The following is a 72,089-nucleotide window of genomic DNA, read 5'->3' as shown; positions in this document are numbered from 1 at the left end:
AGTATATATTTAATTTTTCGGTTTAAAGTTTTAAAAACGTATAAAGATTGTTAAACACCCAAGAAATAAGAAAAATCCTGTTCATGCAAGTGTCATTATATAACCGATCTCCTGAAAACATCACGATTGGTTTTTTAATTTTTAGATTTTTTGTTTGTTTACCTAACAAATCGAAATGTCGTCAGTCAAAGTGTCGGGTACTCCATTAACATTAGTTTTTAATGTAAAATTGAGAACTGAAACTGGGAATATGTCAAAGAGACAACAAACAACTCGTACATATGCATGTTTTTGGTAGACATAAATCAAGTTAAATTTGCCTTTTAGAAAACCCCGTCATTATGACTGCAGGTGGATTGATTGTCTGCATGGTTTTCAACGGCTAAGTTTTTTAAGAGGTTTTAATGGTTTAAAACATACCCTTCTTTAATTCAGGATTTTAATTTTTGAAGGTATCAAAAAGCATTACAATCCCCAATAATTGTCTGTGACTGCATTTGACTTTTCTTTCAAGATTCCCCTTGGTCATAAAGCTTCTCCTTTGAAAAAAAAAAAAAATCATATAAAAAAATGTGGTATGATTGCCAATGAGACAACTATCCATAAAAGACAAAAGACATACACATTTGGCTCCATTATTGTTGTTTTGACCTTTTTTCAGTATTTATGCCCCACCTTCGATAGTAAAGGGGCATTATGTATTCTGATCTATGGGTCCGTCTGTTCGTCCGTCCGTTCGTCACGCTTCAGGTTAAAGATTTTGGTCAAGGTAGTTTTTGATGAACTTCAAACTTAGTACACATGTTCCCTATGATATATGCTTTCTGATCCTTATGCCAAATTAGAGTTTTTATCCGAATTGTACGGTCGACTGAACATAGACAACGATAGTGCGAGTGGGAAATCCGTGTACTAAAAACACATTCTTGTTTAAACATAATTGGTGTTAACAATTTGGAGTTCAAAGTGTCGGATGAAAGTATATGCAGAGATAGCATATCTAAAACGCAAAATTTACAAAATACTACCTTCTTTATTGACTTTATTGAAGACTTAACAATCACAACTACGTTAAAAATCAAAACATAAATAAATCAAAAACAGTTCGATTCATCATATTTGACAAAACTTTGAACATCTGTCAATAAACTGCAGTAAATCCTTTTGAATTTGACAGGTCCTGGCCCTCATGGATTTTGCGGCTTTCCATGTACCCTTCATAACAAAACCTATGAACTTTGCTCTTGTGACGTAAACAATGTCAACCAATCATATAGCGTAGGAGTAAATGATACCACTTTGTTCACTGAGAATTTTGGTGGTGAAAATAAAACGGACTGGGAATGCTATACCAGAAGTGGACGGTTTTACGTTGTACGGTGAGTTAACATTTTTTTTTGCCGGAACCAAGTCAGAAATTTAACAGTTGTTTTTAATCGTTTGTTGTTTTATAGAGTCTAACGTATGATTTAAAAGTTGTTATGGTCTTCCTCATTTTTTTTTTATTAACATTGAAAGTCGTTTCTTTTGTTCAATATATCTTTAATTATCATATATTAAGGTGGTACCTAACACTACAGGGAGATAACTCTGTAAAATCAGATAAACGTTTTAATTTCGTTGTGTTGTTAAAGGGATATTAAGCTTCTCAATGATCAAAATAAGTGTTTGCCAAACTGCTATATAACCAGTGAAATTTTTCTGATAAAACGGTTGGTTAAATTTTTTTAGAATTTTTATATTTTTGTCAAAGTGTCAAAGTAAATACGTGTCAAAATTTCAAGAAAATTAAACGAGCCAAATTAATTTTAGTTAAAGTGTTGGGTACCACCTTAAGTGAATATATTTCTTACTCACATTTTGTCACTGGTTATAAAACTAAGTGATCTGCTGAACCACAAAAATTTCTTTTTGTGTCAGAAAAAAAATCCTGCGAGCTTTTAAAAATAGTTTTCAGTATATTACTAGTATATAGTTATATTGATATGATATGATAATAATAATACATGTTACTAATGCATTTTTTTGCATTGAATATTCCACAAAATGCAATTCACCGGTGAAAACTTGCATTGGTACTTGATTTCGTAGTTTAACCACAGACTGTATTCTAGTCTATAGAACATATAAAATTTGTGATTCAAATCTGTATCCACAAAACCCACGAAACGTGGTATCCAATTAATAGTAATGAATTCACAGTAATTTACATATTGGTCCAATATAACCTGCTTTTCAAATGCACAAATAAAAAAGTGTATATTTACCTAAAAATCATTCGCTATGACCATTATGACTTAATTTTTAACTTCATACAACCAAAGGATTCCAAAGTATGAATTACAAAAGTATCAAAATATAGAGGACAATTTTAACTGTAATATTTGAAGATATGTGATATATCATGAGGTAAATGTTAATGATCATGTTTTTATTCTATTTTTAGACGATGCATTGCTCATAACGTATACGAATACCGTTGTATGAGAGACATAATGTACAATACCACTAAAGATTTAAGAGTATATTGTATGTCAGAATGGGGTTAGTAAAATTGAGAAAGGAAATGGGGAATGTATCAAAGCGACAACAACCCGACCATAGAGCAGACAACAGCCGAAGGCCACAAAAGGGTCTGCAATGTAGCAAAATTCCCGCACCCCTAGGTATCCTTAAGCTGGCCCCTAAGAAATATGTATACTAGTACAGTGATATTTCCCTATTATTAGTTATTACATAGTATACCTTAAGTTCTGTGTAAGACATAACATGTTTTCTCTAAATTTTGCTCTTTTCATATGTTTTTATCGGTGTGAGAAAATTATTTTTCTTTACTAGTGAAAAATCTGTTATCAGCAAATAGTTGGTCGAAATTTATCTGTGACGTATTGTTTTTTGTTTTCTTCTGCATTTTAAATTTATTTAAAAAGCTCGGCAAGTTTCGCGCTTTAAATGTAAAAATTATACTTTTTCGAGTGTAGAAAATTCGTAACACACTTGTTGCAGTTGTGGAATTTAATATGTCTTTTTTAAAATGTGTAAAACATAGGGTTCGTATTGCATAATTGATATATTTTTTATCATTTTTTCCTGAAGACTGCAAATGGTGTCAAGGGAGAGCAGACAAATCAGTCCATTAATGCCTAAATACGACAGCTAAGGAAACCTAACAAATTATAATCTGTATTCAACATTGAAGGTTTGATCATGAGCGTTATAAAAAGAATAAGAATCCACATATGCTCGAGATAATATGTGTGCATACATTTTTACACTATTAACAATGTTATGCATTTCATTTTTTAGCACAATTTCCAGGCAATCCTTCTCTTTGTGATGTTTGTGACGGATCAGCATTTGACAATAACAAAGCTTTAATTATCAAAGGTAAAAAAAATGAAAATTAGTGTACGAGGGTTATGATGGGATTAATGGCATAAATTGTAAGGGAAAAGCAATGCGGAACCGGCAATTCGCCGTTTTAGAGTCTAATGCATCCTGGGTAATATTTTCAAAAGTGACACCAAAGCGTTTGATTGGTTTAAAACGTTATAAACAATAGCAAATCAACCAATGACGTAACGTTATTTTCACTTTGGGGTACGAACAATGAAATTACCCATGATGCTTTAGATTCTGAAACGGCCAATTAGGACTGATGAGAGACAATTTAAAAAGTAGGCAAAAATATAATAAATAATAGAAAATAATCGAGGGCTAAATCAAAGGAATAAGTAGAGAAAATTGGTGAAATACATTATAAAATATAATAAAAAGAACACTACATATATACACTTAATTAGGATTGCAAATGATACATTTCCTCTAATGTGCAAAACATTAAACGTCGACACAAGGATAAACAACACCTTCCGCGGTTTGCGATTCGATAAAAGAACAATCATTACGACAATATGAAATGTTAGTTTATAATATAACTAGTTATTGACTTAATTTGTAACCTGCTGGTTTTCTCTTTCAGAGCAAAGTGAACGTAAGTTAGATTTACTGTAAAACTTTCTTACTAGAGAGCGGATAAACTCATATATGATCCTTTATTGGATCACAGAAAATGTTTTTGTTCTCTTTTGAATTTATTTATGATTTGATATTTCTCCAAAAGCATTTTAGCTGGTTATTGTTCTTTTCATTGTTTAATATCAATATGTTACAAAGCTGTTTATCAAATCGACACAGTAATTATCTAAAACCCGCGGTTCGTTTTGTAAATTGTATTAGTGTTGTTTTTTGTTGCACTTCAGTGTTTCTGTTGTTCCGTTGTTTCTTCTAATAGTAAATGTGTTTATCTTGGTTTTAGTTTAAAGCCGGGATTTTTGTTCTCTGTTGTCTTTATTTATTTGATTTGTTTTTTTTATTTGCATTCCCTCTGCTTTAATTTGAGCAAAACTGATGAGTCGTATGAAGACGAAACGCAAATATATAATATGGTGTTTTTTTATATGTTTGAAGAAATATAAAAACTAAAAGATGTGGTATGATTACCCATGAGACAACTCTCAACAGGAGACCAAAATGACACAGAAATTAACAACTATAGGTAACCATACGACCTTCTGTAATAACTATTCAAGATAATGAGTATTTAAAAAACAAGACATCAACACTGCCAAGAGAAGAAAATAATCGAAATGGATACTTATGGGCCAAGCAATAAAAAGAGAAAAATACATAAACGGAATGATTTGACAATAACATTAAGCTTACAAGTGAATGAATCTAATAATTAAATAAACTGAAGTAAAGATAAGAGTGCCATGAAAGTTAATAATATAACCCTTTTCCCCCAAACACATATACAGGAAACTGGTCATTGTTATATTATAGTTCGTGTGTTACATTTTAATATTCTGTTTCTATTGTGTTGTAGTTCTCCTCCTATATATTAGATGCGTTTCTCTCAGTTTTATTTTGTACCCCGGATTTGTATTTTTCTCAATCGATTTTTGAATTTCGAACAGCGTTATACAAATGTTGCTATATTTATACCCTCGTGTATTGCATTGTTATATTTTAGACGATTTATTACATTTTCATTTTGTAGAATGTGGAACTAGTGAGTATATATTGTTAAATAAAATTGAGAAAGGAAATGGACAATGTGTCAAAGAGACAACAACCCGACCATAGAAAAAAAAACAACAACAGAAGGGCACCAACAGGTCTTCAATGTAGCGAGGAATTCTCACACCCGGGGGCGTCCTTCAGCTGGCCCCTAAAGAAGAAATATATACTAGTTCAGTGATAATGAACGCCATACTAATTTCCAAATTGTACACAAGAAACTAAAATTAAAAAATGTTTGTTTTCTCTTTTGTACTGAGTATTAATAATAATATTGAAAACAACCCGTTATTAATTTCTTGTGTCCGAAGCGCTTTTCTGGATTTACCTTCATCAGGAAAGTTCAAAGCCAAACATTTGAAATCCGAAGATGTATAAGTATCGAAGCCGTTGAAGAGCTATATGTCTAACATACCTAAAATAAATAGCCAAATTCATCTATAGCCAACTTTGCCTCAGGGAGTTGAAACCTTAGTTTCTTGATAATTTATAACTTCTTAAACGGACAATTTTAGTAAAGTTGGTTAAATAATGTCAATATCGAAACACTGACTACTGTTCTGATGATGCCCTCGGGGACTAAAAGTCCACCAGCAGAGGTATCGACCCAATGAATAATTTGTATATGCTACTCTTCTAACTTTCCTCACATAGGCGATTAGTAGTAGCTTTTCACCTGTTCTGTTCCTTGATATCGTTTGAATTTGAATTTGTCAGTTATTCAAATAATTTCTCCTTTCTTAATTTGAGTTCGGTACATTTGTTATATTTTATACTATATTCTTTACAGAACCTGTTTATTTAACATAATTTTTGGTTTGATAAAATATTAATGTATAAAGTTCCTTTAAAATACATCTTATGTCAGTAGCAGGACACTAATATTTCATTGAGGTTAATAGTCAAATATTTTATGTTTTATGTTGCTATTAAGTGCCATTATGACCCTGACATGGCAAAATGGTAAACTATTCAATTTTGATATATTATTGTATTTTTTTAATTTTTATGCCAATTACATGACCATGATGGTAATGACACCAAATTATGGTATATAATCAATCTGTTAATTTCAGTCATCCTACCACCCAGATGTAAGTATACCTTTCCTGTACAATTTTAACTCACAGTTATAGCGATTTTTCTTCAAAATACTTGTTCTGTATTTTATACTTCCTGATACAAACCAAAGAATATGTCCTTAGACATTCGATTGGATAATGTTTGATTTTCTTTTGGTTTCCCTTTATATACGTATATAATTATGAAGTATATAATTATGAACAATTGTCTGATCTTTACCGTTTATTTAGTAATGTCTTTGAGGATCATTCGTAATGTGATTGCATTTGTCAAATAGTATATCTGTTTTTCTCTTGTTTTCCTCTGAACTTTCTATTGTGACGGCATGAAAAAAGGCTACCATGTGACTTCAAATAGAAAGAACAAATAGTTTTGCTCAGGTACATTACATAATTATGTTTTATTTTTTCAGTCTGTGGATGTGCTCTACCTACTATATGTCCAGTAACTAATAACGTTACACAGACCCAGTGTGATGCCTGTGAGAGTTCCGAAGGAAATGACGATGGTTTATGCTGTTCGTAATCTCCATAAAATACAGTTGGATTTAGTCGATTGATCCAACTTATCGAGGAAAAAAATAGCAAATTATGAATAAAGATTCTGCATTCATTGTTTTGTTATATTTTTGAAACCATTTTTTAAATCTGCTTATCCCTCTGGAGCACCTGAGATCACCCCTAGTTTTAGGTGGATCAGTCTTTAGTTTTTCTAAGATGTTTCTTGTGAACTAATATTTGTCTGTTTGTTAATGTTTTAGCCATAGCGTTGATCTACGAGTTTGACTGCTCCTCTAGTATTTTTTGCCTCTCTTTTCAACAATTGCACCGCAGTTTTGTTGTATAATATCATAAAGGGGTTTATAAAATGATACACAAATTATACACAACACAAAACTATTATAGAAACAGTGGCAGCACAGAGAGCATAAGGACAGAATTAGGTGTTTGCTCCTCTATCGTTTGATTTTTTGTCAGATTTTCGGAATCCTCTGGTTTTATCTATGTATTGACATTAAAAACATTGCCCACTAACTCCTTCTTTTCTTTTCATATTTTTGTTACATATAGCTTAAAAAGCAATATTTCAAAATCTTATAAAATCCTTGCTATTTTCACATAGTTTTTTTTGTAACAAAAAAGGTGCCAATGTTAAATATAAGAAAATTCTAGAGAGAATTATTTCCCGCTCAATTTTCAATTGCTTGTATCTCGAAAACAAGTACACGGACCCTCAACTATTTTCTGCTTTTTTAGTTCCTTTATTTGTATACTATCAATTTATAACAGCGAACCTCCTTAATTCTGTTCTTCATCTTCAAGTCACAACGTGGGAGCAAACATATCTAACCTCGCTACAAGTTTAAGACTTCAGCTAGCGTTGCTCTGCAATGAGTGTCGCTTTTTGTAGTAATTATATATAGATATATAGATGGAAACTAGTATAACTTCTTCTGATACTGATTCTGATTCTGCAACAGTAAGTTTGATGTTGGGTGCATAAGACAGGTGGAAAGTTTTGGCGGTTTCCACGGGTGGGGTTTAATCATACTATATACTGTTTAGTATTTAAATGTATTGATATCGAATGTGCTTGCAGTTACGTCGAAAAGGAGTAAGTCACGTTGGTTTATATACAGTTGCTGCTATGTTTATTACATGTCTGTATTTCAATAGAAAATGAATATAAGCTTATAGGGTTATGGTAGGATTGTTTATGAGACACTTTTCCATTTGTGATAATGCAGGGTATGTATGTGTTCATACAGTCTTTTATGAAATTTACTTTATATCAGTTTAGAATTGATCTAAATGTCTGTTCTTATATTTTTTCCCATTTATCTGTTTATTTATTGTAACCCTGTCGTGTTATGTTGAAATTTTGATGTTATAATTAACACTATCATTAAAGCAGGAGGTTTGGCATGCCACAAAACCAGGTTCAACCCACCATTTTTTTTCATTAAATGCCCGGTACCAAGTCATGAAAATAGCCATTGTTACATTATAGTTCGTTTCGCTGTGTGTTACGTTTCGGTGTTGTGTCATAGTTCTCTTAATTTGAAACATTTCCTTTAGTTTGATCTGTTTTTTTTCTCTATCGGTTTATGAATTTTGAACAGATGTATACTACTGTTGCCTTTATTTACCTCTCTAAGCCTGAAGGTTGCATTTCTGTAAATATTGACAATGCAATTCCCCATAGGAACTGTTTACGGCTATAACTGTTCCACTTTTACTGTGAAGTTTTGAAAAGAATTGTATCCTAGAATTGAAAGTTCATATCGACACAATTTTTTTCAAGTCCAAAATATAGGGCTGTGCGGCATATTTTCATATTCATACGCCCTGAACTTCTCAGAGTTTAAACTTACACTAAATTTCATAAATACCCCTACCTCGAATGAAAGGTTACCACAGATCTCAATATAAACAATGTGCAAATGCATACTTACTGGTTACATTCCTCAATTAATGTCTCTGTGAGATGAAATATTAAGAGTTTAACTGGAAACCAGTATGTAAACAAAATTAATTTTCTATAAATATTCCAGATCTTCCCAAAAGAGGCGTATTTTGAGAACCAGTTGTTTTAAAAAGTGCAACCTATAGAGGTGGATATCATTAAAGAGATAATAGGTTTCACACAAGAAAGTGAATGTATAACACTTCAAACCAAGCACTACCACTAACGTCCACGAAAGTAATACATAAAAAAAAACAACACGTAAGTTGCTCACAGGAGCAAAATGTAGATGATTTAACCTGTACAAGCAAACAGATAATTCCAAGTCTGTTTAATGTGTTACATATTTGGTTTTCGTTCATTTTTTGTACATAAATAAGGCCGTTCATTTTCTCGTTTCAATTGATTAACATTGTCATTGATATGCCTTTTTTAAATGAACATGCGGTATGGGTTTTGCACATTGTTGAAGTCCGTACAGAGACGTATAGTTGTTAATTTCTGTGTCATTTTTGGGTTCTTGTGTAAAGTTGTCTCATTGCAATCATATTAAATCTTCTGTTTTATATATCAGCCGAAGAAGTACAACTTACAATATCAATTGCGTGTCTAGCGACCAGCATAATATATAAATAAGAAAATAAAAAAAAATCACCAGATGTTTAATGTAGAATAAAAATTTGCCACTCTAAACCAAATTATCATAGTGACCACAATCGAAATTAAGTATGTATGCCTAACTCCCGTTTCGTCTACAAAAGGTTCATCAGTGACGTTCTAATGACAAACAGTTAAACAGACAGGTAAACTACAAAATTGAAGAGTAGTGAGGACAAACTACTCCCAAAAGTTTTGCCAAATACAACTAGGTACAGAGGTTGATCAGCCTAAGTATTACAAAAATGAAAAACAGTTTTATAAACAGTTATATAATAAGTATGGCCAAATCAATGATTATTCCGTCAACACAGCAATGCTGACTACTGGGCTTGTGAGACAACGGGAAATAAAAACTCCACTAGCAGTGGTATTGACCAAGAGGTTGTAAATAAACCTATCATATATGCAAGGATTGAAATTTTGTATGTACGCAATGTTATCAGATATAAGTTGATTATTGTGATATCATTTAAAAGATCACTCCTTTTAGGTGTGATGGTGCTTGATAATAATAAAGTTTATAATGGCAATGGGAAATGAACAAAAAAGAAAACAGCCCGATCAACTAGAAGACATCAGACGAAGTTCACCGATTGGTCTTCAACACGACATGAAAATCGCGCACCTAGAAGCGGGCTTCAGTGGGCCCTTAACAAAAATATGTACTAGTTCAGCGAACATGGACGTCATACAAAACATATCAATGAACTAAATGCATACAAGACTAGAGGTGAAAGGATCTTGACTCGGGACAGGAGCAAAAATGCAGCAGTGTAAAATATATTTAGTAGATATCAATCCTTCCCTATAACCTCTTGCTAAAGTTGAAAACAAGAAACACACAGCAATACGCACAATCAAACTCAGTTTAAAATAAGTGTCAGTTTAGTGTACTTGTGCTATCCAGCTTGTTTCAATATTCATAAAAGTCAAACTTTCCTCGAGGTATTTTCAGGCAGAATTGAATCAATCTAGCAATATCTCTTAACTTCATTTTCCGCTATTCATTTTATATCTTTACCCTAAATAATTGAAATTTTAATGACTGCAACTGACGATCTAACATCACACCTGAAATAATGATCACAAAAGATACAATTATTGATTGATTGATTGTTAGTTGGTTAACGTCCAGTGGTAACTATTTCAGGCATATTCAGGACGAGAACAAGTTAACAATAAATACAATAGATAGGTTGTTGTAATAGCGGCCATCTAGGATGATGGTCGGGGAAATTTGGACTGCAACTGGAAAATGAGGGTATATTGGATAGTGACAGAAATGTTGCCTAGTAACAGGCCACCTACGGTAGAACAAAATTAACTTTTCGTTATATTCTAACCTACATCTAGATATTAAAGGAGTGTCTGTTCAAAACTAAATTAATGCAGCTTGCTAACTGTTCATGATCGCAATTTTTCAAACTGTGCCAAAATAATCCACTAGTTTTTAGTATTTTTAAACGATTCATAACTCCCTTTAATGATATCACTAGTTATCTATTTGAGACAACGTAAAAAACAGAGGACTTGCCAAATAAATTTTCCAATTTAAGGTTAAATATAGTCTGAATACTTTTGTTAATTTTACTCCTGTGTCCTAAAATTGGTAATCTGTTACATCTTTAATATGTTGAAATATCTATTTTTTAGAAATGCCATCCCTCATGCTCGATTTGCAATCACAACAATCTAGAGGCTTGTCAATTCGCCGTTTCAGAATCTAAAGGACCATGGGTAATTTCATTGTTCGTACCCCAAAATGAAAATAACGTTACGTCATTGGTTGAATTTTCATTGTTTAGAACATTTTAAACCAATCACAACGCTTTGGTGTACGCTGTTGAAAATATTACCCAGAATGCAAAGGCAGGAGCTTCGGGCATTTGTTAGTTTTGTATATTTTAATTTTAGTTTCTTGTGTATATTTTGGAGTTTAGTATGTCGTACATTATCACTGAACTAGTTTTGTTTAGGGGTCAACGTAAGAACGCTTCCGGTTGCGGTAGTTTCTCGCTGCATGGAAAAACTCATTGGTTACTTCCTGAAGTTGTCTGCTCTTTAGGCGTCACTTGGACACTTTCCAAATTTCCAATCTCAATTTTATAGTATGGAAAATAAGAAGGTAAAATAAATATTTTTGTACACTAATGAAATGTTTTTAGCCAACATTATATAACAAAAAACAATCGTGTTAGACAGTTACTAATTGTTCTACTTCACTAAAGACTTCTGGTCAACTTTGGAAAGAATGTTTTAAATGAACCTGGAATCTAAATAAAATTGGAAATGACCCAAAAAGGGAGAAAAGTGGGGCGAAAGATACCAGAGGTACAGTCAAACTCATAGATTGGAGATAAACTGATAACGCGATGGCTTAAAAAGAAAAAAAAAACAAACAGACAAATAAAAGTACACAAGACAGAATATTGAAAAAAAAATTAAGCAACATGAACGCCACAAAAATCTGGGATGATTACATGTGCTCCGGAAGGGGAAGCATATATGGCTTTGACAGTAAATATACAAAAATGTGTTATGATTTACCCAACACTACAGATATTAACTAATTAACCTAACGCTAAGGTAAATGGAGAAAACGAGGAAGTCTGTCAAACTTACGAAAGCAACCGCTCAACTATCCCTTCTAACAGAGCGGAAAGAATGAAAAAAAATATGGTGAATAACCAACAATTATTAGAAATCATGACCAATGTTGAGACCCAGAAGCCAACACTGTGTACACACAGATCATATACATAAATAGCAACTGACTAAATACATCAAATACATGTGAAAATAAATCTGACAAATACGTACGATTATGTTTTTCAATTGGTTATGAACATTACACATTCTGTATACAAATTAATTAAAATATAACTAAAAGCGTCTTCAAACTATAAACAACACTTTAAATCATTCTTCTGAATTGCATTTCTAGATCAAAGTATATGATGTTGACATTTGTTTTGCGTATTTGATGCATTTCGCAAATTTTAATACGGTTGACGGGTATTGCATCTCTGAGTAAGCGGATTCTACATTCCATCTCTATGTGTTGGTGTTACTCGTGGATTCATTAAGCTTGAACTTTCACCGTCTTTGTGTATATTTTTTTTGGTTTTAGAGTATATCTGTGAATATTGTAGAAAAGGTATTTTACATGGCTTTCGTTGATGTCTTAACTAACTAATGACATTTTTTTTTGCAGTCTGATACTTAAATGCAAGTATGGTCATCTAAACCACGATCCTACGGGGTGTTATACTCCCTGATCGTGAAATGTTTGGTTGAGTATGAATTCTCATTGCTTATAATGCAGGAATATATGGAAACACTTTACGTATTAACAAACACGTTTCAGAGAGAGAGAGAGAGAGAGAGAGAGAGAGAGAGAGAGAGAGAGAGAGAGAGAGAGAGAGAGAGAGAGAGAGAGATGATATAAATAGACAGCAAAACAAACAATGAAATTCGTGATGCACATTGTCTGGACACATTATCTGTAGATAATCGCAGAACGTATCAACAAATTAAAAGATTTATTCATCAAAAGTGATGACGAAATATTTCAAGTCAGAGTTTAAAAAAAACACCATAAAATAACAGCTAAACATGAAATAAAAGTATACCTGGAAGGTTTAACTGTCTTTAAATAAGATAAGATATTTTTATTCCAATTAAAGGGCCCTTGAGGAGCAAAGTAATTTATTACAATGATTTTTTATAATTGACACAATAACAATGAGTAATGTGAAATATGCGGTAAAATAATGTCAAACTTAAGATGTCGGAAATTAAAACGATATTTCCAGCAAATCTAGATAAAGATCAAAACGACGTGAGGCTCACACTAACTAATTTATAATCTCGTTTGTTTATATTACAATGCACTTTATTATCAGGTAACGGAATATTAAACACTTTAAAAATTGAAATAAAAATGCAACTACGATCCCATTATATTAGCGTCAAAGTATAAATAAATATGAAAGGATGTTTCAAACAGATTTGATTCTCTTTTGCATACGTTTGACGAATAACAAATAAACTAATTAGAGATTATATAAACTTTTCTGAAGTTTCCTCATACGAAGCTATATATAATTAAACTCATTAGATTATGCGGTTGGTCGATTGATGTATCGGTACAAGAAGATTAGTCTCAGACTGAAGTCACAAAACAAAACAGGTCAACAAGAACGTAATGTCAACTCAACTTGGCATCACTATAGACTGGTATACACATTATTAGCTTTAAATCTGTCGGCATTACATCAACATGTTTAATGGTACAGTTTCTATGTAAATTTGTATGTACAAGGGCCTAAACAACGGTCAACTAAAGCGGACACAAAACGTAATCTTAAATTTATCCTGGTATTATCTTAAATGTAATTATAGATAGCAAAAAACTGTAGACAGCAATAAAGTTCAAGAAAGTAAGATCTAAAATAGCTCAACATGACCAAAGTGGTCAATTGACGCAATAAGGAGATATTGCCTTTAAAAGTAAATTTTTAATAATTTTTTATTGATTTTTGTAATCTTTTTACAAAAATGTTCTTGTAACGAAAACAAAAGTATAACGGTTGCATTTTCTCATTTGTTAATTGTGAATAAAAATGCAGTTGAGCGACACATGCTCCTTGGGGCCTCTAGTATTATTTCATTATACACTATATAGGATTTGTTGCTATAGATGTATATGCTCCGGTCTCATAATTTGTTTAAATTATTCAGTAGATTCTCTTTCGATATATTTCAGGGTCGAAGCATTTAGTCTCTGTAAACTGAATAATAATCGTGAAAATTTGAATGTTAGGACTACCTAATTACGAATGCATACGTAAAAATTAAAAACACAAAAATACTGAACTCCGAGGAAAATTCAAAAAGGAAAGTCCGAAATCAAAAGGCAAAATCAAAAGTCGGAACACATGAAAGGAATGGATAACAACTGTCATATTCCTGACTTGGTACAGGCATTTTCTAATCAGAAAATGATGGCTTGAACCTGGTTTTATAGCTAGCTAAACCTCTCACTTATATGACAGTCGCATCAAATTCCATTACATTGTCAACGATGCGTGAACAAAACAAACATACTCAAAGAATAGAAATGTCACAAATAGGGTTACAGCAGTCAACATTGTGTTATCATCTTAATCACTATAAAACAATGAATGCACACGTAGGCAATCGTTGCCCTTAAATACAAATTAAGTAGAAATAAGGTAGATTAAGATCGGTATTATACGCGTTTCTGTTTCCTTTTTATCGTTCCACGCCAAAGGAATGACGAGGAGGTATTTTAAATAAAACATCGAAAAAACTGCTGTATTTAATTTCAAACAAAATAGTGCCATATGCATAAGCCATTATAACACTAAGATAATATATAATCGTTTTGATTTCAACAATTAATACAACATCAGAGAAGATACTGGGAATTGCAAGCCATATGTTAAACTTCAGAAGTTTCATTATGTTCTTTGCTTTTGCTGTTTTGGCCTCCATGTTAATAGTTTCAATTCATTTACTCAAGAACGCATTCACATTTAACTTTACTAAATCCGCTTACAATCAATATTGGTATATGTTGAATCAGTATCAGAAGTAGTTATACTAGTTTCCATCTATATAGCTATACATAATGACTTCAAATAGAAAACGGGGAAAACCCAATTTCAAATGAAATAAAATATATTGTACTTCATCGGCTTATAGTTTAGATTATCAAAACGCAAAGGTTTAATCTTCCACATTTTGCTCCTGTGAGCAACTTATGTGGTATTTTTTTGCATTACTTTCGTTGACGTTAGTGTGGGTGCTTGGTTTGAAGTACTATATTGTCATTTTTTTGGTGTGAAACCTCTTATCTGTTTAATATGATATCCACCTCTGTCTACATGTTGATATCAAATACTCGTAAGAACACACGTTTCGACGAGTTCTTAACTGATATTAATATAAAAAAAAGATGTGGTATGATTGTCAATGAGACAACTCTCGACAAGAGACCAACGCAACACAGACATTAACAAATATAGGTCTTCGTACGGCCTTCAATAATTAGCAAAGCCCATACCGCATAGTCAGCTATAAAACGCCCCGAAATGACAATGTAAAACAATTCAAACGAGAAAAGTAACGGCATAATTTATGTACATTAATTGAACGAAAAAAAATATGTAACATTTAAACAGACGACGACCACTGATTTACAGGCTCCTGACTTGGGACAGGCAAGTACATACAGAACGTGGCGGGTTAAACATATAAGCGGGATCGAAACCCTCCCCCTAACCTGGGACAGGGGTATAACAGTACACCATACGAATTTCAACCATAAAAGACTGCATGAAAAAACAACATAATCTGCATGGTTAAAACGGATAATTGTCTCATAAGCAATAAGGCCATATCTCCTTGAACCTTTTTTCATTTTCCTTTGAAATGCAAACATGTAATGAACATAGAAGCAACTGTATATAAACCAACGTGACTTACTCCTATTCGACGTAACTGCAAGCACCTTCGAAACCAATACATTTAAATACCAAACATTATATAGTATGATTAAACCCCACCCGTAGAAACCGTCAAAACTGTCCTCGTGTCTTATGCACCTAACATCAAACTTACTGTTGCAGAATCAGTATCAGAACTAGTTATACTTGTTTTTATCTATATATCTATATACAATTACTACAAAAAGCTATACTCATTGCAGACCAACGCTAGCTGAAGTCTTAAACTTGTAGCGAGGTTAGACATGTTTGCTCCCTCGTTGTGACTTTAAGATGACGAACAGATTTAAGAAGGTTCGCTATTATATTTAAAAATAACAAGCTTGTTAAAAGACTTTTATAAATTGATAGTATATAAATATAGAAACTAAAAAAGCAGAAAATAGTTGAGGGTCCGTGTACTTGTTTTCGTGATACAAGTCATTGAAAATTAAGCGGGAAATAATTCTCTCTAGAGTTTTTCTATATTTCACATTGGCACTTTTTTTGTTTCAAAAAAAACTATGTGAAAATAACAAGGATTATATAAGATTTTGAAATATTGCTTTTTAAGCTATATGTAACAAAAATATGAAAAGAAAAGTAGGGGTAAGTGGGAAATTTTTTTAATGTCAATACATGGATAAAACCAGAGGATTCCGAAAATTCGACAAAAATTCAAACACCATTAATAGCTCGGTCCCTATGCTCTCTGTTCTGTCACTGTTTCTGTAATAGTTTTGTGTTGTGTATAAAATGTGTATCCTTTTATAAACCCCTTTATTATATTATACAACAAAACTGCGGTGCAATTATTGAAAAGAGAGGCGAAAAATACTAGAGGAGCAGTCAAACTCATAGATCAACGCCATGGCTAACACATTGACAAACAGACAAATATTAGTTCACAAGAAACATCATAGAAAAATAAAGACTGATCCACACAAACGCCACCTAAAACTAGGGGTGATCTCAGGTGCTCCGGAGGGATAAGCAGATTTAAAAAATGGTTTCAAAAATATAACAAAACAAGGAATGCAGAATCTTTATTCATAATTTGCTATTTTTTTCCTCGATAAGTTGGATCGATCGACTAAATCCAACTGTATTTTATGCAGATTACGAGCAGCATAAACCATCGTCATTGCCTTCGGAATTTTTTTCCAAATTTTTCATTTTGGGGCTTTTATAATAGAACTAATGAGGGTATCATGGGATAACCATCTATGAATCAACATCTGTACAGAAAAAGCCAAAAACACATAAAAATCAAAAGAAACAACAATGTTATTGCATCTTCTTCGTCCCACAATAGACAATGGAACAAAACCAGAAGTAGTTTCACAGATCTTAATTGTGTAATATTGTCATCATCAATTCGATATATAAAATAAGTCGAGTGAAATACAGGTAAAAGGAGTTGTCTTCAGATCTCAGTACAAATATAAATTAAAGGTAGAAATATGATTGCATTACTGAAGTAAACACTAATTTTCCTTTTTCAAAGTATTGATTGCCCCAAAAAAGGATAAACCCCCCGGAACCCTCTCTCTGGATCCACAAATGCATCTACATAGCTGAACAATGTGTCATCTGCAAAAAGTCTGCATACAGAAAAAGGTGTTTCATTTTTTTTTTAATTTTCAACATCTGGATAGTATTATCCTGTGTTATATTTTTTGTCATATCAAATCATGTTTTAAGTCACCTTTTTATATTAATTAATATAAAAAATAAAGATTTTAGGAAAAAAATCACCATGAAATAGATTACAGAATATAATATCATATCCATATAAATGGCTCATAATTACCTCCCTTTGATTGATAAATTATGCAAATATGTTCTGCCTTAGTGAAACATTTATAAATATGATCAGGTATATATTGATTGCGAGTACCTTACTACAAAGTCGTCAGTGGGACTTTATTTTACAAGGTTCTATGAAATATGGAACGGAAATTTATACTGGTAAATACTATCTGCATCAGACAGATAGAATTTCACTTGTCTGGAAAAAATTCTACCTATTGAATACCATGTATGGAGAAAATTTACTGTGACAAAGAATACCCAGGATAAAATATCACAAAGGATGAAATCAACCGTTACAAAATTCTACTCAGTCATTACTTACTTTGTTTAATGGGTTGTTTCATGTCTTTTTACTTTAGACAATAACAATTCAAACCAAGGAGCAAACAAAGACTAAAAAAATCAGAGGACATTTACATCAAAAGCTATAAATGATAAATAAGAGAGAACTCTACTAAACACCGGTAGTGAAATCAAATGCTCCGGAAGGGTAAACATTTTCTGCACCGTATACGGCACCCGTCGTGTTGTTTCTTTGTTCAGTTCGGTAACAACGAAATATTATTATTATGACTGAGAAAGAATATCAGGTATGATTTCTGACACACTTTTGTCATAATGGCCAATCAGCTCATGGTGGCGACCGTAAAGTTTCTTGAGTGATGACCTTTATTTGATTGATTCATAGCCCTGTACTAGAATTTTTAAGAAATCTATATTCCTCGTTCAACAAAATCAACGTACTTAAAATGACTGTTCTATTGTACTTTGGTAATACAGATTGGTCACATACCACGGCTCTTTTGGAGAGCTTTGTAATAATCATAGATATTTCGATGTTTACATACTGATTACCAAATTAGATCTCCATTTTTTCGTATCTCTTAGATACACAACTTTGAAATTTCACCAGTATAAATACATGTGAATAGCTAAAAACTATATTCTGAGAACGGCTTTAAGAAGAGGATCGAGATGTACATTCTGTTAGTATAACATATGTCTTACAGTAATATGTTGTTATCCTTGTTCGAAATATAATACTACATAATTTTTTTCATTTTAGGATGTTTTGTGTTTTTTTCTTCACACATTTTTGTAGTTTACTTGTCACAGTTGATACCATGGAGGTCATATATTAGATAGTACATAGCCTATATTTACATAAATGCAATCTTAATGTATTTATATTTTCATCCATGTTCAATAACGGAAATTAATCTTTCATGTCTTCATATCTCTTATAAGTAAACACAATGCCGCTTCAAATCGATTAAAAGTTAAAATTTTCAACATTTTTCAAAACTTATTCAAGTAAGATATACTGTCGTATCTCGTAAATACAAAGGCTTATAAAACCCCTGTCGATTATTATATATTTCTAAAGTGCATAATAATATAATTGCAAAAAACAAACACAACATTCGCAAATATATACTTTTATAATCACTTATTTGACCTATAATTTTTGTAGTGATATGTATCTGTCCGTAAATACAAGCTGCAATTAAACAAGATATAACAAAAATTTCTTAATCGATCTTAGCAAGATATTCAAACTAGTTAATAATGTAATAGTATTGCCTTTTGAAATCGTTTGAAGTATTATCATATCAGACTTTATACTAAGAGAATTGAGTACACTGGTCCAAATTGAGAAACATAGACTTGGTAATTAAATAAGATGAAAGTCCAAAGACATGAAAGATTAATATCCGTTATTGAACATGGATGAAAATATAAACACATTAAGATTGCACTTATGTAAATATAGGCTATTTACTATCCAATATATGACCTCCATGGTATCAACTGTGCCACTTTAACTTCAAAGATTTGTGAAGAAAAAAAAACCACAATACATCCTAAAATGAAAAATTTACGTACTATTATATTTCGAACAAAGATCACAACATATTGATGTAAGGCCGTTTTCAGAATATATTCACATGTATTTATACGGGTGAAATTCCAAAGTTGTGTATCTAAGAGATAAAAAAAAATAGAGATCGTATTTGGGAATCAGAAGGTAAACATACAGAATATCTATGATTATTACAAAGCTCTCAAAAAGAGCCGTGGCATGCGACCAAGCTGTATTTACCTAGTACTTTAATGGGACAGCCATTTTACGTTGATTTTGTTTTTGCTAGTACCGGGCTATGAATCAATCAAATTAAGGTCATCACTCTAGGAACCTCACGGTCGCCCCCATTAGCTGATTGGCCATTATGACAAAAGTGTGTTAGAAATCGTATGATATTCTTCCTCAGTCATAATAATCTTTCGTTATTACCAAACTGAACTAAGAAACAACACTACGGGTGCCGTATACGGTGCAAGAAATGCTTACCCGTCCGGAGCACCTGATTTCACTCCCGGTTTTCAGTGGAGTTCGTGTTCTCTCTTATTTATTATTTATAACTGTTGATGTAATTTTTATTTTGGAGTCTTTGTTTACTCCTTGGTTTTGATTGTTATTGTCTAATATAAAAAGACATTACACAAAGTAAGTAAATGACTGAATGGTTGATTTCATCCTCTGTAATATTTTATCCTGGGTATACTTTGTCACAGTAATTTTTTTCCATACATGGTATTTCACAGGAAGATTTTTTTCCAGAGAAGTGAAATTCTATCTGTCTTATGCAGATAGTATTTACCAGTATAAATTTCCGTTCAATATTTCATAGAACCTTGTAAAATAAAGTCCCACTGTTTGTAAGGTTATACTCGCATTCAATATATACCTGACCATAATTATAAATGTTTCACTAAGGCAGAACATATTTGCATAATGTACCAATCAAAGGGAGGTAATAATGAGCCATCTATATGTATATGATATTATATTCTGTAATCTATTTAATGGTGAATTCGTTTTCTTAAATGTTAATTTCTGATATTAATTTATATAAAAAGATGACGTAAAACATGGTTTGATACGACAAAAAATATAGCACAGGTTAATACTACCCAGATGTTGAATTTGAGTTTGTTCCTAAATATTGTCATGATTGTGATGCTATGATTCATCTGGTTTTCACATTTTCAACAACTACATCTCGGTTCCCAGACCCTAGCTTTTTAGAAATTAAAAAAAAAATGATAATGTGGAAACACCTTCATCATTTGTTTTCATTGAAGTTTACGGTGGCCTCAATCATAATAAAAGACGTTCACATGAGTTTGATTAGTACCCAATCTGTAGGTTCAGTTTGAGACTGAAATATTTAATGTAGAAATTTGCAATAAAGAAAAAATCAAGAAAAAATCAAACGGAGAAAGAGAACGAATAAATCACTGTCGAAAGACAAGAAAACAAAACACAGTCAATTGACAAAAGAATAAAACAAAATAAAGAACACGACCAAATCAGAAGATAACAAGAGAGACAGAACTACAACCAAACGACACAAAAAGTAAACAAAAACAATAATTTTTAAAAGATTTTAAAAATTTAAAAAAACAATTTCAAATTGATTTTAAATTTAATTCAATGAACAAAACAAATCAAGTCTCACTTTTCATTTTCATTTTCATTTCTGTTATTTTCTGAATTTCACATTATATGCAAATGACATGGTGTTCTTATATTCATTGAAGCATACAAACCGTAATATTGAATAGAGTCTTTGCTATATAATATTATTTGTCCAATTGAAAAGATGTAATGATGTTTGTGAAAACTTGTGTTTTTAATTATAATTATTACAATTTACTAATTGACATACCATCAAGCATAATTTTTATATTAGATTTTATAAAATAAGGAATACACTACTCATCTACTCAAAGATGATTAGGACAACTTATTAATCGCTTGATGTGACAACAAGGAAAACCACATAGCGACTTATAATCCGTATATATAATCATATACAGAACTGTTCGTTTTTATATTTTTCTCAATTTAAGACGTTGGTGTAATCAAAACAGCAGTATCATCACTGGAATTAAAACGTTCTTTAATATACTTAGCGTGATTGGCTAGCATTTGTTGAATAAAATAAAGCAGCGCAAAGAATCGTACAAACATAGATTTATGATGTTTTGGACAGGATAAATAAATATGAAGTTATCTAGTTCCTTCGTATTTGTTGCAATAACTTATACTTTTGGTAAGTGTTCACTATAGTATGTTTTGAATAGTATTTTATTAAATATATGAATATGATTTTAAATGTTATGTACATACTTTTGATCAATGAAATATAAAATGGAAGACGTTAATTAAATACAGAATAAAGTCTACCAATATACATGTACCGTATTCTATATCGTCCAGAGTATACACAGTTTTTGAAATGATATCATTTGGAAACCACCCATTACTTACGGCGAACTAAAAATGTTGAGCTTAAAGATAATACAGAGATAACAAAACATATAAATGAAATAATAAAACCATCGAAAGTAATGACACGGACAAATTCAGCTAACAAGCAAAACCTCTTCTTAAACGGTCATAAATACAGAGATTTGGCTTTTAATTCTAAATGTAGAGGAAGAAAACATATTACAAACATTATACAACATCCCTTTTAACGGTGATGTTATTTGTGGAGGCTGTACATTTGTGTGAGCTTATCGTTTTTTTAGACAAATGATTCAAACGGTCTTATGTAAACGCGCGTCTGTCATGATGATATTAAATTATAATCCTGGTACCTTTGATAACTATTAACACCACTGGGTCGATGTCACTGCTTGTGGGCATTTTGTCCTTAAGGGTATCACCAGACCTGTAGTCAGCAATTCGGTGTTGACATGAATATCAATTATTATGGTCATTTTTTATATTTTTTTCTTTTTACAAAACTTTTAAATATTTGGAAAAACTAATTTTTTACTTACCAGGAGTAGATTACCAAAGCCGTATTCAGCACATTTTTTGGGGAAAGTTTCGGCCCTCAATGCTCTTCAACTTTGTATGTGTTTGGCTATTTAAGTGTTTTGATCTAAGCGTCACTCCTCGTGAATCTTATGTAAACGAAACGCACGTCTAGCGTATTAAATTATAGTCCTGGTACCTTTGAAAACTTTTTACCAATTAACTTTTGTAAATTTGTATATTGGTATGACTGTTGTTTGTGTTTAAAATTAATTCACACTTAACTTGATACTATTTATATGCAGCTACTGCCAACTATGGATACTTTTTTCTGCGAATCCCCTTTTTTTTCTCTTTTACACTAAATCCATAGAATGAGTATTAATGGTTATATCTCATAACATGGCGTGTCAGTGTTTATGTTAAGTTTTTGTGTACGCTGTACCAATATGATGAGTTAATAGATATACATTATGTAGGAAGACGTTTCTATCGGATTGCTATTGTTTATTTTTTTATGGTGTAATGTTTCATAACTGTGGCAGTTTATAGCGAGTGTAAAATACCCGCCGACACTCACAAACTTCAATATAATGTATATAGATATACGCAAATTTGGTAAGAGTGCTAATGAGACATGTCGTCACCATTCAAGTAACAATTCATTAAATCATTATAGGTCAAGGTACGGCGTTCAAAAACTTTAGCTCACACCGAACAGCAAGCTATAAAGAGTCCCAAAGAATTACTTGTGTAAAAACATACAAACGAAAAACCATAGATATAAAAACGAACACGAGAAACACGTATGAACTAATAAAAAAAGAAGACAACTACTGTACATCAGATATACGTTTCGCAAGTGTAGCATGTAGTTCAGTAGTTGCTTTCTGCTGCTATATACAAATGTTCATACTTTGAACATCAATCGGTTGCATGTTATTAATTGTGATGTCGGGAACCTTTATCGTTTTGATGTTTGTGTTTTTATCTCATGGTTGAAGGTCATAAGGAGACATATATTCTTTTTCTTCTTTTTCTTCTATTGCTTCTTTTTCTTCTTTTTCTTCCGCCACTTTTAAATATGAACTTGTCCGCAGCGTTTCTCCAAAACCGCTTGTCAGATTTACGTAGGGTTTTATAGAATGTTAGACTAATATGTCTAGGTGAGCTATACATTTTCGTTTGTGCATTTTGATCTATTAAGGAGTATTTAAGGGGACAGAAAGAAGGGAGGGGTTAACTATAGAACCCTATGGGATTTTATTTTCTAAAATTTTCAAATGAATATAACTTTAAAATGATAAACACACATAATCTCCAGAAATGATCTTAGGACAATAAAACAAATCACACGAAATATAGGGTGAGTCCCTAGGGGGTAATCCTCTCCCCTGCAATTTGAGAATATGCTTTTATCTTGTAAACGGTCTAGATCCCAACCCCTTAAACATATATATTATTGAATGGGACGATATAACAAATCAAAAACAAAATTAAAGGGAAGTCCCTCGGGGTCACCCCCACCATGTTCAATTTGAGAATATGCTATTATCGTATAAACGGTCTAGATCCCAACCACGAAACCATATATATTCTTGTTAGGGACAATGCAATCAAAGGGAAGTCCCATGGGGTAACCCCTACCCTGTTTAATTTGAGAATTTGCTACTAACTTGTAAACGGTCCAGATCCTCACTTGTAAACCATATATGTTTTTGTAGGGGACAATACAACAAATGGCATGAATTAAAAGCGAAGTCCCTAGGGGGTCAACCTACACCCTCTTATTTGAAAACTTGTTAACAGTCAAGATCCCCACCCCTAAACCATATGTATTCTTGTTTAGGAGAACACATCAGATGAATTATAGGGAGAGTCAATAGGGGCACCCCATCACCTTCAATTTGAAAATATGCTATTATCTTGTAAACGGTCCAGATCCCCACCCCTAAACCATATATATTCTTGAATGGGACGATAAAACAAATCAAATGCAATTAAAGGGAAGTCCCTGGGGTCATCCCAACCTTGTTCACTTTGAGAATATGCTGTTATTTTTTTAAACGGACCAGATCCCCACCACAAAACACTATATATTCCTGTAGGGAACAATAATGCAAATGAAATAAAATGAAAGGGAAGTCCTTAGGGGGTCAACCTACCCCATCTTGTTTTAAAACTTGTTAACTGTCAAGATCCCCACCACGAAACAATATACATTCTTGTATGGAAGAATAAAACACATAAAATGAAATATAGGGAGAGTCCATATGAGTGTCACCCCACCCCACATGTATGAAAAACTTTTAAATGGTTGAGGTCCCCATCCCGAAACCATATATATTCTTGTATGGGACAATAAAACAAATCAATGTCCCTGGTAGTCACAACCACCGCCTCCTGATTGAATACTTGTAAATGGATTGGACCATAGGAATGGCGAGATATGGGAGCTTTGTTTGGGAGATTTCGTAAAAGCATTCTGTTACATTAATTCTTGTTTGCTATGGGGTAACAATTTTTTTTTTTCGACATATGATAAAATTGAGAAAGGAAATGGGGAATGTGTCAAAGCGACAACAACCCGACCATCGAGCAGACAAACGACGAATGCCACCAATGGGTCTTCAATGTAGCGAGAAACTTACTTCTAGTTACTGTGGATTCATTTATTTTTGTGGGTATCAATTTTCGTGGATATCTGAAAGTTTGCATATTGGTGGATATGTGATGTCATGGTATTGCCAATATCTGTATACAAAGCATATTGAAAATACTTTATTCGATGAGCATTTGAAATCGTGGTTCACCTGTACCCCGAAACACACGAACATTGGTATCCAACGAATAATAAAGAATCCACACTACTTTAAATGCATGTTTACAGCATAATATTTATGTAAAAGCCTATTTCTTTTGATTTTGATTTTACTTTAATTAGAAAATGCATAGTTAAAGATTTTTTTTATTTATGATTCACAGGACAAAATCTTGACAATTTGTGGATAAGAACATTAAATAGTGGAAATGTAAACTCATACAATGTACCCGATATATATAATTACTATACAAAATTGTCAACATACGATTTTCCCGAAATTACAAACGGATATTTAGTATTTGCTATTAAAGCATGTGATAATGTTTTTATGTTACTATCAGAAACATATACATTGACATCATCAAAGTTTCTAGAGATTGTTATTGGTGGAAATTCCAATCTTAATTCGTATGTTTGGTTGACAAAGAGTCCTGGTAATATACTCAGTGCACCCCATTATTCAACTCCGTATTTTCTGAGTTGTACTGCATTTCAAATTTTCAATTTATCATGGCCTTCAGACGGTCGGTTCGTACTGCGGTCGTATAATGGAATGGTAGTATTTGATTGGACGAGTGGAGAAACTTTTGACATGCGTGGTATTGGTGTCCGATCAGGATGGGGAAATGATGCCACATGGATTATAAAACATAAAGGTATTATTATGATAATAAGACTGTTCCACAAACTCACTCTTACTTTTTTATTATTATATTTTAAGGAATGGCTGTAATATTTTTTTCTGAACCACATTTTTTCTGTTTTTCGAAACGACAGAAAAAATATTACAGTAATCCTGTAATTGTTTATTAATTAAAATTATATTTCAAATTCAATTTTAAATCGGAGTAAACTATGATAAAAACGATGATGACGTTACGGTCACATTACAAAACTATGTCTATGAGCTGATTAACAAAAGAACATCAGCCAATCGTATTACATCAACAATCAAAGTGTTACATAATAGACTAACAAAATTAAACTAAACAAGTTCACATTGACATATAAATACTTATCTTAATTGTACTTGGATCGAAATGAAACATCTATTTACATGAAAATTTATAAAATATGCAGCGGCCAACCTTTTAATTTGTTTACTTGATGTTTAGTTGTCTAATATCGAGTTGCTCATATTTCACTCATGTTCAGAACAAAGGTTCTACGATAACGATATAACTAATAAAATGTTGCATTTCAATATATTACAGAATAATGTTATAAACAGTCAAACATATTTGGTAAAAGAAACTTCGAGCCATTTGTATCAGCCGATTAAGAAAGTTATCATACTTTTTTTTTTCTTCATGAGACAACTCTCCTTTCAAATTACAATTTACAAAAAGCTATTAATTATAGTTCAAAGTAAGGCCGTCAATTTGTAGCCTTGTCTTACATGTTACAGCAAGATATAGAATACCCCCAAACTGACTAGTAATAACCAATTCAAACAAGAAAACCACTGTCCATAAAAAAGACAATTTTCGAAAAACACCTTTAAACACACGAATTTACGACATGCACTGTACGAAACTTAATCAATTATACTTTCAACAAGGACTTCAAATGCATTATTGTAACACATACTATAGTAATATGTTAAAACAGTTCAAATCAAATACCGTTTTATATTCCTACAAGTATTTTTTAAACACCAAAACAATGTATATCAACAAAAATACGGGCCAATATTAATGTTTCAATTTCATAAAATAAGTTGAATAAAATCGTCAAGTGTCGTTTGTTGGCAGGTTTTCGATAACAAACTAAATTTGGAGGAGTTTCTATTGGAACACAACTTGCGTCATTAAATGTCATTAACACATACTGATATCTCTTTCTATTGACTGTCAGTCCTTTGTGATTTCCCAAATCATGGATCAGAAATAAAATCACAAAAATACTCAACTCCGAAGAAAACTCAAAACGGAAAGTCCCCAATCAAATGGCAAAATCAAATGATTAAAAACACCCAACGATTGGACAACAAGTGTCATATTTCTGACGTGGTACAGGTAATTTTCAGATGTAAAACATGGTGGATTGAACCTGGTGTTATAGCGCTAATCATATGACAGTCGCATCAAATTCCGTTATTTTTACAACGATACGATCTTAGTAATTAACAGTAATTGTGGAACAAACAAGTACAACTTGGAATATATTATAATAATAATAATAATAATCGCATACCAGAAAGATAATTTCAAATAAAGAAATCAAATCCGAGCATTTCTTACTATTTTCAGCGCACACATCCGGGCATTATCGTGGCTTAAAATCCACGTACGGCAACATGAACTTACTACAGACCACAGCTGCCAATAGCTTGATATTATGCATCCTGGTTTGTGATAGAGATACCAACTGTATCGGTATAAATTTTCATTTGAAAACAAAGAAATGTGAACTTATAGAGGGAAACCAGCTGGTAGTAAAATTTACAAGTAGTGAATGGATGTTTTATACTAAATGCTTACAAGGCAGTAGGATGTGTTTAGCTGTCATAAATTGATCAACATGAATTTACAACCAAAGATTTCAATACATTTACTAGTTTATATGTTTAAAACGTCTTGTAGAATGTATATTAAATTTTTATTCAGATGTAGATTTTTTTGGTGATATAGTAACAACTGTATCGGTATAAATTTTGATTTGAAAACAAAGAAATGTGAACTTATAGAGGGAAACCAGCTGGTAGTAAAATTTGCAAGCAGTGAATGGGTGTTTTATACTAAATGCTTACAAGTCAGTAAACTGTGCTTAGCTGTTATAAATTGAACAATATGAATTTACAACCAAAGATATCAATACATTTACTAGTTAATATGTTTAATACGTCTTGTAGAATGTATACTAGATTTTTTTTTAGATGTAGATATATTTGATCCTTCAATGAACGAAAGTACTAATCTGGTATGTAGATAACGGCAGTGGAATAAAGTACATATTGTATGATTTTAAATGAATAGATACATTATCAATTTTTATATGGACAATTATATAACCTTACTCACAATACGAATTATACAGATTATAACTCTAATTCCAATATTGCATATAAATAATTTAGCATGTCTTGATTGCCCACGCTTGTACAGCGAAAAATTATTGCATTAGATGATCATTTGTTCTCAGTGACATCATAAGTCATGGTTTTATTTATCAATATTTTTTTATAATTCGTTATGCTTTCTGTGTTCTAATGCCAAATGTGTGAATTTTAATACAAATTGTATAAGAACATTCGATATATGAAATTAAGTAGTCTTTAAATAAAACTACACCCAGTGACATATTGTTCCTTTATTTGTCTTAATTATCAGTCATCTGTTTCAGAGCATGTTAGTTTTTGTAGAAATTCCTGATTAAAAAAGTCATCAGTCTAGTTTGAAAATTAATTAGAAATTAAAAGCTTTATTGAACTCAAAAGATTGTATAATTAAATCAACATAGATTGAATCATGTATTGCATTTCTTTGTATATAAACACTGTCAATCCTTTCAAGGGATATCATATCCTAATTTGTACATTCGGGTTTAATTTTCGACCAAACAATTTAGATTCTATGAATGTAAACTTATTAATCCTTTGTGTATAAGTATCTCAAAAGGTTCAGTTTGACACTGCAATGAGATCTTTTTTTCGGTACATACTTGAGTCTTGTCAAAAAAAACCTGGGTCACACATCTATGGATCACCTTACGGATTAAATATCTCAGATGATCCTGGAAATGTAATCTGATACGGATCCAAAACGGTTGAACAACGGTGTGACTACGGGCTTTTACGTATCTACCTCGGATGAAGTTAGAAGGGGCTCATTTGGCAACATGAGCGATACGGGTTCTTACAGTGAAACAAGGTTTTAATAAGAAACGACACGTGTCGGTGCATTGATACTGCGTATAAAAAAGGATTTGTTACGATATAAGTAAAATCAATACGAATAAAAACGGTCTGATACGGAATAGTACAAATAAAATAGTCAGATTGCAATTGTTTAATCCGACAATCATTTCCAATTTTAAAAGTTTTTAATTTATCATTTCTTTATGGCAGTAAATCGATAATTTTTAATTTGATCATTTAAAGGTCTCTCTGTAAACAAAAGTGTTCTTTGATTATTTTTGGACAGCGACATGAAGTAGTTCCTAAATCATATTGGGGTCTATCCTTTTAAAGTTCATACATGCATCTGGATTCTCCGCACAAATTCGGCCATTAGGGTCTCATACTGGCCATGGATACTTCTTCCCTGTCCACCATCTCATCTGACTCTGGTCCCCTTTACGTCGGTCATTCAGCAGCTCGATCACTGCCCCAGCGATTTGTGCAATATTAAATTAATTGCAGATTTATACCTATAAAACAAGACATTGACTACGTCGGGTCCCATAAGTAGGGTATTCTTACAGAAGCAATATGCCAGTTTGTTCTGAAGTAATAATCCGTATTTTGTCGGGACGAGGAGGGGGGAGGTAAGGAGCGAAACAAGTGAGAACACAACTGCCATATTCCTGACTTTTAACATGGTAGAAAATGACGGGTTAAAGCTGGTTGTATTGCTAGCTACACCTTTGGCTTATATGACAATTTATCATGGTGCTTCATATTAACAAAATTTTGTGAGCAACCCAAATAATATTAATAAACTAATGTAACATTAATTGACTTCCAACTATTAGATATCTGTGCTTTATATCGATATGATTTGTCAAGCCCTATTCAACAGATTTATGAATTGTTATGCAGTTACCATATTTTAAGATTTAAGAAAAAAACTCAATATGTTTTATCATCTAATCATATTTATTCCTGGTCAGTGTTAATTTTATTTTTCTTCTTTTTGTTTATTTGGTTTGTTGCTTTTAAAAACACGAAGTAGTTGTTATATTGTTGTTTGATTTCCTTTTATAATGTCATGTCGGGGCCTTCCATGTTGTGTTGTTGAATTCGATTTACAATGTACGTTAACGTATACGTCATAATTGATAAGCCCTGGTAAAGTAAGTAAATTCCTTTTGGCAGGTTCACCTTATATGATATACCAATTATAATTTATATACTTCGGATTATACAAATGCTTCTACGTATTTACTAAAACAAGACTTTAAAACTTCAAGTTTAGCTTCCTGATGACTGTTAACTGACGAAAAGCACTTCGGGAGTATTTTTCTATATTTGTTTGAAAATTCTTTCATTTTGAGTTAAATTAGAGTGGCAATGCAAAACTGATGAAAAACCACGATCTACACAATTCAAAATCATTTTACACTTTACAAGCGTGTATTTTTAAGTTGTATTAATACACAAGTTATGTGTATTTAGTTAAATTACTGATTAGTATTTATTCTCGGTAAAGTATTTAAGTGAACGATATCTTGTTGTCAAAATTTACGTTAATTATAAAAATAGACATGTGACCTGATTGTTTCCATCATGTCTATAGACCAATTAAAAAAAAAAATTAAATTCCAAAAATATATTTGATGGTATATCAAGCACATAAGCCTCAAATAAATGATTTCTCTGCTAAAGACTGAGCAGTAGACAAATACTATTGTGAACTATTCGATCTCATGATATTTTTCTACTACAGGCATATATTACACACATATTAAAGTGTTTGTTTTGTCATACAACTTTGTGTTTAAGTTAACATTTCAACTTTTTCACTATTGCACCACTGATGATTCGTGTTTTTTAAGGAAATTATAATAGTAAAAAAATACTATAGTAGGTTTGACATAGTATAAATCATCAATTGGGTGATTTGCTATTCTTACAAAGTAACTTTTTATTTGAAATTGTAGATTATTATATTTTGGTAGATATTAATTTCTCAATCCTATTATGGATATCTGACTTAACAGTCAGGGGCATTTCTTAAACATGTAACATTTAGAATTACCTATACAAGTTATGTTGAAAACGAGGCTATTTTAAATATTACTTAAATAAGTAACTTTTCTATATATATTATTTTTAAAGGTGTCCAACTATACAGATTTTGATAGCGTTAACAAAATTTCTGAGTCATTTTGTTATTTTTCCCATAAAAGAAAAAATCTAATCTTTCCGAAACACTAATTGCCTTTCTGACGCACTTATCTTTCATATCGACGCTTTTTGGTCAAAGATTGGTCTCTTGTGTCTATTAAAATGTAATTTTTATCAAAAATCATAGAGGAAGACAGATATAAATAAATAGAAGTGCTTAAAGTGGTTTCTCTTATTTTTCCAACGCGGTTGTAAATGAGTGAATATATTCTACAACTTGATTATTTTCAGGGTATAATAAGTACGTTAACGACTACTTTAATACAATGAGATCTTCTCATGTATAATAGATGATTCATTTGCGTAATATAACAATGAAAACTTTACAAAATGGTTCTTCAAAAGAGACAATATAAAAAAGAAGATGTGGTATGTTTGCCTTTGATAAAACTGTCCACAAGAAACTAGGTTTCTTTCAACATTGAATCCAGTATAATTGACGATATCAGATGTACACTTATATGTAATTGCTCATGAATATTAAAATGATTAACAGTTTGTCTAAATGTAGAAACCAAAATTCTATGAATATTTTACTATTTTTAATTCTAAAGCTGTTCTAACTCTTAAAGGATTATAAAAAAAATATAACATCAAAGTTAACTAAATTGGTTGGTTGCAAGGAAATTATTATAAACAATTCTATATGTACATTTATGTTTAAGATGCATTTTAGTGCACACAGGTTAGCTATATTGGTTATGCTGATTAAATATATAATAGTTTTATGCCAAATCGAGTTCATAACAACTTTTTTGGATAACACTGCTGCTTTTCGCATTTTACCCACGAATATCACCAGATCAGCACTTAGTTATCCGATGCTTACATTTCACCAATTAAGTTATGTTTCGTTTTTATGAAATGGAAGGGAATGGTATGTCCAATTGAGTTGGCTAGTCAACTACATGATGTATGAGCATGCTATGAGTCTAATATAAACGAACACAAACGAGAAAGACATTCGAAACCTCTAAAGCAAGTAAGAATAAAAAAAGTCCCCTTTTGAGATCGACTCGGGATAAATTAAACCAACACACAGGTGAAGATATAAGGCTCATCTGGATTTTATGGATTTAGTTTTGCTTAGACTTTGTTTTTGTATATACTTCTGTCCATGGTTTGTTATTTTTTGACTTTTTGTCTTTGAGTTTAACGATACCCGCAAACGGAGTCCATTTTGATTAACTACCTTGATGTTCGTGAAATCTATTATTGCTGCTAGTGGACGTTTCGTCTCCAATGTTATCACCAGCTCAGTAGAACTTCGGTGTTGACATCAATATTAATTATATGGTCATTATTTTCGAATCCCTGTTACAAAACATTGATTTTGTCGGAAACTAAGGTATTTCTTATCCCGGGAATAGATTACCTTGTATTTGGCACAACTTTTTTGAATCTTTGGTCATAAAAGCTCATCAACTTTGTATTTGTTTGGCTTTATAACTATTTTGATCTGACGTACTAAATTATAATCCTGGTACCTTTGATAGCTATATCACCTCTTTGTCGATGCCACTGCTGGTGAATGTTGTGTTCCTGATGATATCACCAGCCAGGTAGTCAGCAGCTTTGGTGGCGACCTGAATATTAATTATATGGTAATTTTTATAAATTTCCTGTTTCGAAACATCAAATGTTATCGGAAACTAAGGTACTTCTTATCACAGGAATAGATTACCTTAGCCGTTAACTTTTTTGAATTTTTGGTCCTCAGAGGTCTTTAATTTTGTATGTGTTTGGCTTAATAACTATTTTGATCTGAGTGTCACTGATGAGTCTTAAAAAGACGAAACGCGCGTCTGGCGTATTAAAATGATAATAGTATTACCTTTGATAACTATTGACTCAAATACATCATAGGTTGTAGAGATAATGTTGGATTATAAGAATAATAACATTACATTAGTTTAGTGGTGAACTCTCATATATAATAATGGGATACATTCTTTTTGAAGATTACATCTTGATTGTTAAAAGATTACAGATATTTACTTAAATATTTAATCTTCATAGATGTTGTACTTAAAAACAAAATATAAAAAAATGTCAAGGACTAACAGATTTGTTTAAAGGATTTTTTGTTTAACATCTAAGATACATACATTATGGCCGTTTGTTATTGTAAACGCTTTGTTAAATGTAAGGTTGATTAACGTTTCTTTTTCAGAACGGATTAATGTTGAATAATCAAAAAGCAGTAATATGTTGGAGCTATTAGCATTTGAAATAAAAATACAAACGGCTGACAACCTTCAAAAAGTAAAATAGCTACATGCGTACTTGAATTGGATATGACGTCCTAAATAATAAGCGTAGTCGTTTTAATGCCTTATAAAAAGACTTTTATTAAAGACCTACATGTATTGCTGACCTTCCGCTGTTGTCTGTTCTATGATTGGTTTGTTGTCTTTTTGGCACATTCCCATTTCCATTCTATTATATATGTAATATTATATTATCTTATTGCAACTCCTGCATGCTGATGTTTTGTCCTTAGAGCGATCAGTATGTGTATGCTGACAGATATATATATACCTGATTCGTACATATTCAGCAATTGAAGGCAGTTGACTCTTAGCCTTATATCAGCATTATATCAGCATAAAAAGAAAACTTTAAGGTCTTCACAGCATAAACCATACATGCCAGTCACAATACAAGTACACGCGACTAACCCAAACAGAAGTTACACAAACATTTCTTTCAAAAATAGTTACAGTTGTGCTCGCGAGAATATAAAATCTTACTGAAAATATAATAGAAAAATGGGCCTGCGATGGCGGGTATTTGAAGAATTATCAATCCCGACCCTTACCAGGTTAAATCTCCTATGTCAAATTTCACAAATTGTATAAGTTATAGTTTTAAATACAATTTAGTTAATTTTCAAACTGGTTAACTTTGATGCATGAAACGGATCAAAGTATAGAGAAATATAGACATGGTCTAGACATTAAAGAGATTTTATATTCAAACTAATTTCGAAAACAAACTCAAAACCTAATAGAAAACAGCGTAATGTTGTCAAAAGGTAACAACAAATATATATCCTTGAAATACGCACAATTGAACTTGTTGTCAACCAATACCCTAATCCCAGGTATGGAATTTAAAAGAAAAAATAATGATAATCAGTTTGAAATATAATATTTACTCAATAACGCGATCTAATTTATTTGCAATAAACATTATTTTTCCATTAAAGGCTGATGCATTATTTATTTATACATTGATAAAATTATAAGATTATAGAACATATCTAATAGAAATTGAAAAAAAGTATTGAATTTAAAATTATATAAGTTTAAAACTTAGACACTGAATCCAAACGCTAGCAGTATCTGATCAACATAGCACTTATCCTTAGAATTAAAAGTGTCTTCAAAATGTCACAAGGTATTCACATCATATACTATATTAAGACATTACACTCAATTATTATGATCTAGACTGAGTTTTAAGAATAAAGACTAGTGGGTAAATTCAACCAATGACGTATAACTAACGAGGATTCGTGTCTCGCGGTATCTCGTTCAAATATTGCAAATCGTTGGATTTGGATTTACTCACTACTACAATTATGCGCGCTTCAAACAAATGTTTTCGTTTAGTTACGATAATGTAAACACCAATAATCCCTTTAGTCTTAATTATCGTGGTAGACATTTTCTGTTATGTTTTTAACTTTTTTCTTCGATGCCTAAAATGAAAAGAAACAAATATCAAATAAAATATCAAAAACGTCTTAGAGGGCCGTAAACGTCGTATAAATTAAAAAAAATTCACATTTATATTTGAAAAATTGTATACGTCCTTGATTTAACAGATCACGTTTCTCACTAGAACCAGAACATTAATATGAGACAGGCATTACCTGTGAATGGGGACGAAGTCTGTATTAATTTGTTTTTAATTAAAACATGTTGATATAAGAAACGGAAATACCGTAACGTTTCGATATTAGTTCAAAAATGTTTCAACAGTTTAACTGCTTGTCAATTTTCAAATGTGTTATTTTGTTTTTTGTTGTAGTGGTAATCAGGACTTGTTTATTTTTCTATATTGTTTCAATTGATCATACAGGAGCCTTTTTTCAACGTCACACGCTGTGTATAATTTACCCACGGCGAAGTTTTAATGAATAATGATTCGTCCAGAAAGTCTTTGATGGTGTATGTGTTATTGATTTATTAAATGAGTGTTGGTAATTTAACGCCAACTCCAGCATTTATATTGTATGTGGACAGGTTTTATTGACGGATGATTTATTGCAGAAAACCATTGACCTGTTGAAAGGCTACTGTCCACTGTATATGACATACTTACTACCCTGACCAATGACCACTGACCACTGACCACAGATGCTCCGGTGATCTATTGACATTTACTTTATTTATCAACTGCCTCTTATTAAGTTCCCAATTTTGATAGCAATTGTCTATTCTTCTACGGGTTGTGCGAACGTCAGTTAAAGGTTTAGGAACATTAAATAGATTTCCACAAAAATAATGACTGTAGCAATCATCCACTTCTAGCATATTGACATGATTAATGTCAAACGCATTATTAGTATTAATTACATACTAGTTCACAGGTTATTAAAAAACTCATTATCTCTGTTTGAATGTCACAGTTATTACTTGATAGATAATATAGTTTATTTTGAATGTTGCGTAGACATTTTACATTGCATTATACATTTTACATTGGACAAGAAGATGAAGACACACATTTTTCTCACAGTGGTTTTAATTCTAGAATTTCCATGTGTTGTTCAAGGTAAGAAAACATTAACTTGCGAATTGATCATGAAAATAGTTAAGAAACCTATACACGTGTACAACATATGTATTTATGCATAAAGCCATAAGCTCCAACGCTTTTAACAGATAATGCATATGGTTTTTTTTTACGTTCCATTCTTTAATATTAAACCATCGTACATATTTCAACAGTAATCCTAGCTATGGTTTCGAGGTAATTTCCTCTCATCTAGTGTACTTAATTGGAAGAACGAGTTCATGATGAGGACAATTTAGTTAGAAAAGGAATAAACAATGTATAATTCAGCACTTGATTATGTCAGTTACGTATTATCCATTAACGAATTGCTACGCATTAACTGAACTTACATCCGCGAACTGCAAATAATATCAGCAAGTATTAGGTTTATCAGATTTCCCTACTTGTATTCGAGCCATAAACTAGCTATAGCTGTTATTCCTTTTGCAAAAGTTACTTATATATTCAGTGAGCTGCAATGGCTTAACATGGATAAAATCATAAAGTACATGAAGAAGTCAGAAATAAAATATTGAAACATAACAATTATTACTTTCAATTAATCCGACTTGCCATTTCACATGTTACAATGACAACACAATATAATACTGAATACTGCATCAAGCTATGGTTGAACTTGGCATTATGTATCTAAATGTACTAGATAAGATTATGCAGCTGTTGTCGAAAATGTACAGTAACGACATGAGCAGTTGACTATCTTTGAAATGTAAAAATAAAGAAATTATAAACAACCCCGCCCCCTAATTATCATTATCAACAAAACCCATTCTATTTTATGTTCAGTTTAGAAATAGCCTTTTTCTTGATTTGCCAAACTTTTCCTATGCAACGGACCCTAATCCTTTTGACTAAAGTAATTAGGATCAACATTTATTTCATAAGTTCAAACTTCGATAAGTTTATCGTAAAAATGAAACCACAACACAGACAGACAGACTAGCTGATAGACAGACAGACAGACAGACAGACAGACAGACAGACAGATTTAGGATGTAAATATACTTCATAGAAGATGCCGACCATTTAATGATTATCGTATTGTTGTAATTCTTAGGTGTTTTAATAGAAGATTGGTTAATTTCAACTTTAATGAAGGATTACAATAAACTAGCATATCCTGGAACAACGGACAATGACACTGTTGTCGTCAAACACGACATGACCCTTATTCGAATTGTGGAATTTGTAAGTTTAAAGAATTACATTTGTCATCAGTTATATACATAGTAAAACTTGATTTCGAGTCTATAAAATGGAAACATGTTAAAAAATGAATCTTAGATCTGTCATCAATAACCATTCGTAAATAATGGCACACTTGCATGTGACAAACACTTTAAAACGAATCAAATTTATATTCTAATGCAATTTGGATGTAACAATTTTTTTTCATTGGCTAAACGCTGCCGTCAAATCCATAGTTGACCAGGCGTAACTAAGGAGGGACCAGCCATTTTGAATTTGATGAATCAACAAATGTTCGATTTCTACTATATAATCGAAAATAAAACAACACCTACCTCGAATTCGCCGTTTTAATGTAATTTTATCCGAATTTGAAGCGTACAGGTAACGTAATAACGTCCAGTTTGTAAGTTTTAATTTGTATGACGTCACGTTTAGCCATGAAGTTTCGCGGATTTTTTTTTTTGGACACATTTAGATTTTTTTTCAAGTTTTATCGGATTTTTTCTTTTTGTAATGCATTAGAATCGGAATAACAGTACTGTAGTTGAAGAGTTGCCACCGTCAATTTTGATTTGATCTCCGTTTCACTGTCTCCGCTACGCGTCGCCAGTAAAACTGCATTTGCGACCGTCAAATCTACAATTGACGGTGGCAACTCTTCAACTACAGTACTGTTATTCCTTAAATACAGATACTATTTGACCTTTTGTCTACGTTAACACTTAATTAAAATGATGAATTGGTAACTTTGTATAGGAAATTATTTCGGATATTTTGTTTAAAGTTTCAACACAATATATAAAGATTATCAAATAAACATTACATATATTCAAACAAATGTATGTTATTTTATCGTCATAATAAACGAGTGACCGGTAAAACATATTTCTAAAATTCTTGAAACAATGATTATAAACATCATAAACTTAGTCTTTTGTGCACGGTTTATCATTTATTTTGGCATAAATTTCGTATAATCGTCAATTTTTTTTTCCAATCGGTCAGTTTTGTTGTGAAAGTATGACAGGTAATTAAAGTTCGTGTTTTGAAGCCGAAGTTTAACGAATGTCACCAGTTTGTCAACAAACATTAAAAACCATGGATATTGAGCACGTGTTCAACATGTACAATCAGATAATAGTTTATTTTAAGGACATCCATGAGTATTGCGATCACCGAATTTTTACGAGATTGGTCACACTGAGGTCACTTTGCATACGGAAAATATGTCGGTGAATTGCATCCTGGAAGGAAGTAATGAAAATAAAGTAAACTTCTTCTAAATATGAACAAATTTCTTCAGAAACAAGTATATGTACATAAGTTTTATAATGAAAACTTATCTATCTATTGAGTTATAAAAAACATATGCATTGGTTTTTTTTAATTTGATTGTTTCTTATTACTTTGAATGTTTGTTTAACTGGAGGTTTTTTTTCGGCATTTTAGAAACATGGCCTTTATTGTTTATTGCTTGAATATCAGAAAATAAGTTATCATATTTTATGAGAAAATTTTGTATATATTGTTTATTTTGAATATATATATTCAGGATGGTACAAAGTTGACGATTGACGCATGGCTAGGTACAGAATGGAGAGATCCACGATTTCTATGGGATTCTTCTCCATCAAATATTCGTTTACCAATATCACAGATTTGGACACCAGATATCGTTCTTTACGACAAGTGAGTAAATTACACCTATAATTGAGTAAGTTTCGATAATTGTTTTTTTTATCAAATCTTTCAGATTCTTCTAATTGGTTTACATGTTAGATGCACACCTATACTTGACTCTACATTACATATTAAATAAATCTTAAAGATCTCGATTAAAAAAATAAGCAAATCACCGGTAATAAAATTTCCATTTTATTTTGTTATAATGCATTGTTGTGCGTTTAATTAATCTTTCGTTTTGTTCTTTTGAGAAATTTTTTTTTTGTTTAAATAAGAAAAGGTTTATTGTCAATAAATAAATAAAAAAAAAAAACAGATGGAACTTTTTTTGAAAAAGACCTTTCTGGAGAAAAAATGTTAACTGCACGGGTTGATCTCCTAAAAGTTACTTCTTATCTCTTACACTCTTTTATTCTAATACTTATCATTTTACATGTGTCTACTAGTACCAACAAAGCGAGAATTTAATAAACTTCCACATGTTATTGTTTTCCAGTCCAGACTCAAGGATACGATTTGAACCAAACGCATTAATTGACCAATCAGGAGGTGTTTACTACAGCCAGCCAATACGTCTCGAGGTCGATAACTGTCGACAGATACAGGATGAATTAAGATGTACCTTCAAATTCGGCTCATGGACATTTGACGGATTTAAAATTGATTTACAAAATAGAAGCCATGTCATAGATTTGTCAAACTTTCAACTACACACCAACTATGATATAATGGATACAAGCGTGGTCAGGAATGTGTTGTATTATGCGTGTTGTCCAGAACCGTTCCCTGATATTACATACACAGTTAATTTGAAAAAAATAAAGAGAGGATGGTTTGACAGACTGTAATTAGGTTTCATTCTTTTTATTGTTTCCACGGAAAATATTACAGTGATTTGTGATTATAAAGTATCCAAATATATTTATTGTGCATTTATTTCAAATATAAAACGCACATAACGTTAGTACGAAACGATATTTTATTTACTTTTATCAGTTCGAGGTGTCCACCCAGTTCATTTCACGATAGAAAAATATTAATAGAAACATTATTTTCCAATTCTTAAAATATGATTGTTAAGCTATTATCCGCCTTGTATTTATACTTTCTTTTTGAATCTTTGATTACAGATAAATAGTAAGGCGCGAACTTTCAGCTTTAAGGAACTTGTCTTCCGTAAATCATACAAGATCTTACACAAATATTACATGCAAGACTGATATCAAAACCATTTTGAAAAGCATATGTATATAGCGACGACAACCTTGTTGTTGCAATGTACATCTATCAAGCCGGCAACGATATTCATGAATCTTAAATCAATCACGCAATGATTCAACAATGTTCAATGTGTTATCACATTTGAAAACTTTTCCACATTACTGTAAGCTAAAGTGATAAAACCGTGTTTTAGGCTACAACAATTCAATTCCTTGTTCGACGGACCCGCCCGCACCTTTGTTTTTCAAAGCAGAAAAAAAAATATATTCCCGCTTCCCGCATCCAGAATAAAATCATGTCCCTTTCCCGCACTATTTTTGTGTAAATATTATAAAAAGATATTAACACTTGTTTACATGAAAAATCATAGTCTTACACCAGTATTTAATAATTCTAAACCTATAAATCACCCCACCACTGTTTTTAAATATCTGTGTAAAAATTTGATTAATTATTAAACCCATAAATCCCAAGTGGGAGTGCTGCGATATAGAAATATCGTATAACAGAACAAAATAACTGTACATTGATTTTCTAGTCCCTTACTTACATTCCCCATCAAAAATGTTATCCGAATTAAGTACGCAGAACTTCCGAAGGAAACGAGTTGCCTTCACCTGCATTGATATTGTATGCCGGCGGAACAAAGCTATCCATACCCGTTACATGTTTATGTACCTGTCCGGATTGATTCGGGGGTCTGTTGTTCTTTAGTTATCGTTTGTTGATGTGGTTCATGGGTATTTTCCGGTTTAAGGTTGGTTTACCTGTTTGAATTGTGTACACTAGTAATTTTGGAGTCACTTATAGCTTGCTGTGTTGGCTTAGCACAAAGATTAAAACCCCTGACACCAAATCACTTACATACTGACCAACAAGAATATGTCAAAAATAGGTATATTGGTTTCAACATCCGACAAATACAAGATGTCATAGACTATTCTGAAACTTTCAAAATTGATGGGTCAATTTATTTCTTGATTTTCCAAAGGCATTCGACTCATAAGAATGGGACAGCATGTTTGAGACTTTAAAAAAAATGGATTTCAAAATAACTTTATACGGTGGGTTCAGACAATGTACTCTGATATTAAAGGATGCATAATTAATAATGGATTGGTTTCACCCCATTTTAGGGCATCTCATACGATTTGACAAGGATGTCCATTATCATCGTTACTATTTGTTCTAGCTGTAGCAGTTATGGCAATAAAGATAAGGGAAAATAAAAACTTAAAAGGACTAGAAATAAAAATAGACGGTAAGAGTAAAACCCTCAAAATCTGCCAATTAGCTGACGGTACTACTCTTTTTCCTCAATTAAACATAGATGTATCTCTAGTTATTAATTTAATAGAAATATGTGGTACTCTCTCAGGTTTGAAATTTAATAAAAAAATCTAGAAGGATATGGCTCGGTCGATTAAAACACAGTCAGGAAAAAATTAAAAATATAAATCAACAAAATTAGGAAAAAATCTTCTTGTATTTAAAATGAATTTAAAGAGTATTAACGACATTGATAAAAGTAAGTTACAATAGTTACCTGACTTCTATAAACAACTAATCAAACATAAGTATAATGGGAGGTAACACGGAATATCCCCAAAATGTCCTTGGAATTAGAAAACAGGTTTTGTGGGGAAACGATAATATCCGATTTAATGGAAAATGTTTAACTTTGAAGATTGGATAAAAAGTGACATTATTAGTATACATGATGTAATTGATGAACAGGGCAATATCTCTGAAACTAGCATCTTACCTAAACTTACCTAAACAAAATTCGATACGGCAAATATATATGTTACAAAGAGCAAAACCAAATGATTGGAAAACAATTATTTGCACTAAAGATTCATTCAAAACTTATGATCGTTTAAAGAATTCAATTGAAAATTGAATTGTTTACAATTCATACCAATCTTTATTTGAATGGGAAAGGAAACTTGCTATATATGAAGATGAAATGAGATGGTTACAAGAGATGAGCAAGGCACCAAAGAGATATACAAAACTTAAATTATTCTAACAATAAAATGACGTGGTTAAAGAGAAAATTCTATACACGAATGTTGAATGCATTAAGTCCAATAGTAATACGAATTTACACTCAGCAACACAGTCATATTCGAAAATATGTCACGTTCGTTACTGGTTATTTATTTTTTACCCAGAATCTCTTTTGATTTTGAATCATTGATTTAATGTTTCTTGTTTGATTTATCGTACGGATCTCATCACAACTTAATAGCCATGGCGTTGTCAGTCTGTTTTAGATTTATGAGTTTGACTGTCCCTTTAGTATCTTTCCTCCCTCTTTTTTTAATCCTGCTTGCAAAAAGTAAAATCACAAAAAAAAAAAGAACTTAGAGGAAAATCAATTCGGAAAGTCAATAATCACATGGCAAAATCAAATAGCAAGACGCATCAAAAACGAATGGACAAGTACTGTCATATTCCTGAATTGTTACAGGCAAAGAAACACCTGGCATTCTCCAACGAGACAATCATTTTACGCAACGATCGGCACATGAATAAACTAAATAAAGCATTTCTGTATACTTTTAAAATAACATCGTTGTTTTAAAACTTTTAAATCATCTTCAAAACCTAGTAAATCCCTAAAAGCTCTTATATAAAAAAAAACCTATTTAATATTTGTTTCACTCAAAAGACATTCTAAATTAAATATGCTGCTAAACAAAATGGGTAAATCGGAAACTGTAAAAGAAACACAACACCGCATATCTCAAATTTTAATACCGTTAAAAAAAGGGAAAAATAGATTTCTAGGATTTACATATCATGCTTTATAAAGAAGAGTTATAAATTTAAAGGAAGACTTCAAATACAGCAGTATATATGTAAATTATGGTATGAATAAAACATTTTTTTCTGGATTTTGTTGTCTTAGAACATATCAAGGGCTGTCTAGTCATATCTTTTCTGACTGTTCGCGACGTTAAAATACTAAATCTCTGGGATGTGTTTTAGTTGATTTTAGTCTCTGGTGCATGAATTTTTTTATTATTAATTGTTTTTGGCTTTTAACTAGCTGTCAGTAACTGCGAGTACTCGCAAATCGTATTTTCTGGTTAATTCGACCTGTAGATACTGTTTATGATTTTTTTTGTTATTTTATATTCATATGGATCTTGTCTTGATCGACCGTAGATACCAAATTAGTTTATCGGAGGTGTGCTATGTTTTTTTTTTTATTTGTAATGAAAATATTATCGCAAAAAAGAGTAAAGTTATTTATAGATAAAAAAAACAAAAAAAACCCTGACATGATGAAAGCACGAAACTGTGATACATGTATATAAAAAACAATACATGTTGGTCACATCATGATTGTTTTTAAGACTTGAAATACATTTAATGAAAATCACCTGAATATAATTTACTTTGTATAACCCAGGGAAGTATACAATGCATGATTTTCTGTTCCGTATGAAACAATAAAACTTTAAAAAACCTTACATACGAATGTGTTAAATTTGCCTTGTTTTTAAGTGTTATGAATCGTTTTGCATTAAAATATATATTATGATGCATTTTTATTGTACCGATAAATGCAGATAACTCCACATTTTCTGTTCCGAATTTTATAATGCGCGTCAATGGCGATTTCTAGATAGATATAAGTTAATGACATACCACAAACAAACAAAAAACAGCAAAACAAAAACAACAGTACATATTAATATTGATACACTTGCAGGTAAGGTTGTAATATTGCTACAAAGGTCGAGGAAATTGATAATTTCAAAATTAAAATCGTCTCGTTTATCATAGATTCTGGTACTAAGATGACTGTGCATGTCACATTCGATGTATAAGTCTAACGATGATGCGGAGGGAGCCGTGTCTGTTGATTCTTTAATTTCTAGTTCTGAGACATATATATTTGGAACCCTATCAGAAAAGATCCTCATCAATCTGAAAGTTACATTTTAAATAAAATAATCTGGCTTCTTTGATCTTCTTGCTTTTGACAAGTTTCTGAAGGAAATGCGATTCAAATGACAATAAGAAGAAGTATATTCCACAAGAACACACACTATGTCTTGATTTGGGACAGGCATATTCGGAATGTGAAGCATTGAACTCGTTTGAAGTCGCAAATCCTCCCCAACCTGGGACAGTGGTGTTATAGTACAGCGTAAGAACAAACCATAGAAAGACAGTTGAAAAAGGCATACATGATTCTTATAAAAGTCAAATCTTAATTTGCAAGGCTACCTATAACTAATTGCAGCACAAGTCCCCCCTGGAAAACAAGGATATTACTTTCTATGAACAACATACGCAAATGACAAATGTAAAAAAGGAAGATGTGGTATGATTGCCAATGAGACAACTGTCGACAAGAGACCAAAATGACACAGACAATAACAACTATAGGTCACCGTACGGCCTTCAACAATGAGCAAATCCTTTACCGCATAGTCACTTTTTTTCTCGATATTAACAGTTGGTGGATTTTGTTAGTTACAACTTGTTTCCCATGTTCACTAAATGGTCGGTTTGTGTTGCTCTTAACTTGAATCAAGAAGAAATATGAAATACACATACATGTAAGATACAAGCTTTGATTTTATTATGACATACATATCCGCTGAAGTCTGTAATTAATAATTGTATATCATCTTTTCAATCAGTAACCTCTTCGAGCTGGAATAGAAATGTTTAGTACAATAAACATGTATTATACACTGTGTCAAAATGAAGCGCTTATCTCATTCTAATTACTTATAACTGAAACGATCAGACCAAAAATGAAGGGCCTAATGGGGGTTATCATCACGATTCACGAGTTTATTTTTTTTTGTCAATCACGATTCACAGAAACTAAATTTTCATGATCACGGATTACGAAAATATATATAGAAAAAAATATCTGTAGAAAAGCGGATCACGATAGCGTATAAATGCGCCTATCACGAAGAACAAAAATAACATATCAGGCCCTTCAAAACTAAATGCTTGAGAAAGCTGTACGACCCAAAGGAACATATAAGAAGTAAAATCACAAAAAAACTGAACTAAGAGGAAATCAATTCGGAAAGTCCATAATCGGAAAGCTATAAAACAGTAGATCGGAAAGCTATAAAACAGTGGACAGGAAAACTATAAAACAGTAGATCGGAAAGCTACAACAGTGAAGTTCGGAAAGCTATAAAAGAGTAGATCGGAAAGCTATAAAACAGCAGATCGGAAAGCTATACTACAGAAGATCGGAAAGCTATAAAACAGTAGATCGGAAAACTATAAAACAGTAGATCGGAAAGCTACAACAGTGAAGTTCGGAAAGCTATAAGAGAGTAGATCAGAAAGCTATAAAACTGTAGATCGGAAAGCTATAAAACAGTAGATCGAAAAGCTATAAAACAGTAGATCGGAAAGCTTTAAAACATCAGATCAGAAAGCTATAAAACAGTAGATCGGAAAAATATAAAAAAAGTAGATCGGAAAGCTAGTAAACAGTAGATCAGAAAGCTATAAAACTGTTGATCGGAAAACTATAAAACATTAGATCGGAAAGCTAGTAAACAGTAGATCAGAAAGCTATATAACTATAGATCGGAAAACTATAAAATAGTAGATTTGAAAGCAATAAAACAGTAGATCGGAAAGCTATAAAACAGTAGATCGGAAAGCTGGTAAACAGTAGATCGGAAAACTATAAAACAGTAGATCGGAAAGCTATAAAGCAGTGAATCGGAAAGCTATAAAACAGTAGATCGGAAAACAATGAAATAGTAGATCGGAAAACTATAAAACAGTAGATCAGAAAGCTATAAAACAGTAGATTGGAAAGTTATAAAACAACGGACCGGAAAGCTATAAAACAGTAGATTGAAAAGCTATCGAAACAGTAGATCGGTAAGCTATAAAACAGTTGATTGGAAAGCTATAAAAGAGAAGTTCAGAAAGCTATAAAAGAGTAGATCAGAAAGCTCAGAAAGCTCATAATCACATGGCAAAATCAAATAACAAAACGCATAAAAAATGAATAGACAAGAACTGTCATATTCTAACTTGGTACAGGCATTTTCAAATGTAGAAAATGGTGGATTAAACCTGGTTCTATAGCGCTAACCCTCTCACTTTAATAACAGTCTCATCGAATTCCGTTATATTTAAATGATGCGTCAAACAAACATTCACAATTAATAAAATAGTCAAAATATGGGTACATCAGTCATCATCGTATAACAATTTTAAAAGGAACAATTTCACAGAACACAAAAACATCTACTATCTACGGAGAGCTACATCTATTTAAGGCCAACTTCGCTTATTAGAGTTCGAAAGTAAGGTTTTCAATTTGTTTCGTAATCTATCAAAGGAATATTTTAGAAATATATCGAAGTTAACCACTTACTACTTTGACAGTGATTTATAAACACCACAGGCATTACCTTGTGTACCCAATTTTGTCAATATGACGAAACTAAAATAACAAATAATTCATCCCGATATTCAATATTATATTGTGGTGTACTTTTTGTGGATGGTGTCTGTTGTTATTCTGTGATATACTATTGTATTATTTACTTATGTTTTTCTCTGTCCTGAGTGCTCTTTCGTTTATTTGTACTGTTTTTCTGTCACGTAATGTTGTCTTTTTAGAAGTACTTTTTTATTATTACATTATAAACCATAAAATCAGGTTCAACCCATCAGTTGTTCTTAAAATCTTCTGTACCATGTCAGAAATATGGCAGTTGTTATGAAATAGTCCGTTTCTTTGTATGTTGGCGTTTGATTTTGAAGCAGTTCAGTATTTTTGTTATTCCGTTGTTTTCCATATTTATAGTTGATGTGTTTCCCTCGATTTTGTTTTGTTACCCGGATTTGTTTTTGCTTAATCGATACATGACTATTGAACAGCGGTTTACTACTGTGGCTTTTGTTGAAAATCGAAAAAGAACACAAATATAAAGAACTCGAAAGACATGTTACAAATTGCGTTTTTCATTTGATTTAAAATGGTTCTGAATATATTGGGAACATAAGATTCGTTTATCCTAATTATTGACCTACGTGGCAGGTTGCATTCACAAATTCCACACCCATCAGCACCATCTTTGAACCCATGTTCACAGTACATTTCGCACATAACATCTGGACAGCGAGCTAAAAAATGAAAAAGGAAAGCTTATAGATCATGGATCATGAATTTTTACATACGTGTATGAGCGTCGAAGTATACAAAAGGGACATTCAAACTCAGAGACAAACAGCACTACAAAATACACAATATAAAAACACAAGGCAGAGCAAAGCGAACCCCACTAAGACTAGTAGTGATCTCGTGTGCTCTGAAATGGTAATAAGATCCCGCTCCACATGTTGCATTCTGTGACGGTCCCTTCATTTATTGTTTATAAGAAGACTTTGTTCCGTCTGAGTGTCTGTACAAAGTCACTTCAATAACATTCGATTACCAATATATGAACTTTCTATCTATGATTAGCTGTTTCACCTTTAAAAGAATAATTAAGCTTATTTAACAGACGTACGTGGTTTTTTGCATTTACAAATTGCACATCCGGCGGCGTCAAGTATAAATCCATGTGAACAGTACATACCACACATAACATCCGGGCAGTGAGCTGAAAATGATCACTCAAAGATTATGAATTATTACCTAATGTAAAAAAAGAAGATGTGGTATGATTGCCAGTGATACAACTGTTCACTAAATTCAAATATCAAATTTCGTTTAAATCAAGTGAAAAGGAAATAATTTTAACTTGCGACAACTGTGCCTTGTAATACCAGCTAACATCCATATATTGTTGGAATAGCTTCCGTAAATGCTGTTCAAAATATCATCAGTTGTGTTATGCTCATCAGTGTTAACACTATTTATCATATATTTAGTACAAAATACAGCTATTTTGTATATCTAATAAAGGTTCTTTTTTCCAGTCTGTATCACCTACCCTGTATCGCATACCCCGTATCGCATGGCTAAACCCGTATCGCATACCCCGTATCGCATGGTAAAACCCGTATCGCATACCTTTTTTTTTTTTTTTTTTTTTTTTTTAACTTAAGTCAGTTTTTTATGATTTTTTTTTTGCTTAAGAATTTTTTTCTAAAAATAGGTAATTTTTTGGAATGACGTCATTGTTTGGTATGTAACGTCACGTACATCAAGTTTTCATATTGTATGTGACGTCACGAACATCAAGTTTTTACAACATATTTTTTGGCACACTCAATGCAACTATAAAAAATACCAAACACTTAAATATATACAATAATAAACAAAATATTTTCAAAACAACAGATATTGTAAGGTAACCTAGGTGCTTCGTATAAATAATTGAGCAGTTATTTTAAAGCTTTGAAACAAGACAAAATTTTAAGCAGAACTGAAGGTAACCCAGTGCTATGGATCAGAAAAAAGTTCATATACTATAATACTCTTCTGTTGAAATATATGATAAAGCGTATAATACATGGCAAAATCCGTATCACATGCCGTATCACCCTCGACCAATATCATCCCTCGGGCCTAAAGGCCCTCGGGCTGATATTGATGTCTCAGGATGATACGACATATGATACGGATTTTGCCATGTATTATTCTCTATATATTTAACATTTGTTAATGATTCTAACTCTAATATAGATCTATAGAAAACTTTTCAAACCTTCCGGATAAAATCTGCAGTTATGATAGTAATGTTAGTATTTTGAATCGTTTCAAAAGAGTCAAATGTTTAACCATATTTTCAAAGGTAAACTGAAAACAGTAGATCGGAAAGCTATAAAACAGTAGATCAGAAAGCTATAAAACAAAAGCTATAGACAGTAGATCGGAAAGCTATAAAACAGTAGATCGGAAAGCTATAGAACAGTAGATAGGAAAGCTATAAAACAATAGATCGGAAAGCTGTAAAACAGTAGATCGGAAAGCTATACAACAGTGGATCAGAAAGCTATTAAACAGTAGATTGGAAAGCTATAAAACAGTAGATCGGAAAGCTATAAAACAGTAGACCGGAAAGCTGTACAAATGTAGATCGGAAAGCTATTAAACAGTAGATTTGAAAGCAATAAAACAGTAGATCGGAAAACTATAACACAGTAGATCGGAAAGCTATAAAACATTAGATCGGAAAGCTATAAAACTGTAGATCGATAAGCTATTAAACAGTAGATCGGAAAGCAATAAAACAGTAGATCAGATAGCTATAAAACAGTAGATGGGAATGCTATAAAACAGTAGATCAGAAAGCTATACAATAGTAGATCGGAAAGCTATAATATAGACCGGAAAGCTATATTGTACAGTTATTCGTTTAATAATTAATCAATTGTAGCTTTTTTCATATTTATGTTTTCAGTCGATATACTTCTTTTTTGTTGATATATAATCGTTTTGGCATCATACAGATGATATAACTTTGGGATATTCAATACCTTTATTTTACGCGAACAGATCCAGTGTATTGTTTTATTTTTCAAAGTGCGTGTACAAAGTCAGTACTTTAGCAGTCAATCACAAATAAATGAAAGTTATCGTTCAGTAAGATGTTTCAGTTTTTTTTATGAAATATGTTTAGCTTATCATACAGACTTACGAGGTGTGTTGCAATCGCAAATCTCACATCCGTTAGCGTCTACTTTAAACCCATTTTCACAGAATCTAGGACAACTCAGTGGAACAGTGGAACATTGAGCTGAAACAGGGTCAGTAAACACTGATTATACGATGTATTACTTTCTACTTTTGTAGCTTTAAGATTAAATTTGGTTTTAAAGCGGTAAACCTCTCATTTTATTCAACGGTCTCATCAAATTTTGTTATATTTACAATGAAGCTTGAACTAAATCCTGATACCTAAGAAAACTATACCATCATTAGAAACTATCATTATTCTCCTAAATCCAGAAAAAACATAAATTTACATGGTTTGTTGCACCAGTATATTATTGTAAGGCCGCCTCCCTGGTGCTAGAGTCGGCCAACAGAGAACACAGGGTCACAAAGAAAAAGGGATTTAAAGGATCTATAAAGTGTAAGGTTCGACGTCCACTATTAACCGTCGGACCAAAACACGTTACAGAAAGGGAAAACGTATACTTGTATTTATATATAATTCTTAGTTATGAAATAAAATATCTGAATAATATAAAGTTTCATATTTTATTAATATCAATAATAATCCACGCTGGAGAGAATGGGTCTTGTAGGATTCGTCACTGGTCGGGTCAGGTCCCTGGTTCAGGATGGTCTTCCATAGACACACACAACTACTACATGTTTAATTCAACATTCAAGTAACAAGGTTGCCACTTATTTTGTATCTTTCTATAATCTCAATTAAAGGATAAAAAAAACACCCTTCTACATTATAGAACTAAGAAGACAGCAACTTAGTATAACACCTAAAATTGCATATTAATCATGCCAAAACCGCCAACAGAACTCTAAATGTGCACCTTCAATAGCAATGTCACCGTCACCGGTAACCGTATTTAGCACAGTCACCGTGATTGGTGACTATTTGTCACCGTCACCCACAACCTTAGCACCTATAACCTCAGCACCGTCACCGACAACCTCAGCACCGTCACCGGCACCCTTAGCACCGTCACCGTCACCCTTAGCACCAGCACCGACAACCTTAAATTAAAACAAAGGTAACGTTCAATAAGCTACATATTCCAGCATTTATTAAAGTTTGTCACTACCCATTCTTGTCAACCAAACACTCCCTCGTTTCTGTTGTTGTTTTGGTATTTATACTTTCGACTGACCAATGACTGAGCTTGTTACATATTGTTTACCAATCGGCAACCATGGATCATATTAGGGAAACTCCCGTAATGTTGATACTGTTTGTAAACAACGATTGATCTTCATCAATAAAGATGGTTTTCGACTTTAAATTTATTAGTAGATCATTAGAACAGTTTATTTTGAGTTTATTGTATAATAAGGTAACTACCGCGAAAATACGGAATCAGTACGTGAACTAAACAATTTTCACCGATAGAACTCAATTGCCAAATAAATAGCGCCAATTTAAAACGGTACATGCAAAGGTATTGATAAAAGTTTTGAATCCGCTTAAAAAATAACTGCCAAAATATTTCGTATACCTTATTCAATGAAAATCGCGAAATTTTACACCCGCGAAAATAACCCACTATACGGTAAACGGTACCAATGTTAATGCAGCAGATGCGGTTTTCGTCAACATTTCATTGGAATCAAGTGAAAAATACTGACAACTTTAAAGAATATCTGTGGGAACAATTCCTGTAACCAACAGAAAAGTCATTTTATTTTAATAAAATCGTTCTGTTGTTTGCCATTGTGTGTATTGATAATGTTCTTGTGTAATTGACGACATATATTACACATTGAATGTCGCTTTGATATCCTTCGCCTCACTTTTGTGTTTAACCTTTCAATTTCACGAAAAGAAATCTGCGATGTCTAGTTGAATTAGTCTTCCTCTATTAATCAAACATACATAAGCTGTTGCTATTTGTAAGGTGCCTGTTCGTCTTCAGCATGGTCAGTGCTACATGTATTTGAGTCAATCGATATTGAAGTATATTAAATATAGCTTCTCAAAAAACAGTTGCCGATATTTCTTACGGTTTCTTTTGCAGAATGTCCTAAATGATTGTTGGAATGGTTTTAAAAGTTCCATGTTCTGCAATGGTTTTTTTTGACGGACTCTTGCTTGAATAATTCCCAATATCAAATTTAAGCACAATAATTGCTTTTTTGATATTGCCTTATAATGCTTAGGTCCGTTTAAAACTAATGATGTATTGAGAGAATCATATCCAAACATAAGGTAACCTTAAAAAGAAGTACTGTGTAGGAACTGATTCGAAAAGGGGTAAGCTTGAAACGTATATCAAAAGTGAGTGGTAGGAGGAGTTGTCATTCCTAATTCTGAAATAAAAAAAACAAGTATTTCCCTGATCCAAAACAATTAATCATTTCCTCTCGCAAAAATACAGCCACATTCTCGAATTCCCACAAAAAATAAAGACACAATCCCCACGTCCGGAAAAAGGTCCCACTGCTCCTCCAGCAGGTATATTATATTTGATATATTAATATATCCCGGTACATTTAATTCTACTTACCGTATACTGGTGATCTAGCCTTAGGATGAAAGAAAAAACAATAAATAAGAAATATTCTGACTCTATGCTTTTTTGAATTAATAAAAAAAATGAAAATGAAAATGGGAAGTATGTCAAAGAGACAACAACCCAATCAAAGAGCAGATAACAGCTAAAGGCCACCAATGGGTCTTCAACGCAGCCAGAAAAATCAGCACTCAGAGGTGGGCCTCAGCTGGCCCCTAAATAAAAATGTGTACTAGATCAGTGAAAATGGACGTCATACTAAACTCCAAAACATATAAATGAACAAATACACACACCAACACAGGCCAAAGGCTCCTGAAAATGGACAGGCGAACAAAATGCGGCGGGGTTAAACATGTTTTGTGGGATCTCAAGCCTCCCCTATATACTTTACTTCTAGCCAATGTATAATAAAGAAACACAGCAATAGGCAAAGAAAACTCAGTTTAAAAGAAGTCTGAGTCCGATGTACGATGTCAGAATAGGTAACAAAGGAAACTAAGCAACATAACAAGGATACATACATGAACAAAGGATTACTAGCAGTTATGTCTTCATCATATGAAAATCAAGCACAATCCCTCCCGTTAGAGGTTAAATATCATATCATTATAATATATATGAGAACATCAAAGCCCGTTTTATGTCGAAAACTGGTTTTAGAAAAAAATGTGTTCATTAACAATGCAAAGACCCTATGAGTGAATCAAAATTAATACCAACATATGCAATCCTTAATGACCTGACAACAGTATCGTAACTATATACCTTTTGAAAATGTATGTTGAAAGGTTAAGTAAGCTTTTGAGGTGAATGCCGACATTTTTTTGGGCTTTGTAAATAATTATACCATAAAAGGTTGGATGTGAAATACCTGAACGTATGTCTGCATGTTGATATATTTATAGATTATTACATGGCATTTTCCATATGGCCCTGGTATCAGCCCTAGACTCCCATATCAAGCCAGAGGGCTTTAGCCCGAGGGCTTGATATGGGTCGTGGGCTGATACCATGGACCATATGGAAAATGACATGTAATATTCTATTTATCACATATTTTTAAAAAAAGTTGGTATCACAATAGTTTAAAAACGTTTTGTGAAAAGTTTAAGAAATAATTAACAATAAATATATTAATTCTAAGAATTGTAAATTTTAAACGACTTCAAAGTGTTACATTACAAATGTTAAAAAATGCTAAGGAAGAATCCTATAACGCTACTTATTCCAGTGTGGCGTCATATATTTTCTGATCTCTTCATGACGTCAAATTTTTACGGGAACTTTTGTGATTTTCACTGTTGATTTCTACTTTTTTTCTACAGCACATTCGTTACTTTCTAAATTTCTTTTCATTGTGATCAACTTGTTTACAAATAGTCTTTGATTAACAGGTTACCGGACGTTAAACTCGGGGGCTTGATATGGATTTCGAGGGCTGATGTCGATATCGGCCCCGAGGGCTGATAACCAACCTTGACTTCCGGCTTTTATTGGCCATGCAAAAACGTACATATCAGTAAAAAAATATGTGATAAATATATATATTTACTAATTATGGCCTGGTACCGATGTAGTGATTTAGTAAATGTTTTAACTACTTTGTGATATCGAAAAACCTGGGGTAATAATTTTTCAGAAATATAGAAATTGCTTTCGTTAAAATCAAATACGTTGCTGCGTATACGAGCGAATCGAACAAGTTTAAATGTATAAACACCACAAGATGGTGACAAGGGGACGTCAACATCTATAAATGGATAATTAACAATAGGAAATGAAAAAATAATATGCATAGTTATGATTTTCAATTTTTATATTATCCCAAGTTGTGGACATGCGCCGTTTTATATCGACCACGTCCGACGCCTGTTGTCGTTGTTTTCTTCTCTATATAAGAATGGTTTTTGTTTATTGTTTTTGGTCATAAATCTGGTCGTTAGTATTCTTATTCTAAATTGTTTGATTTTTTTTAACTTGCTATGCGGTTTGGTTTTGCTCATCGTTGAAGTCGAATGGTGATCATGCCACACCTTCGTTTTTGCATGATGTTGTTCTGAAATGAATTGGTTTAATTAAAAACAGTATTATATTATATAGATGTAAAAAAAAATATGAATAATATTCTTATCGTCATCCTTATCATTCTCATCATCATCATCCCTATATCATGGTACTTCTACTGGCATAAATTGCTTACCTTTATTGTAACAATGGAAACGGCGAGGAGAAGAATACAGCGAAACATGGTTCGAGTTCAACGTCACAATAAATATCACAACATGATGCCTATATAATAAAAGAAACAGATGTTAAAATAGCAAGTGCAATTTTGTTTTTGATTACATTAATACAAAAATATATTATTAATTAAATGTTTGAAATAAAAGCCTGAAGTACGAATATGATTAATCAAAACAATGTTGTTTATTCTATCTGTTTTAATATATATGTTGTAGCCAAAGGGCTAGAATCTTTATAAATGTGTGAAAAATTGACCAGTACGTTATCGTGCCTTTCGGTCATATTCTACCGTGTATGACTGAAGTTAATTTTTTATGAAAATTTTTTAATTTCATTTTTCCAAATTATGTTTTTTACTAGAACATTTACAGGTTGCACTTTGTAAATACAGCTGTTTCTCAAAATACTCCTCTTTTGGGGAGAAATTGAATATTCATAGAAAATTAATTTTGTTTACATACTGGTTCCCAGTTATGCTCTCTATGTTCCATATCGCAGAGACAGAACTTAGGAATGTTACCAGTAAATAGACACGTGCTTATTGTTTACATTGAAATCTGTGGTAACCCTTAATTCGAGGTAGGGGTAGTTAAGAAAATTAGTGTAAGTTTAAACTCTAAGAAGTTCAGGGCATATAAACGTTGAAAATATGCCACACAGCCCTATATTTTGACCTTTGAAAAAAATTATGGTGCATATGAACTTTTAATTCTAGGATAAGATTTTTTTCAAAACTTCATATTAAAAGTGGTACAGTTTTAGCCGTAAAAGGAGTTCCTATGGGAAATTGCATTGTCAATATTTACAGAAATGCAACCTACAACTGACGTTTATTGTAATATGAAATGCAGTGGTTGTCATTTGTTGCTGTATATCGATCCGTGTAATCATTCATATATCAATTCAAAATTTTAGAAAGTCTTCAAATTTTAGTTTCATGGAATTTTTATCAAAGTTTTAAAATATCAAAATTCTAAGTTTTTAAAGAAAAAATACTTTTAAAATTTTCTCAATTTAATTTTGATTTTAAAACTTTAAAAAAATTGACAGTTAAGATATCTGATCAAATTATACAAGTACTAAACTTAATGTGCAACTTTGATTATTTCGCTTTTGAAACTTTGATTATTTTTGGTTTTTGATAAAGATCACTGGTAAATTATTTAGCCAGGGATTTTGTTACCACAAATTACTTAAAACCTTTATTTAATTCTTCCATAGATATACAGATTTGGTTTTGAAGTTTAATTGTACCTGTAGATAACTTATGTCAAACGGGATAACACATCCTCATTTTAACGAAGATGTTGTTTAACGTGCCCGGAAATTTTGAACGATCCAAGTAAACTTATCGATCCTTTAGCATGTTTAGATAAACTTATTATCAAAGACAGTACTAAAATCTTTGAATATTGTTTTTATAGGTATCAATATTGGTTTTGTTATCAGTATATTAAAAGCAAACTTAATATTATTGTTATATACATATGCACATTCATGGATCTACAATCTGTCGATACCAGTATTTTGGCAGTGCACACGAGCATGTTTTTCTTTGACTATTTATGAATCTTTACTCAAAATCCATTGGATGTTTGATGTGTACTGATAGACAATTTAGTCTTAGATGCATGATTCTAAGTTGTATTGGTTTTGAACTAGCTGTCAGTAACTGCGAAGTCTCTAAGATCTGTACTTGGTGTCTTTTTGTTGTTGGGATGTACAAATTACCGGCCACGTCCACTACGTGTTTTTGTTAGATGTAGTTCTATTCTTATCCATCTGATGAGTTGAGCCTTTTTCAAGTAATTTTGATAGTTCTTTTGTTCTACAAGTCAGGAACCTATAAAACAATGGTTGGCGTTTGTTGCTGTGTTACATTCTTGTTTTTTGTTTATTTTTCTGTACATAAATTAGGCCATTAGTTTCATCGTTTGAATTAATTTACATTTGTTATTTTAGATCCTTTGTTGACTATGTATGAACTTTGCTCATTGTTTAAGGCCGTATGGTGACCTATAGTTGTTAAAATTTCTGTATTATTTGGTCTCTTGTGAATAGTTGTATCATTCGCAATCACACAACATCGTCTATTTTTTTATATTTACGCTGAATGTTGTTTAGTAAAATAAAAAAAAATAATGGTCATATAAATAAGTGGGTTTACAGATACCGAATATGTCTTTGCCTTAATTTCAGGTAAATGGAGATTAGCTAAAATATTACAAACCCATTTGCACCTCAACTATTGACTTACCTTAATATCAGGTTTGAAATCTAGCAGTTACTTAGGTATACCGTGATGAATATTTTTAGTTTATCCCTCTGGACAGGGTTATCAATTTACTCTGTGGAATGCTAGTTTATGCATCTATTTCCCTTTTAATTGTTAAATCAATTCCGGTGCCCCTTGTTTGACCAGTGCCGCGTTTTATGAATACTGACGAACTCGGTCGGCATGTCTCTGAACAATTTAAATGTGGTGTGTTCCAAGTCAAACTCTTTGTTCAATGTCCAACATATATTTCCCTACCCAATGGAAAACATAATGACATTTCCTTCATCAGGGTATTTACATTTTTGAATAACTTCTAGTATTTGTTTAATGATGATCCTGAACATGAACGGCATAATTACCAAACACTATTTGCAAACAATAATGAATCAATCTATTTTAAAAAGAAAGATACAATTAGATGTCCCCGTTTACACATATAGTTTATAATAATTTATTGTTAATAAAGTCTCTATTCAACAGTCCATTAGCAGCTGCACTTAATCAGGATTCTATAAAGTAGAGTATGTCAAGTTCAACGCGCCTAAAAGGATGTTACTGACATTAAAAAATAGCGTTTTCTTCATAAATAGACTGAATATAATATTAAAATAGTTGCATGACTTGAATATGTCATATCATTATTATGTTTTCCCATTTTGTATTTTTTGTTTTGTTCTCTTCTTGTTTAATGTACTATTATGTGGCATCCTCGCTGCCTTAACCTATCTGCTGGAGAGAGTATCATAGGTTAAATTAAAGTTCAATACATTAGTATAGAAGTGTAAAATGTGCTTGTTCCCGTGTCAAAATATGAGTGTAATGTTTGTCGCTGGATGGATATCAAACATCTCTGAAGCAGCCTCCAAAGTGACTGTCATCATTTTACCTTGAAGCTCGCTATATTTGTATGGTCCTGTTTTGCCATACATACGGCATTTAGAAAAGGTAACACGAATCTGTATATCGATTAGTAAATTTAATAACTATTTGTTAGTAGCACGCTATAAGATCATTATAATATCAAATGACTTTATGCTATCACTTTAAGTACTGAGTGCAAAACGAAATCAGTTGGTAATGTTTGTTAAATTTCAATATTCAAAAACGATTCAATTATAAAAAAATACTTGCACAGGACCAAAATGAGAATATATATTAACATACTGTTCAGTACACTTGTGCTTGTGTACGGTGAGAAGGACTGTTGCCGAAATATTGGTATGTATCTTCAATTTTTATCTTATTTAACCTGCCATCTGGAGTCTTTGTCATTAGCTTTAAATCATTCTTTTTTGTAATAGGAATGTATCTTCTCAAAAAATAAATATTAGCCTACATTTTTGGAAATGATGCGTTCTAAACTTTGAAGGGTTTCGAATGGTTCTCTTTTTTTTTAATTTTTTTTTTTATCTGAAATTGTAAATAGTAGACGGTTATTTGTCATTAAGGTGGTATGGGAGTCTAAAATAAAAATGATAGAATTTGTTCATACTTTGCCAAAATGTAGTATCTATTGATACATGTTAAAAAATATTATAAAAATGATAGGTCACCGTGCATTTTTTCAAGCTACGGGTCGTGACAAAATGACACATTTTGTATGGATTATACAGGAAAAAACACCATTTTGTGAATAGAAACTAAACGAAATGATAGAATTGTAAAATAAATTAGGAAAATATAGCTTTCAAAAAATGCTTTGATAATATCAAAAGAAAAGATAGGGTCACCGTGCGTTTTTTCCGGCTAAAATACAAAGTAGGAAAATTCCATGAACAATCCAACAGAAAATGCACTGTTTTAGAGTTACCTCCCCTTAAAATGACAATTTCAAAATATTTAAAAACAACCAAATATATTCTACACTTGTACATATATTTCTATTTATAAGTTATATTCTTATAAATTGGATCTTTTTAATGTAAAAACACATGAAATACCTGCATTCTTGCATCAAATTTTGCTAATTTGATAGAAAATATGGACCTTAGATTCTCTGTTTTTTACAATCCAAGATGGCGAAAGACACCCATACCACCTTAAGTCGTTTTTCAGTTATTTTTATGATGTTGTCTGTTTTTAACCTGCAATTGGGTGTCCTACTATACAGATACAGTCCTACAGATATCGCTATGCTGTATCTGTATACTATACAGATATCGCTTTAAAGCTCCGCCCACTGCCAGACTGAGTATTGTTTGAACCTGTTTGACCTCAGAATGTGTATTCCAGTTGCATTCCAATGACGTTGACAATTGTCGATTTCAAAATTTGAATGTGTATGATTGTGTTATAAAATCAGCCATGTCAATTTCAGCATGCGTGTTTAGTGAATGTCAAGTCTGAAGCGTAGGCCAACTCGTTTACTTCTGTTTCAAATTTGACAATGTTTTGCTGTTAGTTTTTACTGTTGAAATTAGTTGTTATGTTAGAATAGATATTTATTCACCTTGAGCGATGTATTATAGTTGACCATTCGAGATTCTTTTTTTGCGAACCCGTCTTCAGCGTAATGTGTGATTTTGATATTACTACGCGGGCCTCAAGGGATTACAAATCGAAAATAAATGCTAAACATGTTAGTTTTTGTGTCTTTTAAAACACAAACAATAAACAGAATTAATTGCAGGATAAAGACAATAACTGTTTAGTGTCTTTAAATATCAGCTGTATTTGTACTCGGTTTAGAACAGGTGTAGTAGCTCGCTTAAAGCTCGCATACACCTTGTTTCCTAGCCTCGTACACATACAGCTGATATTTAAAGACACTAAACAGTTATTGTCTATGGAATTGACTTATATTTTGGATATACCTGTCGTTCCTTTGCCTTTCTTTTTTCATGCTTTAGTTGTCACCACTGATTATCATATTACTTTGAAAGTTTATAATATGTTTGTATTAAGCTTCAATTATAGAGGCTATGTATATTTTTTCTAAAATCTAGTAACAATTGCCTTATTTTAGGTAAATCAAAGGCAGCGTTATCAGAGGTAATTAGTTCACTGCAGAGGACGAACAGACTGCTTGGAGAGAGTACGTTTTAGCAAGCTAATTGTTTATAAAAAGTATAAAAAAAGAATAAAAGCAACGTTCACAGCAATGAGCAAACTCATACAATTGTTGATAGAACATACAGCTTATATGTCAAATAACATTTGTCGGTAAAACGTTTTTAAATAAAACACCAAAACAAACGAAACCGGTTGTGACACCATGGTAAGCGTCAGCTCTCCTGTAAGTACTGCCTATAATGCGACTTCATACTCAGTCCAATGTCATAATTGTAAATGGACTCTTATCATTTAGACTAGTTAATTATTTTATTCTTTAAGATGGAATACGTAGATGTGAATGTTGGATTATCGTCAGCAGAACTTTACGGAGACCGAAAATGCAATTCATTCAGCCAATCAAGCAAAAGACTTCTAGATATAACAGCAACTCAAGCATAAATAAAGACAACTATCGTGAAACAAATTGTAATTTACTCCTACTAAGGTCAACATGTGTTTAAATAGATTGTACAACACTTGATTGTTTTCTTTTTCCTTAATTTCAGATTCTCTGATCTCTTCAATTGAAGTGGCATTTCATGCAAGATTGACACCGTATATAACTCTTGGCTCTAGACAGACAGTTATCTTCGATCAGGTGATTACTAATATCGGCCAAGCTTATAACCAACATTCTGGTCATTTCACCGCACCCTTTGATGGAATATACTTCTTTGCCTGTACATTTCTTAGACCACACAATGCAACAGTATTACATCTTCAAATGGTCAAAAACAGCAACGAGATATCACGAGGGCACGCAGCATCTGGTGGCGGATCGCAGACAGGGGCAATGAATGCAGTTGTATATCTGCACAAGGGAGATGTTGTCAAAGTACGTCATTTCCCTGGATTAGGACCACAAATAATACATGGCGATTGGAGCTTCTTCACTGGTTACCGTATCTAAAAACAAAAAAATCACTATTGAGGTTTCCAGAAAAAAATATTGTTTATTTGATATAAATACACGGTTGCAAAAAGCCGTGTACAGATATCTGTTGTAATGTTTATAATATTTTGCAGTGTCTTTAAGTAAAGGAAATAAATAATAGAAAATTGGAGACAGGTAAATCTCGACAGGGTTCTGGATCTATTGACATGTTCATATTTATTTTGAATATATATATTTATCTTCCAAAATTTTAACTTTTCTTTAACATAATAATATTTGAACAATACATACAAAGCGTAATTCGACAAGAAAGTACGCGAATTTATTGAACAGTACAACAGACGTCATCAATACTGATTCGTTCTAAAACTTAAATATACAATTTTAAAGAAAATAACATTGACTAATACAACAAAATAAGGTTTTAGTGTTACGGTATATGCTCTGAAAAAAAGGTGGCGAGACTGGATCTGCTTACCCTTCATGAGGATCTAAGATCATACACATTTGTTTATGGGGTTCGTGTCTCTTAGTTATTGTTTTCTATGTTGTATTTAGTTATTATTATTATTGTATTATTGTATTGTTGAAGACCGTACAGTGACCTATAGTTGTTAATGTTTGTGTCATTTTGGTTTGAATCCTGGTGATACAGTACAGCATAAGAACAAACAAAAACTCAGTAGAAAGAGGCTAAACTAATAAATATACTTAAGATAAGACAGAGTGCACTTAGGAGGGAACTTATACATCACCAAAACACAAAATTTGTATCAGCTGGGTACTACTCTAGCGTCATCCCTTTTTGTATGTGAGAACACACTCAGCAAACTTGCACCATCCAACATGAACATACATCGATTAAATTATGATCGTTACTATCAAAAAACTAGTAAAGGTAGCATCATCTTTTGATATGATACTCGTTGAAACAAAAAAAGATTGACTAATCTTAATAGTATATTTTCAATTTGAGAAAAGTCATTTCGATTTGCAGGATAAATGGCTGAAAACTTTTCCGGAAGAATTGTATACCGACTTACGTTTAGCAAAGATACTTACTTCAAGAAATATCATGCACATCACATTTAATTAGTTCGTGCATTAAATTACCATGTCTCATATCATGAAAATGAACATTATGCATGTCACCATTTTGTTACTAAATGCATTTCTACATTTTCTGCATAAGCAAATGTTTGATCAAAGTAAGGAAACTAACAGTTGTTTTTCATTTGTTTGAACGTTTGGTTCTGCAATTTAATACGGGAAATTCCGTTTTGAAATTTTCTTGCAGTTTATTTTGTATGCGTTTTACATTAGCACAAGTTCGATGTCGTGTCATGCCACATAGTCCCTAGAAGTTGTTTTGACTTTTTTACAGAGTTGTTTTGACAGTATACAGTGGTATTATAAGTCGTGCTTGAGTACGCAAGTATTACCGTAACAGATACACAATTAGATGCAATTTATAAAAAAATGTAGGACTAAGCACTAGCATTTAAAGCCATAATTTATCATAAATTTTGTTGTAAATACAGTAGTTTTGAACATTTTATAAATAGCCTGCTGTTTAATTGGTATCGCCTAACTTTGACCCAGGTGCTTTGGATCAGTTGGAAGTTTAAACGGTAAAGTGTTTGCCATGCTGAACAATTCAGATTATTGTTATTCGTGGTGAAGTGGAACTGTTTTAAGTTACGTTGACGGTCAATTGAGAGTCAATTTTTGTTTTATTCAACAAATTGCACATGATATTTTATGTAAAGCATTTAGAAAGAATACAGCGTTTTTCGGTCATTGTTTCATTGTCAGAAAATTGTTAATAGAGGGCGAGTTCCGAGCAAGTATTTGTTAAGTTCTTCTAAATATCCTGCACAAATTTGTAGCTTGGCGAATGAAATCCTCGGGAACAAAATGTCCACACACTTGTATATATGTTACCTATTATACCGTTATTTTAAGCCTATATCTTTTCCTGTTCTATTGTACACTGTAAATTATTTTTCTTATCTAGTCAATTGATCGAACATAAAAACAAAAGTTTCCTATAAGTTTTCCAGTGAAAGTATTGGACATCTTGCATGAATACATACATGTACCGTATAGTGGGTTATTTTCGCAAAATGTAAATGTTCGCTCGTCGAAAGAACAAATCGCCAACATAAATCGCTGTCAATTTAAAAGTGTACATGCAAAAGTATTGATGACAGTTTTAATCTGCTAAAAAAAATATCTGTTGAAATATTTCGTATACTAATTTCAATGAAAATGTCGAAATTTTACACCCGCGAAAAAAACCCCTATATAATGTAATACGTAAGATGGCAAGAAAATATAGCCTTGCTTCCCATTTTTGCGTGGTCCAGTTTCTGTGAATACCTCACGTTTTGTTTTCAAGTAAGTAGACATAATGGGGAATGCAATTCTTAAATTTTGCCAACTTCACATATTTTTCATGTGATAGCTTTGCATGAAGGAGTTATATTTCCTTTCTTATCAGCAAATCTCAATCAAAATAAAATCGGAATTTTCATGTAAGGTCCGACGTCCTGGCAAGTGGGCTTGATGATACCATTTGGGATCATGGTTCACTGGCAGGGGTATCGACGAAGGGATAGTTATAACATATACGGTTTCTATTCACCACTACCCGATGCACAATTCGATGACTAATATATATTCGTTGAAGCTCGAGGCCAAAGTATATGAAAATCTTAAACAAAACTAAGTTAGACGTCGAAAAGCTGATACAAACCCAACATACTCTTAAACAAAGCAAAATTCAATGACATTGAATCAGAGGTTTGCATGGGGAAGACAGTATTACCTAATTAAAATCGTTTCATTTTTGTTAAAAAGCGAATGTCCATTAAAACGATATCAGTATGTACATGCCAATTCCAAACTACTACATGTACATACCGAGCTGGATTTAACATTGGTCTGTAACAGAAAAGAATCGACCCAGTGGTATTGATAACACAACCGGTACCAGAAGTGCGTTTGGACTTCTGTGGCGCTCGAGGTAAAAAATATGAGGAAAAAAAAACAAGTTATTAAAAACAAGAATGTGTCCAAAGTACACGGATGACCCACTCGCACAATCCTTTTCCATGTTCCATGGACCATGAATTTGGTAATAATCTAATTTGGCATTAAAATTAGAAAGATTATACTATAGGGAACATGTCTTCTAAGTTTCAAGTTGATTGGACTACAATTTCATCAAAAACTACCTTGACCAAAAACTTTAAACTGAAACTTCCACTTTCATTTTCTATTTTTAGTGGACCGTGAAATTGCGGTCAAAAGTGTAATTTGGCTTTAAAATTAGAAAGATCATATCGTAAGCAACAAGTGTACTGAGTTTTAAGTTGATTGGTCTTCAGCTTCATCAAAAACTACCTTGACCAAAAACTTTAACCTGAACAGACGCACAGACGAACGAACGGACGGACGAACGAACGGAGCCACAGACCAGAAAACATAAGGCCCCTCTACTATTGTAGATGGGGCATAACAATTCTAATCGATAATTTTTCATTCAAATCATTGCCGTTTAACAGCGACACTCAAATTTTAATGATCAATCGGTACACGATAGGTTTAAATGTAGGATGAACTCTACCCGTTTTACCTGAATGATTATTTTAAATAATGATTGCCTCCTTTGATTATTTGTTGTGTATAGTTGTAGACAATGAAATACACACCAAGTTATGTTTTAAATATCCCGAATACTTGAATTTATTTTGAAGAAATTCGTTTAAGGACATGTATTATTTAATTGTGTTCTGTAATGCTATTGTTCTAGCACTGATGGCCATGTACATATACGAAAATGAAAGAAGAATTAAGGAAATATCTGCAACGCATAATAAAACAGGTAATGAGTGTACACAACAATCAATAAACAGTTATTAATAGGTTGATGTTATTTAACCTTATTTTTTTTAAAGACTTAGCATTTATAAAGAACACATAACATTTACTATCGTGAACCATTTCAAAAACTGTTCAAAGTAAAAAAAAGTTACGGATGATGAAATGAACGTATTTTTAAATCGTATATCAACATCACATATTGTCATTATAAATTCATAACATGGATTTCTGTTGGAATTTAATTTGCAAGACAAATATTTGATTTTCAATTTCTGAGCAAAAAGCGTCTAAGAGACTGCATTGTTCAATTAGTAAAACATATGCTAGTTAGATATAATTTATTGTTATCGTGATTCGAATTAGCTTTCCTTGTTTATTTTTTGTATCATGTATTAAGTAACATTTTTGTAAATCGCTGAACAGTTTTGTTCTTTACATATTTCACCTAAATGTTATTGGTTTTGGGATGCTCGGAAAAACATTAAATGGAAAGACAAAATTAAATAGAGGGCAAAAACTGCATGAAGGTTCACTAGATAGTTTCATTCGTTTAAGCATGCTTATTCATACTGAATTGACAGTTTCTGTCAATGAAACTAATAATAAATGGATATGAATGCTATATCTCTAGTAAACCAATTTAGGTTAGAGATCAGTCAGTAAACATACCTCTTTAATCTATTTGTTTACCATTCACGGTTGTTTATATTTCAGATTAAAGGCTAATACCTCACATTGTTTTTTTTTCTCTCTCATAGGTGGACAAATTTTAGATAAAAGAGTCGCTTTTCATGCACGGCTATCGACGGACGTCACTCTTGGCTCTTCACAAACAGTTATTTTCGATGACGTGATTACAAATATTGGTAGCGCGTATGACTTCCGAACTGGTCATTTTACATCTCCTAATGACGGTGTGTATTTCTTTGCTTCTACATTTCTTAAGACTGGTAGTAGCAGTAGTCTACATTTACAAATGATTAAAAACAACGATATGATATCACAAGGTCACGCTGCATCTGGGGATTTTGAAGCAGGTTCCATGAATGCTTTAGTATCCCTGAAGCGAGGAGACAGTGTACTCGTACGCCATCATGCTGGATCTGGAATAGAATCGATTCATGGAGGTTGGGGTTTCTTTTCTGGATATCAAGTCTATTAAAATTTACAAATAGTAAATTCGTATGACTCAATGTGTTCAACTATTAGCTTGCGTTCGGTTTTTGCTAGGTTTCTTTAAAACCGTACCAGTTTGTTGTGGTTCATAACTATTTATTTTGCTGCTATATTAAACATTTGTTCAAGCCAACAGCTTTTTGCGTATCTTTTTTCTGTTATATATTTTCTTTATGGTTTATATGTCTATTTATCGCATGTGAAAAAGAAGCAGGGCAAGATATTTAACTTGAGCATAGTCAAACATTATCTCAACCTATGGGATAAAACCTAGTAAACTATTCAATTCTGTTAGTAATTTGGTATAACATTTACCAACCAGAATTTATTCCGTGATTCTTCGTAACTGTTTTGTCTTGTTTCTATTGTTTGTCCGTTATTGAGATCACAATATCAATGTAACCTATAAAAAAGACTCCAAACGAACGAGTTTTTGTCACATCACTGTTTTGTCTTTTGTTTTAGTGTTATCTGTTTTAATCTAATGATTGATTTAATCGGTTAGAGCAATCAATTGATACGCCCTAGCACATATGACCATTGCAGAATTTAAAACAACTATTTGTTATTAAAAAAAATCTTATTTATTGCTAAAACAGATTTTCTTCGATCCAACCAACATCGGTATATGATGTTTTTTACTTCCTCGCATAGTATTTGCCACTTGACAATTAGACAACAGCTATTAATGATGTCTATTTGACATACACATATTCACCATTCTTCGATAAGTTAATGTGGACTTTTGACTGTAAAAAAATATAAGAAGTTGTGGTAGGATTGTCAATGAGACAACTCTCAGTCATAGTCACACAACTAGTAAAAGTAAACAAGTATAGGTCACAGTTGGGTCTTAAACACAACGCATTGGTTCACACCGAACAGTCAGTTATATAAAGGGTCCCACAAATGTCAAGTGTAAAACCATTCAAACGGGAAAACCAATGGTGTATTCTATATTAATAAAAACTCGATAAACACTCAACAAAATCAAAGGCTCTTTACATTTCTCTCGAAAACTATCATATTTACTTTGAATTCGTTTCTTATTTACCTTGATGATGTCAAGAAAATGTCACGCGCGTCTGACGTGAAAAACAATAATCCTGTTACCTTTGATCACTATTTACAAAGGTAAATATCAAGAAATTCGAACCTCATCAAAACCCGAGCGAAAATCTCGGAATCAGAAACGGAAAGTTGTGCTTTTACCATAGGTGAAAATAGTCAACTGTTTGTCTTTGAAGAGGTTTTGCAACCAGTTCTGAACTCCTTTAAAACATGCTCTTTATTTTTACCCATTCGGTTATATCAAATGACATTTGAGGCCTTTTGTCATATTTTATCATTTATAAAAATAACAATTACATGCTTCAACTACCTGGTTTCCATGGAAAACCAATATGCAATGTGATATGATATGTTTGGTAGGTTTCTCACTATGGGTATACGTGAATGACTCAAAACAACAAAACATACGGCACTTCTGATAGAATGTCAGTTTTTAATTGCAAATATTATTGTAAACACTTACTAAGACAGGAAAAAGATAAGTTCAAACTAAGCAGTTCGAATCCAAAGGTCAAATTGGAAAGTCGCGCTAGAAGTAATTATAATTTCGAAATCCTGTAGGGAAATATATGAGAAATGGCAAGAGACCGGGAAACCAAAAGAACACCAACTAGCAATTGAAGTTAAAAATAAGAAAAAGGAAACGAAAATGAGAAGTAAGCAAAGAGTAGAACATGCAATATATATTTTATTAACAAATAATGGATAATCCGAATACTCAAAAAAAAAAAGAGATTTGCACAATATTATGAAGATATCAGTGTCCCAAAAGAAGTAATATATTACAATGTCTATCTAAATATATGCTAAATTCGATAGGACTATAACAACAGGCCTTAAAAGATAACGAAGACAATCCTTAACTAGTTACAGACATAGACATTTTGTCTTAAAATTAATACACTCCACTGCCAAAAAATATTTGTGGATAAAACAAATTCGATGTTTTAAATTTTGCGTTTTCTGTCTTAGATAAATTCAGTACGATATAACTGTTTTCTATGATTTATGTTTGTTATATGTGTGTTTTGTTTTACCTGTCTTATTCTGTTGAGCAGTTCAATATAGTTTTTATAAGAATTCGTCGACTGCTTATTACTAATTATTGTTTATATATTCCGCTACTGTAATTCTTATTCAATGTTATGACATTTTGCCTCATTTAATTTTCCCATTACCCTTTATTAATCATTATTTTACGAAAATGCAAGAACACAATATACAATAATTCTTTAAGGATATTCATGTGCTCATGATTAAAAAAAAAACACATTCCAAATATAAATTCAACCACCGTCAATCGAAATTTCTTCTATGAAATTTTAGAACTTTTCACAATTGTGTCAAAGGTGGCAATGCTGCAGCCATATTATGAGATGAAAATGCACGTGCATATCCACAAATATTCCCGTTAAATGCCTGGAAATGACTTACATGATCTAGATAATCTTCTGAAAATAAATTGTATCTTAGATGTGTATTGATTGATAATGTAATCTTGGATGCATTATATCTTTTATTATGTATTAATGACTAGCTGTCAGTAAATGCGAGTACTCTCAAATACAGAGCTACTTTTTCCTAGGTACTATTTCTGTACTAAAGATCTGTGGTACAGGAAATCTACTTTTAATATTCAGTACTATTTTTTACTTAAGAATTATTGTAATACTTAGGTACCTGTATTTTACAATACTTTATATGTATTTGAAATTTAAGTACTACAGATTTTTGATTGCACGGTTACATTTTCAGTATTTTGTAAGTTTGTCTGTTTTCAAATCTTATAAATTTATGATCTTCAAACATGGAATACTGTGATCATTGTTGGTTTTATTGTTGTACCCATTCTTTAAGTACAAATCAAGTACTGGACAATTCTAAAGTAAAGAAGTAGTACTAAATATTAAAAGTAATATTCCACTGTACTATTGATTTTCAGTACATAAATAGTACATATGCAAAGGTAGCTGTGTATGTACTTAAGGTGGTATGGGAGTCTAAAATAAAAATGATAGAATTTGTTCATACTTTGTCAAAATGTAGTATCTATTTATACATGTTCAAAAATATTAGAAAAATGATAGGTCACCGCGCATTTTCTCAAGCTACAGGTTGTGACAAAATGACAAACTTTGTATGGATTATACAGGAAAAAACAATATTTTGTGTATAGAAACTAAACAAAATGATAGAATTGTAGAATAAATTAGGAAAAGATTGCTTTCAGACAATGCTTTGAGAATATAAAAAGAAAAGATAGGGTCACCGTACGTTTTTTCCGGCTAAAAGACAAAATAGGAAAATTTCATGTAGAGTCCAACAGAAAATGCACTGTTTTAGAGTTACCTCTCCTTAAACTGCCAATTTGAAAATATTCAAAAACTACCAAAAATAATCTACACTTGTAAAAATATTAATATTTCTAAGTTATATTCTTATAAGTTGGTTCTTTTAAATGAAAATTCACATTAAATATCTGCATTCCTGCATCAAATTTTGTTAACTTGATAGAAAATATGGACCTTAGATTCTCTGTTTTTTACAATCCAAGATGGCGAAAGACACCCATACCACCTTAATATCGTTTTGTTGTTAGTTTTTTGCAGTACCCAGCCACGTCCACGCCGGGATTTTGTTAGATGTATTTCAATGTGTATCCATATGATGAGTTAAAACTTGTTCAACTGATTTTATAATGTGCTCTTTTGTTGTTCTGTTTCACCACTGTTCCATGATGACGATAAGGGTTTTGCAACCACTAACATAATTTAACCCCGCTTTATATAACATTATATATGTGTCTCAAGTTAGAGGCCTGTAATTGGGTGGTTGTCGATTGTTGCTGTGTAACATATTTTTGTTGTCGTTCACTGTTTTGTACATAAATTAGGCCATAAGGTTTCTCGTTTGAATTGTTTTACATTTGTCATTGCTGGGCATTTCATAGCTGACTACGATATAGACTGTGGCCATTGTTGAATCCCGTATAGTGACCTTTAGTTGGTAATTGCCGTATCATTTGGTGGTTTGAGAGCGGTTTGTTTCATTTGCCATCACACCAATCCTTTTTTTATGGTGCAGAATGTGCATTTTTAATGTAGAGTTACCGGTGTTTCAGATAATGGTCTATTAATTGAAATAATCACAGTGTTATCTAAAGTACTGAACGGTTTTTATGGGGATGATGATCTGAGTGTAAAATATCCGAGCTGCTAGTTAAATCTGAATTTAATTGAACACCCGTTCTATACTAACAAATTCGTAATCTATACAGGGCGACGTCCTATTTTCATGAAATCCATGTATCAACATATATTCAACTTGTGGCACAATAATGATGCAAGTAATATAAATGGTATGACAGTATGAAATTTGTGGATTAGGCATAGTACTAACTTGTTCATAAATATATTACAGTAGTAATAGAAGTGCAAGAACAAAGCTGCTTTTAGTATGACATTACACAAATACTTTCAAATACTCATATAAACACATATGTACACGTATTAACCTCGTTAAAATATAAGCAGTGACCTGTGTCTAGGGGTTCCAGTACGAGTTGTGTGCATCCACACTTAAATATTTTGACGAAATGTTTTATCAAAAATAAAATTTCTTTCATGTAATTTTGAAGTGCTTTTTTATGAGGTTCTATATTTTGCATCTTAAATCTAAAATAAAGTACTTTGTCAATAGAATAATTGAATTGTTGATATTATCAATTTATTATTTTTATAAAGGTAAAAAATTAAAACATCAAATTAAGTGAAATTGCGAAATAAACTTCATCGAAAATCTAAGAATTTAAATTGTGCTAAATGTCGGCTACAATATGACAACCTTAAATTAAATGTTTTATAAGCTCTGGCTCTCCCTCGCAAAATGTACAGAAATTACAACTAACACGGTTGATTTCAAAGAGGAGAGTTTTTGTACCCAAGATATAATAAATAATTTTCTATTGGCAAATAAATAGAGGCAAAAGTAGGTTATCGCTGTTCGAAGTTTTTTTACATTGTGTCGTTTTAATCCTCTTATATTTGATGTGTTTCCCTTTTTTGTTTTTGTTTGTATCTAGGATATGTTGTTTTTCCTCAATTCATTTAAAAATTTCGAACAGCGATAACCTACTTTTGCCCTATTTATTTGCCATTAGTTTTTAATGAAACAAGCAGTACTAACTCTTTCAATTTGTCTTTTAGTTTGGAGTGTAGAATACTTGTGTGTAAAGTGTAGAAAAGTCAAAGGTTTTAATATTATTTCAAAATGATAAAGAGTTAAGCACTTGGAAGACTCAAAAATATGCCCTTGTTTGTAAGAAACTTATGTAGTTTAGGTATCCAGTACAGTGATGGAAGACACAGTTCTTCGTCTTCGGTTGGAAACTCCAAAGGAACATAGCAGATAGATAGATAGATACTTTATTCTCTAAAAACTAGATACAAGTTTACAGAGAAACATACAATATAAATACAGACACAATAGTTAAGGTAACAAATACAGTTAATATGATGACATACATGTTTTAAAAGTAACATGTATAATTAATGATATAAGAAGGAAAAATGATCGATAAGATGCTTATGCGATTACATTTACATGGAGGGACAAACTTTTATATTAATACACTTAATAAATAAACAAAGTTTCCTTAAGACAGATTGTTTTTTACTATTAAATAATGAGCAAAATGAAATTGTATTTGGATTATTTGAAAACTTGATTTGTAGAAATACTTGTCTTTCGTTCTTCAAATGCGAACAGCAAAATAAATAATGATAATAAATAATAGCACAGACCTATGAGTAACCAGGCTTTCCTATTTGCTTAGTGTCGTGAAGCTATATTTTGGGTCTCCAAGTGCATTGTCAATAACTTATTCGTTTATCAAGCAATTAATGAAATGCGTTTTACACACAAAAACGATGTTGCTTGGGGTTTTATCTCCGGGGACAACAACATATTTGTCATGGAGGATAAGTGTTTTGCACCATTTGGGTCTTTAAAGATTGACGTAGCATGGTCCACTGATAAAGCTACTAGTAGCTTTATCAGTGACCATGCTACGTCAATCTTT

The 72,089-nt window shown here is 32.0% G+C and overlaps 4 protein-coding genes across 4 annotated transcripts in view; all 4 read left to right on the top strand.

Annotated features, from left to right (window-relative positions):
* The window catches only part of LOC134719493 (collagen alpha-6(VI) chain-like), a 15,286-nt gene extending 11,272 nt beyond the window's left edge, over nucleotides 1-4,014 (top strand). The window contains exons 4-7 of the mRNA XM_063582484.1: nucleotides 1,178-1,379; nucleotides 2,447-2,544; nucleotides 3,307-3,387; nucleotides 3,983-4,014. Coding sequence (XP_063438554.1) covers nucleotides 1,178-1,379; nucleotides 2,447-2,544; nucleotides 3,307-3,387; nucleotides 3,983-4,014 — 413 coding nt within the window. The remainder of the gene's footprint in view (nucleotides 1-1,177; nucleotides 1,380-2,446; nucleotides 2,545-3,306; nucleotides 3,388-3,982) is intronic.
* A 31,978-nt stretch (nucleotides 4,015-35,992) lies between these two features.
* LOC134719492 (acetylcholine receptor subunit alpha-type acr-16-like) lies at nucleotides 35,993-39,950 on the top strand. Its single transcript, XM_063582483.1, has 4 exons — nucleotides 35,993-36,131; nucleotides 37,213-37,343; nucleotides 38,899-39,035; nucleotides 39,526-39,950. Exons 1-4 carry the CDS (start codon nucleotides 36,071-36,073, stop codon nucleotides 39,875-39,877), a joined length of 681 nt encoding a protein of 226 aa, XP_063438553.1. The 5' UTR covers nucleotides 35,993-36,070; the 3' UTR covers nucleotides 39,878-39,950.
* An 18,089-nt stretch (nucleotides 39,951-58,039) lies between these two features.
* On the top strand, nucleotides 58,040-61,063 carry LOC134719491 (complement C1q tumor necrosis factor-related protein 3-like). Its single transcript, XM_063582482.1, has 3 exons — nucleotides 58,040-58,143; nucleotides 59,891-59,959; nucleotides 60,486-61,063. The coding sequence occupies exons 1-3, from the start codon at nucleotides 58,068-58,070 to the stop codon at nucleotides 60,887-60,889; spliced, it is 549 nt and encodes a 182-aa protein (XP_063438552.1). The 5' UTR covers nucleotides 58,040-58,067; the 3' UTR covers nucleotides 60,890-61,063.
* Nucleotides 61,064-64,551: 3,488 nt separating this feature from the next.
* LOC134719490 (complement C1q-like protein 4) lies at nucleotides 64,552-66,030 on the top strand. The gene is made up of 2 exons (XM_063582480.1): nucleotides 64,552-64,763; nucleotides 65,521-66,030. The coding sequence occupies exons 1-2, from the start codon at nucleotides 64,652-64,654 to the stop codon at nucleotides 65,922-65,924; spliced, it is 516 nt and encodes a 171-aa protein (XP_063438550.1). The 5' UTR covers nucleotides 64,552-64,651; the 3' UTR covers nucleotides 65,925-66,030.
* The last annotated feature ends 6,059 nt before the right edge of the window (nucleotides 66,031-72,089 follow it).

The sequence above is a fragment of the Mytilus trossulus genome, chromosome 5 (assembly GCF_036588685.1).
Source record: "Mytilus trossulus isolate FHL-02 chromosome 5, PNRI_Mtr1.1.1.hap1, whole genome shotgun sequence".
Lineage (NCBI taxonomy): Eukaryota > Metazoa > Mollusca > Bivalvia > Mytilida > Mytilidae > Mytilus > Mytilus trossulus.
This window is presented reverse-complemented; position numbering and strand designations above follow the sequence as displayed.

Coding starts and splice junctions, on each gene's coding strand:
- LOC134719492 (XM_063582483.1), top strand. CDS start 36,071: ATGAAGACACACATTTTTCTCACAGTGGTTTTAATTCTAGAATTTCCA. Junction 37,344..38,898: donor TTATTCGAATTGTGGAATTT/GTAAGTTTAAAG, acceptor ATATATATTCAG/GATGGTACAAAGTTGACGAT. Junction 39,036..39,525: donor GATATCGTTCTTTACGACAA/GTGAGTAAATTA, acceptor ATTGTTTTCCAG/TCCAGACTCAAGGATACGAT.
- LOC134719491 (XM_063582482.1), top strand. CDS start 58,068: ATGAGAATATATATTAACATACTGTTCAGTACACTTGTGCTTGTGTAC. Junction 58,144..59,890: donor GGACTGTTGCCGAAATATTG/GTATGTATCTTC, acceptor GCCTTATTTTAG/GTAAATCAAAGGCAGCGTTA. Junction 59,960..60,485: donor GAACAGACTGCTTGGAGAGA/GTACGTTTTAGC, acceptor CCTTAATTTCAG/ATTCTCTGATCTCTTCAATT.
- LOC134719490 (XM_063582480.1), top strand. CDS start 64,652: ATGTATTATTTAATTGTGTTCTGTAATGCTATTGTTCTAGCACTGATG. Junction 64,764..65,520: donor TGCAACGCATAATAAAACAG/GTAATGAGTGTA, acceptor TCTCTCTCATAG/GTGGACAAATTTTAGATAAA.